The following is a 72,089-nucleotide window of genomic DNA, read 5'->3' as shown; positions in this document are numbered from 1 at the left end:
GTGTGTGTATATATATATGATTGGAAACAATCCATTTGTTTCAAGATCACTATTACTGAATTAAGGGAGATGTACATTTGTTTTGGTTAGAATTAGTCTATACATACTTATATATGAGTTTTTGGGACACGTGAATAATTGGATACATGAATGTACACGAATCCATACATGAGTAACACTAAAAATGTCTCATCTCTAGCTCCTACTTAACACTACAAACATCAAATTTTGAGATATTTATAAAATATTTAAGGACAAGGGGAGAAAATTGTAGAAGTGGTAAAAAGAGAATCAAATTAAAACTAGACTCTAGACTTTAGGCTCGAAATCCGAACAAATCATCCGAACCGAAGGTATATAACTGAAGCTTGGCAAACTTGGGAGTTTAACCTGCATGTAAACAACCCATGCAAACACAACCTAGTTTAGCTTCACGTCTCAGCCCAATCCAGCTCTTAGCCAACCCAGCATCCTCACAACTCACAATCAGCAACCTATTTGGTCCTGTTGAAGGATCACTTGTAGATACATGTATGAATAGATATATGTTGAAGGGTCACTTGTACATATATAGATACATGTATAAGTACATGTATGAATAGATACATGCAGGTCCATTAGTTCATAATTAATCAAGTACATTACTTTTGGATAATGAATGATATTGGGCAATGTCCCAAATTACTTATATATATGTATTGGATAATGAATGATATTGGGGAATGTCCCAAATTATATATATATATGTTGGCATGGGTGGAATAGGTAGAAAATCAATTAATCATTCCTTCTTAGTTATACAAAGTTCTCTCTCCCAAAGAATTCTACCAAATTTCTCTATTGTCATCAACAACTGGTATCAGAGCGATCTTGCAGCAGTAAGAATAGCAACAGAAAGACAAGTTGATAACATCATTCAACCCGCTATCTCGAGATTCGATGGTCACTATGATCATTGGACAATGTTGATGGAAAATTTCCTCAGATCAAAGGAGTTCTTTGATATGGTGGAGATGGGTTATGTAGAGCCAAATGAAGGCGAGGAACTCTCAGTTGTGTTCAACAGCAACAGTTGACAGCATCGAAGTTGAAGGATCTGAAGGTTAAGAACTACTTATTCCAGTCCATTGATCGGACTATCTTGGAAACGATGCTTCAGAAGAAGACATCTAAGGAAATTTGGGATTCAATGAGGAGGAAGTATCAAGGCTCAACGAGAGTAAAGCGTGCTCAACTTCAAGCAGTTAGAAGAGACTTTGAAATTCTCCAAATGCAAAAGGGAGAAATGGTGAATGATTATACTGACAAAGGTTATGAGTCTTGCAAGTAAAATGAGGATGCATGGTGATTCAATCACGGATGTTACGGTTGTAGAAAAGATTTTGCGATCTCTAACTCCAAAGTTCGATTACATTGTATGTTTTATTGCAGAAGCAAACAATGTCGAAGAGATGCAAATAGATGAACTTCAAAGCTCCTTGCTAGTGCATGACTAGAAGCTTAATCGCACGAGTGCAATGGAGGAGATGACAGCCTTAAAGATATCCACACCAAGTGAAACTTCAAGCTCCAGAGGTAGAGGGCAAAGAAGAGGCAGAGATCGTGGAAGAGGCGGTCAAGAAAGAAGTGGAGATGTTGGCAGGTTAGCAGATCTAGTCAGAGACAATTATGACAACAAAGGCAAGAGACATTTTGATAAGTCTAAGGTAGAATGCTACAGATGTGGACGCCTTGGACATTACAGGAATGAATGTTATACTAGGCTCCAAAAGGAGAAAAGAGATGAATCCAACTTTGTCCAGAAAAGAGAAGAAGAAACATTGTTAATGTCATTCCATGCTATGAAGGTTGCAGATCAAGGTGTGTAGACTCTGGATGCAGCATCCATATGACAGGTTGTAAGGAATTCTTCTCAACTTTGGATGAAAATTTTTGTACTACTGTTTGTCTTGACAACAATGCAACAGTATAAGTGATGGGGAAAGGAACAGTAGATATCAAGACTAGAAATGGTTTTGTAGAGTCAATTTCTAATGTGTTTTACATTCCTAATCTGAAGGTCAACTTGCTTAGTATCGATCAAGTGCAAGAAAAAGGGTGTATGATCACATTTCAAAATAATGAATGTGAGATTTATGACTCCAAAAAGAGGATCAATTGCTAAGATGCAGAACCACCAACCGCGTATATTCATTGACGTTAAATGTCGTTGCAAGAAGTTTGATGGTGAAGAAAGAATATACCAATTGGCTTTGGCATTTTAGGTATGGTTATCTACACTTTGGGTTAAAGACGTTGTCTTCAAAGAAGATAGTGACTGGGTTGCCAGACATCACTCCTCCAATAGAAATTTGTGAGAGCGGTGTGGTAGCAGAGCATGAAATGAAAGAAATTCTTTTCCATCTAGAAAATCGAGAAGAGATCAAGCAATTTTGGAGTTGGTGCATTCTAACATATGTGGTCCGATCTCTCCAACATCAAATGGTAACAAGAAATATTTCATGACCCTTACGATGATTTTAGTACAAAAACATGGACTTATTTCTTGCACGCCAAATCAGAAGCCTTTGATTGCTTCAAGAAATTTTGTGCTACTATGAAGACGGAAACCGGAAGAAGAGTCAAGGCTTTTAGAACTGACAGAGGTGGAGAGTTCTGCTCGAACAAGTTTATTAAGTTTTGTGAAGAGAAAGGCATAAGGAGGCAGTTGACAGCAGCATACACACACAACAAAATGGTGTTGCCGAAAGAAAGAACAAGATCATTCTCAACATGGTTCGAAGTTTGCTAAATAAAGGAGAAGTTTCGAAGGAATTATGGCCAGAAGCTGTTGTGTGGTTCGTTTACATTCTCAACCGGAACTGTAAGGATTCAGATTTTTTATTTTTTTTATCTATGGTAGATTTTATTTTTGCTGCCAAAATGAAAAGATATTATGCTGCATTTATTGTCGCTGGAAAATGTGCGATTTCTAACAAGGAAGTTACTACCTTAATGAAAAAGTCGTAAAGATCTTTTATATTCCCATATTCAACTCTCCTCCTTCCTTGGAAACGACTTTGACTCTCCAAACTTTTTGGGTTTGCGAGGGTGTCTGAGAGTACAGGAAAATCCAGAGGGTTAGCCAGGAAAAACGTGTGGGGTAGTTCGTAGTTCGCTAGGTTTTCTTCAGTGAGTGGCCGGAGGGAGAATCGACTGAAGCTATCGGTGTTGAATACCATTGCATGTCTGTCGGAATAGGCGAGGGGTGTCGTCGCATCGTCGGAATCGGGGTTGTGACGTCGTCGTTGGCGGCGCAGTGACGATTAGGGTTTTCGTGAGATTTCGAGTAAGGAAGACGAAGGAAAACGGGTCGGGTTCACGTTCGGCCTCTGGACCAGCCCACGGAACGGACGCGGGCCCTGTGCGTTTCGGCCCAACACGGACGCGCGCTGCAGCCTTGGTCTCAGCTCCGCACGCGTGCTCTCGGCTCGGCTTGACGTGTACGGCAGCTCGGCTCCGTCAAAACCCGCGGCTCGGCTGGGCAGCTTAGTTGGTCGGCTCGGTAGCTCGTCTTGGTGACTCGGTATCACTATAATATATCGATTCCAAGGTTTTTGACCCTTCTGAAGCCGTTTCTGCCCTTAGTTTTACCATCCGAGGTCAGTATGGTTCCTAAACGTTAAAGACAAATTAGGTCAGCGGTTTATTTTGATAAATAGCATGAGGTTTAGCTAGGGTATGTGATAAGATAAGGAATCAACTACAAGGGGAATAAGATTCGGATTACCTTGTTGATCGAATATCTCAAGACAAGAACATTGTTTGAGATTCGAATCACTCTACAAGCAAGATCGATCATGTCTAGCTTGAATAATTCTTGTTGATCAAATATCTCAAGACAAGAACACTTGATTGAGATTCGAATCACTCCACAAGCAAGATTGATCATGTCGAGCTTGAATGATTCTACATGCAATCTAAACTACATAGAATTGCAAAGAAACTTAGCCATTGGCTAAAGAAAAGCACAAATGCTTCTTTTACTATATTTTTCAAGTCTACTTACAAATACAATATACATGGTTTTATATAGCCTCAAAAATGAAACTATTAAAGGCATTCCAAGAGTTGTAATATTCATACTTTATGGCCATAATTAGCCATTATGTAAATATAACTTAAAGTAAATAAAAAGTCTTAAAATACAATAACTCTAAATTACTCTAAATTGTAACCCACCCAAAATTCATAACAATCAAATTTCATTCTTCCTCAATGTGGCATGATTTGAAACATCTTTTGATAATTTTGACAACCTTTTTTTCACATCTTCATTGAAGTATATTGTATGATTGATGTCTCTTGGTTCATATCAGTATGTTATGAAAGGTTCCTAAGTTTTTATGTGGTTATCATAGGATGTATTTAACCGCCGGGATTAGCTCGTTGTGAGTGACTTCAACCAAGACCATCGAGCTAAGTGATCTTAATGTTGGAGTTAGCTTACTACGTGTTGTATGATGGCGCGTGCCTTGTGGCCCCTGCATGCACCATATTTATGTGATATGATTATGTGATGTATAGATTGTGTTGACCGTAGATTGTGTATGTTATGTGATGTATGAATTATGTTGACTGTTGACTGTTGACTGTTTATGTTATGTGAAGTTATGAATGAGATGTTAGTATTATATGCAATGAATATGTTGATCGATGTCATAGATACACGTAGAATTATTGAGTCATGTCATGAGATGTTTATGCAACTGGAATGTACTTTCATGTTATGTAGTATGCCATGTAATGTAGGTCATGTGAGATGCCATGTAATGTATGAAACGTATATGCGATGTTAGTACTGCTTATGTAATGCCATGTTAGATATGTTAAGGGACCTCATGCATATATGTATGTCACGTGCATCGAGATTCTTCCCCTTTATGATACAAAAGAATGAAATACGATATTTATGTTCGCCATGATATCATGCGGGCCCTTTTCTGTTCTATGGTGTCCGGCTACGTGTAACACGTTGTGCCCAACCAAGTCAGGCCCAGGGGGTATGCTTACGAGCCCGCCTGGTGGGTCCATGTACACGTACATGGGCCATGTGTGAAGGAGTACCACACACCCAACCCTACCCAGAATAGGAAAGCGCCCAAGGCTATGAAAAGTTTATGAAAAGTTAGGTCCCGCTCATATGTTGCATGTGTTTGCATTTCTAACCCCAACAGTGGGGTGACTTACTGAGTATTTCATAAAATACTCAAGCCACGTGCTACCTACATTTTTCAAGTAAAGGCAAGGCGCCAATGTACGGTTGACGGCGGAGCTGAGGACACCATGGAAGTTGGAGATGGGATATTTTTAGAAGTTTACTTTTATTAGACTGTTTTAAGTTACAACATAGCATTGAGTATCATTTTATTTGGATTTATTTTGAATTCAGTTATTGAAGGTTTATTTTCGGAGTTTAGGTTTTGTTTTGGATTTATGAATCTTTATGAAAGTCTCTCCCAAAGTTATTTATGATGAGCCTTAGCTTAATGAGTTATGTATGCATGGGTGACGTCACTAATTAGGTTAAAGAAAATTAGGGGCGTTACAGTTGGTATCAGAGCTCTAGGTTATAGACCTTGTAAACTAGCTTACAATGTAGGCCTAACGTACTTCCATGGTCCTCCAGCAAATGCGCCATCACCGTCAGGTACGCCTTTTTTTTTTTTTTTTTTTTTTGGAAGTAAAGCTTCTTCGTTATGTGAGAGGAACTTTTGATCTGGGGGTATTCTACAAGAAAGGAGATGATTCGAAGATGGTTGGCTATACAGATAACGACTATGCAGGTGATATAGATGATCGTTAAAGTATTTCAGGAATTATTTTCATGATGAGTTCAGGAGCTATTTGTGTTAAAATAAAACTCACTAGTCTGTGAAGTAAATCTCACACGCACTAACGATAAAACGCTCCGACACCGCTTTGTGAAAGTACTACTCGCGTACTTCTGAAGGAGATGTCGAGAGAGGAGAGACGAGGAGACAAAGCACACTGATTTTATCAAAAAGTCTTTTCTATTACTCTGTATTTCTTTGCTTCCTGTTCTTTTTGCTCTCTTTTTGTAACACCCGCTCATCGACAATACGATTAACAGGAGTTACCATCGACACTGATAACAAACTCTGACAACCAATCATAAATTTCCAAACATTCCAATAAAAACATTTCAATAACATTAAGTAAAATACTAAAAAAAATTCTGTTTAAAACGTTATCAACCAACAAAAATCTTAACAACGGAAACATATTTACATAAATAGACCCAGATATGGATTCCCAGTAGTCTCTACCCCGCTGGTCTCGTCCTCGGTTGGCCTGCATCATCTAAATCTGGAAAGAAAAGTTATAATAATTTTGATGAGTAATTAGATTACCCCGTAAGTAGCTAACTTATCTTTCATGAGTTAACTCATAACTAATCTTTTCAGGTGTTTTAAGTTTTATTCGTCATTGACTCCTAGTCTTTCTTACTAGGGTCATCTGTTCATTAATGAGGTATTTCAGCTACCTACAGCTTAGGTTACTAACTCTCTTTTGATATGCTTATTTAGAATTTTCGGACTCGTATGTAAGACTCGCTCTCGATCAAATACGGCCCGTCTACTAATTTCTTTGGCGGCCTGTTTATCTCATATACCAACAGTCAGGAGTACTCATGCTCCCTGACTTAGCACACAGTGCGTTGGTCAGGAACTCCGCGGGAATTAGTAGACTATCATAATCATATAAATAAGCCATGGCTCAACAACCAATAAGCATATCCTAGAGTCATAACCTTTCCATTAACATGCATAACATACTCACATTTACTGCATGATTTCATACATTTATCATGTTCAACACATAGAACATTCTGTCAATCGTTTATATCATGCTTACATCAAAGGCAAGCAGTCACAATATACAATAAACATTCAATATCATCAAAGCTCATCTTAACATACTAGGCTCTTAATCAGGTAAACAACATACTCACATGTTGTAAAGCAAGTTAAGAACTAGTTCAAAGATCGATATGCTACTTACTTGGTTTCGAACTCCTCTTTCCTTGGTTGTACGTTTAACAAGGTATTCCAACACAATTTCTTCCTATTAGACCTATATTTCACCAATTTCAAGATAAGTATAGGCCAATTTTAATTGGACAGGTCGAAAGGAGTCGAACGAGACAAACCGGGAGCCAAAACGACGACGCACGCGCCCTCACGCGCATGCACACGCTCGGCGTGTTTTTCTCACGCGACTGATCTGCGCACAATCGCGCTCCCACTCTCGGACTCCCACGCGCCCCGCATGTCCCTCACGCGCTCGTCTTCAACCTCTGTTTCCTGCAAAAAAAAATTCAAACTTTTCCTTTAATACCTGTTGTATCCCGAAGCCATATTCCATCTCTACAGCTCGGATTTCGTTCTGACTTCTTCTACAACTTTATAGATCTCCTAATTACGGTTCTAACAAGCCCTATTTCATAATTTATTATGCAATATGAACCAAGATATCGAGATTTAAAGGTTCGGTGATATGTGTTTTTCGTTACCTTCGAATAACCGTCCGATTCAACTCGTGGTCGTATCCCCTTCCTCAAAGGATTCCTCAGTAACAACCTCTCTTCCCTTACCCTCGATTGACAACCAAACTTAAGCAACCCAAACTCGAAGTCTCAGAATTTTTCTCCTCCTCTGTTTTCTGAGTTTTCCTCTGTCCGCTGCTCTTCGTTTTTTTCTTTTTAAAGCCTAATCAACTCCCTAATTCGCTTCCACACCATCTAGCAAACCCTTCATCATTCCCACACCTCCAGCCTACGCGTCCATTCCCCCTTATCTTCCTTTACAGTAGCTACTTGACGCAGCTGCTGTGTTTTTCGTTTTTTTATTATTATTATTATTAACAAACACAACGACCAATAAATAAAAAATACATATTATCATTACTATTTTAGGTTATTACACTTTTGCTCTTACCTTACCGGAAAAGGATTAGGTATTTATACCTTTTCTAACACTAATAATATGGTGAGAGAAACGCTCATAAACCCCTACCATCATTCCCTAAAAAAACTATGGGTTTTTTCTTTCACCTGACTTTTTCAAATTAACTTTCCTAACATAACAAATTAACTGTATTTGGCATTTTAAGTTTATTTCAACAAAACTCCCCCATAAACTTAAATACTATATTCAACGATTCCACCTGCGCTGTTTTCGTTTTCTGGAGCTCAATCGTGGTTTCCAATTTTCTCTCCTTGTCCTCGAGCAGCAAACTAAGCTTGTTCTTTTCTAACGAGACTTCATTTGGAGCTTCTCAAGTACAGCCCATTTGAGACACCAACTTCTCATTTCTCCCGTTTTCAGCCACGCTCGACTCAGACGTCATAGCTTCTTTCAGTTTACTCAATTCCCTTCGCAAGTCCACAACGACATTTTCCACTTTCATTTTTGTCTCCTCCATTTCGGCTTTATCACGAGTGATTATCTCAATCGTGTGTCATAAATTCACTACCTCCTGTTGGACCTGATTTAGGTTCACGTCAAGTGAGTCTCTCTGTTGAGTTAGTATCTCTATATCTTTCTCCTTCCTCACTAGCTCTTCCACTAAACCATCAATCTCCATTAACAAGTCATTCTCTTTCTCCACACCTTTTTCAATTTTCTTCACAAGCTCAGAGATTACCTTCTCATTCTCTTCATTCTCTTGTTTGAGATAGAAAGAACTCTCACTCAGCTCAATCACTTTCTTCTCTAACCTTTTAATCTTCATTTTTAAATCTTTCTTTTCTTCTTCCATTTTCTCTTCCATTCTCATCCTCTTCCTTTTTCTTCCTCAAATTTTTTTTCCCACCATTGGAGCTCTCTCTCTTTGAGCTCAAGCTCTTTGTTATCCAGTTGTTCATCCTTCTTTGATTTTCTCGTCTTCGATATCGTGATTTCGCCAAATCTGCTGCGTATCACCTCATTTCCAACAGTTTCCACTGCCTCACGACTACCGCCATCATCTTTCGAGCCGCTGAGTTCTTTTGTTTTCAGCTCTTCATTTTGGGCCATTAAGAGAATGCCTTCGTTTGTTGCGTCATCCAAAGCTAGGTTGATCGTTTCTTCCATCTTTTCCTCGGCTCGACAATCTCTTGCAAAATGTCCCATTCTACCACAATTGTAACATTTGTCACAGAGTTACAATCATTCGCATAGTGACCATATTTTTGACATTTATAGCACTGAATGTTGGAATAGGTTGTTCGGTCGCCTCTTCCTCGACTGCGTCCTCTTCCACGCCAATTTTCTTGGCTTGACTGTCTCTTCTTCTTATAATGTTCTTCATTACTGCTGCTTGACCACCTTGACCATTTCTGCGCCTTCCACGACCACAACCTCTACTTTGAACATTTTGAGAGTAGAGTACCTTTTCATCTTTGATAGATGTCTTGGTTTGAAGTGCTTGGTCGAGTGTTTCCTACTTCTTTTTCTTACGTTGCTCGTGTGCCTCGAGAGAACTGGCGAGCTCATCAATCGTGAACGTCGCTAGTTCCTTTGACTCTTCTATCGCACATACAACATTCTCGAAGTTGTGGGTTAATGACCTCAAGATCTTCTCCACAACCCGCGTCTCGAGTAACATTTCTTTGTTTCGATTTAGTTGGTTTACTACAGTCTGTATGTACGTAATGTAGTCAGATACATTTTCTGACTCCTTCATCTTCATGCTCTCCAACTTGCCACGAAGAGTTTGGAGACGCACTTGCTTGACTCGGTCGGTTCATTTGAACACCTTTTCTAAAGTGTCCCACGCTTCTTTTGAAGTAATTGCCCTGGCAATCTTCTCAAAGCCCGACTCGTCAACGGCCCGGAACAGCATGTATAATGCCGCCTTATCCTTTCATCGCAATTCTTTTAACATCTTGTTTTGTGCCGCCGTATAACCCGTGGTATCTATTGGTTCTTCGAAACCTTCTTCGGCCACCTCCCATGCATCTTGAGAACCGAGAAGAGCTTTAATTTGGATGCTCCAATTCTCGTAGTTTGTCTTCGTTAGTCGCGGCAGTAGCATTTGACCCATCACATTCTCCATCGGCTCTGATACCATGTTAAAATAAAACACACTAATCTGTGAAGTGAATCTCACACGCACTAACGATAGAACGCTCCGATACCGCTTTGTGAAAGTACTACTCGCGTACTTATGAAGGAGATGTCGATAAAGGAGAGACAAGGAGACAAAGAACATTAATTTTATCAAAAAGCCTTTTCTATTGCTCTGTATTTCTTTGCTCTCTGTTCTTTTTGCTCTCTTTTTCTCTGGCTTTACAGGAAAAGGATTAGATATTTATATATTTTCGAACACTAATGATAGGGTGAGAGAAACGCTCATAAACCCCTACCATCACTTCCCTAAAAAATCTCTAGGTTTTTTCTTTCACCCGACTTTTTCAAATTAACTTTTCTAACATAACAAATTAACTGCATTTGCCATTTTAAGTTTATTTCAACAATTTGCTGGTCTTCAAAGAAGGAACCTATTGTAATACTCTCAACTACAGTTGTGGCAGCAGCAGCATGCTCGTGCCAAGAAATTTGGTTAAGAAAGATGCTTGAAATTCTTAATCAAAAGCAACCAAGTACGACGATTATATATTGTGATAATATGTCAACTATTAAGTTGTCTAAAAATTCTATGTTGTATGGAAGGAGTAAGCACATTGATGTTCGATTTCATTTCCTGCGTGATTTGTGTAAAAAAGGCACTATTGAACTCAGTTTTTGCCAAAATGATGAACAAATCACAGACCTATTCACAAAGCCCTTAAAACAACCATTGTTCAAGAAACTTAGAAGAAAGATGGAGATGTGCATAATCCAAGAAGCTCAAGAAGATGAAGTGAAGTCCTAAACTGATTTTTGCATAATTCAGTTTAAGGGAGGGTGTTGAAGGGTCACTTGTAGATACATGTATGAATAGATACATGTGTTGAAGGGTCACTTGTACATGTATAGATACATGTATGAATAGATACATGTAGGTTCATTAGTTCATAATTAATTAGGTACATGACTTTTGGATAAATGAATGGTATTGGGAATGTCCCAAATTACCTATATATATGCATGTTGGCATTGGTGGAAGAGGTAGAAAATCAATACCATTCCTTCTTAGTTATACAATGTTCTATTCTCCCAAAGAAATCTACCAAATTTCTCTATTGTCACCAACAGGTCCAGTAGCCTATTTTAGCCCACAGACACCTCTAGTCGGAGACGGCTCCCTCCAGCCTCTTCCTCGACTGCGTCCTCTTCCACGCCAATTTTCTTGGCTTGACTGTCTCTTCTTCTTATAATGTTCTTCATTACTGCTGCTTGACCACCTTGACCATTTCTGCGCCTTCCACGACCACAACCTCTACTTTGAACATTTTGAGAGTAGAGTACCTTTTCATCTTTGATAGATGTCTTGGTTTGAAGTGCTTGGTCGAGTGTTTCCTACTTCTTTTTCTTATGTTGCTCGTGTGCCTCGAGAGAACTGGCGAGCTCATCAATCGTGAACGTCGCTAGTTCCTTTGACTCTTCTATTGCACATACAACATTCTCGAAGTTGTGGGTTAATGACCTCAAGATCTTCTCCACAACCCGCGTCTCGAGTAACATTTCTTTGTTTCGATTTAGTTGGTTTACTACAGTCTGTATGCACGTAATGTAGTCAGATACATTTTCTTGACTCCTTCATCTTCATGCTCTCCAACTTGCCACGAAGAGTTTGGAGACGCACTTGCTTGACTCGGTCGGTTCATTTGAACACCTTTTCTAAAGTGTCCCACGCTTCTTTTGAAGTAATTGCCCTGGCAATCTTCTCAAAGCCCGACTCGTCAACGGCCTGGAACAGCATGTATAATGCCGCCTTATCCTTTGATCGCAATTCTTTTAACGTCTTGTTTTGTGCCGCCGTATAACCCGTGGTATCTATTGGTTCTTCGAAATCTTCTTCGGCCACCTCCCATGCATCTTGAGAACCGAGAAGAGCTTTAATTTGGATGCTCCAATTCTCGTAGTTTGTCTTCGTTAGTCGCGGCAGTAGCATTTGACCCATCACATTCTCCATCGGCTCTGATACCATGTTAAAATAAAACACACTAATCTGTGAAGTAAATCTCACACGCACTAACGATAGAACGCTCCGATACCGCTTTGTGAAAGTACTACTCGCGTACTTATGAAGGAGATGTCGATAAAGGAGAGACAAGGAGACAAAGAACATTAATTTTATCAAAAAGCCTTTTCTATTGCTCTGTATTTCTTTGCTCTCTGTTCTTTTTGCTCTCTTTTTCTCTGGCTTTACAGGAAAAGGATTAGATATTTATATATTTTCGAACACTAATGATAGGGTGAGAGAAACGCTCATAAACCCCTACCATCACTTCCCTAAAAAATCTCTAGGTTTTTTCTTTCACCCGACTTTTTCAAATTAACTTTTCTAACATAACAAATTAACTGCATTTGGCATTTTAAGTTTATTTCAACAATTTGCTGGTCTTCAAAGAAGGAACCTATTGTAATACTCTCAACTACAGTTGTGGCAGCAGCAGCATGCTCGTGCCAAGAAATTTGGTTAAGAAAGATGCTTGAAATTCTTAATCAAAAGCAACCAAGTACGACGATTATATATTGTGATAATATGTCAACTATTAAGTTGTCTAAAAATTCTATGTTGCATGGAAGGAGTAAGCACATTGATGTTCGATTTCATTTCCTGCGTGATTTGTGTAAAAAAGGCATTATTGAACTCAGTTTTTGCCAAAGTGATGAACAAATCACAGACCTATTCACAAAGCCCTTAAAACAACCATTGTTCAAGAAACTTAGAAGAAAGATGGAGATGTGCAGAATCCAAGAAGCTCAAGAAGATGAAGTGAAGTCCTAAACTGATTTTTGCATAATTCAGTTTAAGGGAGGGTGTTGAAGGGTCACTTGTAGATACATGTATGAATAGATACATGTGTTGAAGGGTCACTTGTACATGTATAGATACATGTATGAATAGATACATGTAGGTTCATTAGTTCATAATTAATTAGGTACATGACTTTTGGATAAATGAATGGTATTGGGAATGTCCCAAATTACCTATATATATGCATGTTGGCATTGGTGGAAGAGGTAGAAAATCAATAGCATTCCTTCTTAGTTATACAATGTTCTATTCTCCCAAAGAAATCTACCAAATTTCTCTATTGTCACCAACAGGTCCAGCAGCCTATTTTAGCCCACAGACACCTCTAGTCGGAGACGGCTCCCTCCAGCAACTCGAACCACTACCCACATGCGCCCCCTGAACCGTGACCCATGACCAACCCATTCATCTGACTTCATCCAAAAACGTCATCTGCATGCCCCTTCTTTACTTTCAGCTCGGCTGGGTGCAATCGATAACTTTCCCTCGGCTTATTTAGCTCAAGTTGACTATTTTGTTTGGCCAATTTAAAGTTACTATTATATTTGTATGGCCAATTATTATTGGAGTCAAAGTTTGGATTAGTTAATGCTATTACATTTGTTTGGCCCATTTGGTGTAGTTTGGATTAGTTAATGCAATTAAGTGAATCAATTTTCACGATAATATTCTAAACATGATGGTATGAAACTCCATAGGTGGGGTTAAATTTGGAGCAGGATCAAGTTAGCACCAGCGATATTTAGTGATTCTAACCTAAGTCAACTAGATAATTGGATTTAGTATTAGAAATGTCTTTAGACTTTGTTAGATAACTTGAGTGATGTATTCATGACATGTACTCTGTAGCTTCTTTACATGACCTTTCCTAGTGTTATGATATGTTACGATATGTTACGCTATGATTTTGTGATGTTTACCATGTGATATGAACCAAGACATCTCAATCATTCAATATAAACTTTAAGGACGATGTCCTTCATTAATTTTTTGATGGCTACAAATTTTAGGTGAATGATAATCTATAGTAATGGTGTTTAATTAATGTATTTTAACACTTTTTATTTATTTTAAGGTAATTATGATCATAAAGTATGAAAGTTATAACTATTACCTTGCTCAGGAAAGTTACAACTCTTACCTTGCCACCTGCAACTGCTAACCAAACTCAACCCACGTAGACAGAAGCTTAGCCCACAGAAACGAATGCACTCGCGACCCAACAACCAACCTACAACCCACGACCAAATGCAACCCGCAAGCATGACCCATGCACTCGAGAACGTAACCTGACCCGACTCGTTGAACTATGCGATCCAGATTTTTGCATGTGCTTGATGCTTGTTACTCGACTCGGCTCATCTCGACTTGACAACTCCATTGGCTAGAAAACAACTTATACAGGTCGGATCTTAGATTTTTGCACCAATTCCTACATTTTTTATCCTTCCGAAGATGAATTTGACCTTATTAAAAGAGGTTAAGGTCAGTATAAGCCCTGTTTTCTCAGTTTAATGAAATTAAGTTAGGAATTCGATTTTTACTGAGGCAATTAAGTGAATATTCAAAATAGGTGAAGCCTCAGCATAAGTGAGAACTAATTTGAGGAATGAAAGCAAGCTCATTGGGAGTTAGATAGAATTTCGGCTAAGGCCATCCAAGTAAGTGACTCTACTATTAGCACGGTCGAAAGAATTTTCTTATGCATCACGTGTCTAGTGGCCCCTGTACATATCCTGTGTTTGATATGATGTGTTATGATGATATATTATGCTATGATGATATGTATTGCTATGATGATATGATAAGTTATGATGCTATAATATGTTATGATGATGTAATATATTATGATCACATGAGATGTATGATGTGTTATGATGATATGTCATGTTACGATGATATGTATGTGTGAGATGCCATGTTGCATTATGACATAAATATGTTTGGGAATGAAATATATGACAGGTTACAGCATGTATTGCAATGAGGAGTTTTCTGATGCACAACCCCTACATAATGTTATGAATTATGTAATGTATAAAAGGTTATGCATGTATGTTACCTAGGGTAATATATAAGGAATGTATGGGGTTGTGTCACATGAATGATTTAAGATGAAAAGTATAAGGACCTCATGCATACTATATGTCCACATGCATCAGGATACTTCTCTTTTTATGATGAGTACGGACGTGTACACTATGATGATGAGGTTACCATCATGCTAGGCATGATGCACGACGATCACTATACCTCTGGGCCTACAGCCAACTAGCTTGATGAGCAGGCGTAGGGAGTGTGCGAGCCCGCCTGGTGGGCCCTTGCTAGCACGTGTGGGTCATGTGTAAGGAAGTACTTCACATCCATTTTGTCCGGACTGGAGGCCACCTAAGAAACTATGATTTTAAATGATAGGTCCCGATCCATGATGCATGCATTTCATGATCCCAACAGCAGGGAAATACTAAAGCCACATGCTACTTTTCTATTTCAAGTAAAGGCAAGACAACCTTGTACGGTTGATGATGACATCGCATCGAAAACCATGGAGCCTGCATAGGATAGTTGCGTTTATTTAGTAGATTTTAGGTTAATATCAAGCATTACTCTTTTAATATTTTCCTTGGTTTATTTTAATTTACTTTGAATATTTTCCTTGTGCTGTTTTAAGACTCTATCGTAAACTTATAATTTCATGACATCGTTTTATGAAGTTGTGTCATACGTATGATAGCGACTCTAGGTCAGTAAAAAAACTAGAGTCATTACACAACCCATTGTAGCTCGTTTTATCATCGAAACAAAATATATCTTGTTACTTGGAATTGGATGTCAAGGTTTATGGTGTGAGTGAATGTTTAAAGAATTAGAGTGTATGTTTTATTTTGTGATAATGATTCAACGCATCATCAAACAAACCAATTTTTTATGGAAGAAGCAAACATATTGCAATCAAGTATTATTTTACCAAATACTTATTTAGGATGAAGAAATGATAGTAAAATACTGCAAGACTCAAAATCAAGTGACGAATATATTTACCAAAACGTTAAAGTTTGACTTATTTATTAATTCAAGAAAAAAAAAAAAAAAAAAAAAAAAAAAAAAAAAAAAAAAAAAAAAGCTTGGAATTGGTAAAGTATAGAGTACAGAAAGCAAGGTGAGAAGAGAGCATTTAAGCAGTTCCTCAACATGGGTTATTTTAAAGTACTTTTTCCCTTCCTTTTCCTACCGCTTTGTCCTAATTCCTCTCAAGATCTTATCACCTATTTGTGAAGTTAATATGTATTTATATTAGTGGGGACTTCATGGGGTTGCAACTCCTCCAATAGCTAAACAACAATCTTATGCCTCCAAAAAAAAGTTATTACCCAAAGTGGGTTAGTCTAAGTTACCAAAATTCCATTGAGCATCTAATCTTTCAATTATTGTTGCATTTTGTAACCTAATTTTGTGTTATGGCACATCAATATCAGTCAAACGTTCAAATGATCCTTCTGTTCCATGTTGGATGTTGCCAAAAGTGGCCGTACATTTATGGCCTCTAGAATATGCCCTGCCTTCTGTTTTATTGATTTGATGGAAAAGTTATGGAAATGGCCAAATTTATGACATTGGACAGGATAAGAATTGAATGGGCAGGGAGCTGAGGGTGTCTTTTTGTAGCCATTCTTCTGCAGATGCCTTACATGCACTCTAAACCTAATATGTGACGTCATTTTATCTCTCTCCTACCGATACTACTAATTGCTCAGTAGAGATTCAAACTTCTAATCTTGTTCGTAGGTAGATATCTCCAAATCAAGTAAGTTATATTTAGATGGATGGTAATATTCTTTGTCATTATACTTTTTATTTTAAAAAATAATGATGACGACAATAATAATAATAATAATAATGAACTAGTTAAAGATATAGATTAAAAATTAGACACATTTAATAATTCGTGTATTTTATAAAAGTTGTAACGTGATTTTATCTTTTTTGATATGGGATTCTGAACATGTTTCATTGATATGGGATTCTCAACATGTTTCATCAAATATAGTGTCTCTTTAAATTCACCATTTGTAAGTAGGATCCCTGAAGAGACAATTGCAATCATAAAATGTGTTTATCAATGTGAAGGTGTGCCCTATAAATGCAGGGTGTCTTTGAGTGACCTAAACCATCCCAAATATGGTCAAGCTCTCTCTCTCTCTCTCTCTCTCTCCTCTTATTTCCAAATGGAGGGTGTCAAATGTGTTAATATTAAGAAGGTTTTAGAGAGGGTTTAATGGTGTGATGTTTTTTGGTGACAGAAGATAGAGAGCACAGATGGGGGTATGCAAATTCAACCCAACAACAACGCATCTCTTTCCTTTGTGCTCTCTGTTCTTCTGTCATCACCTTTCATTCACCCCTCCAATTATCATCTTCCTTATTCTCTCTTCTTCTTGGGTTCAATTTTCATTTTAATATCCCCTGAGGTCTTGTGTTTGGTTTATCAATTTTTTATCCTTACATCTCTTAAAACTCTTGATATTGCTATGAAATGGTTGTAATTTAGAGATCAGCTTCAAATTCTTTCTCTCAATTCATATCTCATCAATATCAACCATTATTCTTCTCTCAAATTATGTATCTTCATGTTTCTTTTCACCATACGGAATAAATGTTTTGTATTTTCAGGTCGCATGATTCTCGTTTTGTAACAAATATATTAATGCTAAACGTTTATCCATATGTATATTAAATGATAGATGCTTGGTACAACCTCTCATTCAAATGACTAAACAAACTGAAATATACAACCGACCGACAATATTTGCTTGCTATGGGTTTATGTGGTTACAAATGGTATCAAAGTTTACGTTTTAAAACTGTAAGGGTGACGTAACGGACTAAAGCGGATAGTATTTGTTAAAAGTGAGCTTAAATTATTATAAATGGTATCATGAGAACTACATGCGATGAAGTTGATGCATCTGTAGAGGACATAGACATAGACATGCTGGTTGCAACGAAGTAACCACTAGATTTGGTACATGAGCCTTGAATCTGAGCAAAAATCAGTCTTGAATCTGAGCCTTAGGTTTGGAAATCGAAGCTGATTTTCGAACCTCAGATTCGGGAGGCATCAGACCCGAACCACAAACTTATGACCAAACCTATAACCAAACCTAGCCAGGTCTGAAAGCCCAACTTCCACAGATGTCCAGCCCTTCAACACATCCCAACCCATGCTCCTACAGCCCGGCCAATCACATGACCCAAATCCAATCACGTGCGGCCCAGCTCACTTTCAACGCCTGCCATCCAGCCACCTCACAGCTTTAGCCCATTCCGACACGCTCAGCCCAACTCCCGAATCCATTCTGACCCGCTCGGCCCAACCCATTTCAATTAACTCTGAATCCACCCGCGCCAACCCGTTTTCTAACTCACCCCAACTCGACTTAGCCGCCCCGTAGCCACAGCTCATCCTCGGCTCACCCTTCAGCGCACGGTTCCCACTTCAGCTCCACGTCTCCAACAACTCTAACTCAACTTATTTAGTTTGGATTGCCTAGTTTAAGCCCCATTCGACATTTTTAGACATTTTTAGACATTTTTCTACCATTTTTACCCTCACGGAGTCAATTTTAAGTTTTAACGTTTTTAGAGGTGTTTGAGGTCAGTATGATGACTTTTTTATCAATTTAAATTATTTTTTTGAGCCTATTGATGAACTAAATCGCTTATTATGTCTTGATGTCGTAAGTCTAAATAGGTTGAATTAGATTTTGATTACATTCAGTTTGGTTCAAGGAATAATTAGTAAATCTGGCTAAGGTCAACCAAGTAAATGGCTTTAAGTTTGGTCCTATTTGATGATTTGTTTGCCATATGAATGATGTGTGTGCCCTATGACATATGCATGTCTTATTTTATGATTGTTTGACGTGTGTTATACCATGTTTATGTTATGTTATATGTTATGTTGTGATACAAGTTATGCTACGTTATAATTTATACTATTATATGTTATGGAATTATGTTATATTATCGATGTTGTATGATATATAAACTTCCATATGTCACACCATGTAAACCATGTTAGTATGTTCATTTTATGTTAATGAGACATTGATAAGCCATATATTTTATTCATGAAAGTTATCAAGTAATATGTTATGTCATGATACAAGTTATGCTATGTTATAATTTATACTATGATATGGTTATGATATGTTATAGAACTATGTTACATTATCAATGTTGTATGATATATGAACCTTCATATATGTCACACCGTGTAAACCATGAACCTTCATATGTCTCTATTATCTACTACCCCAATGACAATGTGCCACATGTCGTGTGTGCAACGCGAGTCTCCTAGTACTCATGCATGATGGTTGCGCGTGGTGAACCTATACTCGCATGTGACGGCGCATGCATGGTATTTTTTATCTCATTTAACCTCTGTGAGTAGTTAATTAAAGTGATACCCTTGTGTACAAGAAACTCATCTTGAAAGTGGACAAGAGACTACATAAGTGGGAGACATAAAAGGACTGCTATTGTGTGTAGGATATACATAAGTGGAAGACATAAAGGACTGCTATTGTGTGTAGAATATAACCCGCCTTGAGAGAGGACGAGGGACTACATAAGTAGATAACATGAGAAACCACTATTGTGTGTAGAACAAACGTCCCACCTTAAAAGGGGTTGAGGGACTATATAAGTAGTTTATAGAGGAGCTACTATTGTGTGTGGAATAAATAACCTTGAGAGGGGATGAGAAACTACATAAATAGATTAGCTCATGACCGACGGCGCTATAAAGTGTGGTAAAAGTTAGTGGATTCCTAAATTACGTCCAAACTTTTAAGAGCCTAAAGAAAAGTTCGTGATAACTTACTAGGTTTAAAATGTAATGAGAGCTTACAAGTGACTACTTATTGAGTATTTTTATACTCACCTCTTTCCGCCTTTTTTATTTTCTAAGCGTTCACTAGATGTCGGTCGTGGTAGAAGAGCATTCGAAAGCTACGTGATCACAAAAAAGATAGTTCCGGAGCATCGGTCCATCTCATATATCTACAAGTGTTCAAACGGGCCGTTATTCCTGAATTGGCAGCAAGATATGTAACTATAGTGTCTCAAAGACTGGGTCAAGTTCAACTTGCGCCTGCATCCGCTTGACTTTGCAACCCCATATCTGCTTTCAACTACTTTCTGCACAAATGGCATAATTACTCATAATTCTCCCAATATTCAACTATTAGAATAAAAGAATTTCCCAACCATCTCTAAAAAAATAAGTTTATTTGAGCTAAATAACCCTCTTATAAGAGCTATGACGGTTGGATGAAAGTCTCACGTCGGTGATCATGAGTTTATAATCAAGAAATACTATCTTTCCATTGTCATGAGGTTTTTTTTTTTTATGAAACTCAAAGCAAAGCTATGAACGCTTGTGCTCAAAGTGGACAATATCATGTGAGTGTGGAGATCCATGATTCCTAACAATCACCCCTTCATGATCCATGAACGAGATTCAATATTAAGAATTCATACCTTCGTAGAAATGTGGTATAAACGTTCATTTAACACACATTTTAATAAATCAAAGATATGATTTAAAATAATTTGCTATATTTAAAAATATGCTATCATAAACAAAAAGCCAAAAAAATTAACTGTTATATGAAATGGTTGACAATCTTAGATGCTAACCACAAAAAAAAAAAAAACATATACAAATTTTGATTTTATAAAATATCATAAGAATGCTGATTGATACGCAAATATAAACAAATGCTATGTAAAACATCATGTGATAATATATATATTTTTTTAATATAACATTAAATTTTAAACAAATTGGTCGTGGAACACCATATGGCAATTTTATTTAGTAAAAAAGAATATAAATATATGATTTTAACGCATTTATAAAACGCTGTCCCCACCAAGGGATGCCAGATAGAACCAAAGAGGCAAACTAATGAAAACAAAAGTTGACCAATTAAATTATGATCCATTATTTGATTGTTAAAATAGTATGATTACTTCCATTTTAATAAATTAATTTCAATTTATTTTTATAGTTGACTTCCTTAATTTGGATTTGGTTGGATATAATAAAAATTTCAAACATTTTGCCCCTAAACTTTAGTTTGTAATAATTTAGTGCAAGTAACACGGTGATTAATTGTACATGATTCATATGTAACAAATGAGTCTCCAGCCAAGAACATACAACATAGGTGTTCAAGGATTTATGTTCAATTCTTGTGTTGCAGCCTCCCACTTTCTGCACCGGCATAGGGATCGATCGTGACGTTTATGACTGCAGGTTTTCGAGCCGAGAACGACTCGGCTAGTGCAGATTTTAGTTCCTCCGGCGTTTCAACATGGTATCCTTTACCTCCAAAAGCCTCCATCATTTTGTGGTAACTTGCTGATGGGACAAATGAGGTTGGCGCAGGATCATGCTTGTAGGGTCCGGTTATTTCTTGTGGTGTTCTCCGGTCGCCACCATATACACCACCGTTGTTGAAAACTATCACAACCACTGCCAACTGGTACCGCACCAGCGTCTGTTCAAAACCAGACAAATGTGGACCAGATGAGAATGTATCTCCCACAAAATAGGAAAAGCATCTACACTTTAAGTACAAAAGCTAAATACTTGTCTGAACATGAAGTTGGATTGGGAGGACGGGCACATAGACATTTATGTTAAGATCGTATAACGACGCACAAACACAATAAAGAATATTGGCTAGCTAAAGATTTTGTATTCATGACTTCGAAGACACTCTTGAATGAACTAAGAATCAGATACCAAGGATACAACATTCTAATCAATAGCAAGAAAACAACATGATGAAAATAAAGTGCAGGGGAGAGTGAGTACCTCAACTTCCATGGCACTGAACCCAAATCCAGAATCGCCTTCGACGGCGACTACCAACCGATCAGGCGAAGCAACAGCAGCTGCAATGCAATAGCCCAAGCCAACCCCCATTGTGCCCCATGTTCCTGCATCCAACCTGGTCCTTGGCTCAGTCTGAATCAAGACTGAGCGACCAACATCCATTGTATTAGCCCCTTCAGAAACCAATATGGGCGCAGGGCTACCGAGAGCCGAAATAGCATCTCGAATGATTCTCATTGGTGTCAAGAAATTGAACGGCACAACATCCCTCGCCAGCTGAACTTCCATTTTCGCCACATTGTCCTTTGATTTCTGCGAAATGGCTTCAACCCATGGATGAGACTTCCCAAGACAAAATGGGTCATCCTTAATCTCCTTGTTTATTGATTCCAATACCTCTTTTGCATCACCAATCAAACCCAAATGAGGCTTTCTTAATTCAATTTCTTCCTTGCAAATATCAACCAAAATGAACTTCACGTCCTTGGACCATTTAGGTGGCTCACCAAAGTGCAACAACCAATTAAGCCTCGCCCCAACCACAAGCGCAACATCGCACTTACCAATCGCCAACGACCTAGCGGCGGTAGCCGCAAGCTCGTGTGAATCAGGCAGTAATCCTTTACCCATTGGAGTAGGAAGAAATGGAATTCCAGTGCTCTCCACAAGCTTCTTCAATGGCCCTTCAGCACGAGCAATCGCCGCCCCTTTACCAAACACAATCAATGGCCGTTCCGCACGTTTCAACAACGAAATCGCTGTCTCAATCTGCGAATTCGGAACTCTATGAATCACCTCGCGGTGTGTAAATTCCTCCGCTGCGGCCAATAATCTCTCCGCCTCAGACTCGGAAATAGTCTGGTGCAAAATATCGGACGGGAGATCAATATAGCACCCACCAGGCCGACCAGAAACGGCAATATTAAGAACTCGAGCAACGCAATTGGGAATCTCGGAAATATCCGTGGCCTTCACGGAAAATTTGGAAAAGGGCTTCACAGCCTCAACCTGATCAAGTTCCTGAAAATCACCACGGCCGAAATATGTACTATGACAAGAACCAGAGATCATGACAAAAGGCCAAGCATTAACCATGGCGTTAGAAATCCCTGCAAGGCCATGAACACAACCAGGGCCAGAAACAGTAAGAAGCACACCAGGGCGGCCCGTTAGATAGCCATAAGCAGAAGCGGCATAGCCAGCCGATTGTTCATTGTGAAAGGCGATGAATCGGATGCCGAGAGAAACGGAGCGAATGGCCAGAGAGGTAACAGGGATTCCAACGACGCCGAACATTCGGTCGACGCCGCAGCGGGCCAGCGCCATGGCGGCAAGGATGTTTCCGTTAATCGGACCGTGAAATTTGAGGTCATTGGGAAGATCTCCGGCGGAATCCCCCATTGGAGCTTGAGATTTCGGGGGTGGGGGAGAACGAGAAACGAAGTGTGAAAAAGGAGTGAAATGACATGAAAGCTTAATTGGGGAGTGGATTAATAAACCGCCAGTACGGATATTTCACTGTTTGATGTAGACGAAAATACCCTTGGAAGTTTGGCTGATTGTATGGGTAATATGGGAAATATGAAAAGTTGCAAATTTGCATTTTGGTTTATTTGTTGACATGTATTTCTCTTGGTTGGGTCCAACTAACATCCAAAAGTTAAAATATTAATTTTAATGTGGTTCAAATTAAAATATGTACAACATGATGTATTATTTGCAACATTTGGATAAAAAAAAAAAAAAAAAAAAAAAAAAAAAAAAAAAAACCTAGAATTGTTGTCTAAAAATATCTTAAATCAAATTTCATAATATTTCGACTATATCTCAATCACATCCAACTTGTCTTTCATAAAATCATATTGTTGTCTTCGCAAAGCAAAACATGTGTCAATTGCATTTTAGTTGAAATATAACATGGTTTGATGGTTCGAGCTTGTAATTTTTTCTCAAATTATATGACAATCTATTTTAATGTGTTTTTGTACTTTTATGAAAAACTGTATTGGTTGTTATATGCAATGCTGCTTGATTATCACAATATAATAATGCTGGTTCGAACAATGGAACTTTCCAGTCTTGAAGAATGTATATGAGCAAAGTTAACTGTAAACAAGTATTTGTCATAGCTCGATACTCGACTTCTGCTGATGATCTGGACACATTAGTTTTCTTTTTAAACTTCCAAGAAATAACTAAATTTCATCCCAAATGCAGAACCCAAAAATAGACCGTTTGGTAGTTGGACACAACTACCCCAATAAAAAAAAATAGACAACCACCCCAGTCAAAATCGCAATATGCTTGTAATCTCAAGTTGTTTTCAGGTGGTAGTAGAAGTCATTGACCAAGAGTACGTTTGATGTATCTCAAAACTTGAAAAGTTGCCTCTCAATGTGGTTTTCTTAGTTCATGCATAACTTGACTACGCATAGAAATTGAATACATTATGTCAGCCCGGGTAACAATTAAATATATTAATTTGTCAATCAACTGTTGCTTGGATCATTCAACTTCTCCCCTTCTATTAAAGAAAGCTTCAAACTTTGCTCCATAGTAAAAAATTTTGGACATGCTCTTGTAAGACTTGTGTCTTGAAGAATGTCTAAAGCCTACTTCCTTTGAGACATAAAATTTCCTTTGAGACATAAAATTTCCTTTTCTCGATCGAGAAAATTCAATGCCCATAAAATATTTCAAATTCCCTAAATCTTTGATACTTCCTTTGAGACATAAAATAAGATCTATGTCTTGAAGAATGTCTAAAGCCTACTTCCTTTGAGACATAAAATTTCCTTTTCTCGATCGAGAAAATTCAATGCCCATAAAATATTTCAAATTCCCTAAATCTTTGATAAGGAACTTCTCGAGTAAACAAGTCTTGAGATGTTGAATTTCTTTCAAGTCATTATTTGTTAATAGAATATCATCAACATAGATAAGAACTGCAGTGAAAGAATTATCTCTACTCTTCGTGAATAACGAGTAATCGATTTTTGACTAAGTATACCCTGCATTTTGTATAGTGGTAAAGAATGTGGAGAACCAATTGTAAGAAGCCTGTTTTAACCCGTAAATAGACTTATGTAGCCGACATATTGTATTATCCCCCTATCAGCAAAGACCCGGTGGTAACGACATGTAGACTTCCTCGTATAACTAACCATGAAGAAAGGCATTTTAAACATTCAAGTGATGAGTGAACCATTTTCAAGCAACATCACTACAAACTCGTAATAATCGTACCTTATTCTGAATGCTGTCTTTGGCACATCCCCTTCCTTGATCTTAATTTTGTGGTACCCTAACCAAAGGTCGATCTTGGAAAATATTGTCGCTTCCCTGAGTTGGTTAAACAAGTCTTCTATACAAGGGAGTGGATACATATTCTTTACTGTTCTCTTATTCAATTCTCCGTACTCGATGCACAGACGCGTCAAGACATTTTTCTTCTTGACAAATAACATTGGCGCACCCCAAGAGGATATGCTATAGGGAATGTGTTAAGGATATTTAGTAATAAATTATAGTTTACCATATATATTATATTTGCCTTATTAACATAGGTATCTTTCCATGGATGGTTATTTCCATTTATTACTATTTCCATATCTTGTAATTTATTTGATTATAAATAAGATAATTTTCACACTATTTAGGTGTGGTGGATTAATCAAACATTCACAGAATGAAACTTTTATCTTGTAAGTCTTGTAATTGCGCCTTGAGTTCCTTTAGCTCTGTTGTCGCCATACGGTAGGGGGTTTTAGAGATAGGTTCAGTTCCTGGCTGGAGTTCTTTTCTATAGCAAAATCTATCACTCGGGAACGGGGTATTCCGGTAGGTCTTCCGAAAAGACATCCAAAAATTCATTTACTATGGGTACCGTGTTTAAGGTCTTTTCTTTTCCTCTTACATCCACGAAACTTGCTAATATGGCTCAACCCTCTTGTTAGACCAGCCTCTTGGCTTTCATCATTGAGAATACTTTCGAGGTAACTCCAGCACATGTACCTTTGAACTTAAAACTGGATTCGGACAACAGTGAGAATATTACTTGCTTCTTGTGACAGTCTATACTAGCATGGTTTTCAGCTAACCAATCCATCTCTAGTATTACATCGAAGTCTGTCATGCTAACAACTATCAGGCCTATGCTTAAGGTTTGTCTTATTATTATTATTTGTCCATCTCTTACTCTATCCTTAGCAACTAGGTCTATCCCCGCTGGGTACTAATAGATAATACATGCAATAAGGGTTTTAGTTCTGCTTGTCTAATAAATGGGACAAATATAAATGAACGTGTAGAGCTTGAATCAAATATAGTGAAAGCATAATGTCCCAAGGCTAATAGTGTACCTGTCACCATTGTTTTGGACCTCCCAGGATCCCTACTGGTGGACGCATATGTCCTTGCTTCCGAACGAGTCTACACAGGTCTGCCAATTCCACCTGGTGCCTTTGATAGATTAACTGGGTTCCCAGTCTTCTTAGTTGTGCAGTTCATAGTAATTTGGCCCTCCTTGCCACATCAAAAGCAAGCTCTAGTCCCGACCATACATCTGCCCCCATGTGACTTTCCACATATATTGCACCTAGATCTTCCTCTTCCTCTAGCCTTATCTTGATTTCTAGATGTCTGTCAATATGTCAAGGAGGGTGTTTGTCAGCATGTGGAGGGGGATGTCTATCAGTATATCGAGGTCTACACGCTGGTGGTTGGTGATATGAGTCCCTCGGTTCATACGGTCGCTTTTACCCGATAGTAACTATTGACTCTTGGTGCACTTCATCTCCGGGCTTCTCCAGAGTCCTAGCTATCCTTAGTGCGGTCTCGTAAGTGGTAGGATCGATGTCTTCTACTATGCGACGAACCTTTGGGTCCAAGTCCATCATAAAATTCTCAACCATTTTTAACTCTGTGTCCACTAGTGAGGGCACCAATCTTTTCAGTCTCATGAATTCTCGGGCGTAGTCATCTACAGGACGTCCACCTTGTGTTAAGTGGGTGAACTCTTATTGTTTCTTGAGCCAGGCTACTTTCAGATAGTATTGCTTCAAGAATACCTCCTTAAATCATGACCAGGCTATAGTACTTCTGTAAAGACTAAGAATTTCTCTGTTATCCTGCCATCATAATTTTGCGTCCTTCTTCAACATGAATGACGTACATGACACCTTCTAATCGTTCCGCTAGTCCATTAACAAAAATATTGTCTCCATTGACAAAATTCACAGTTGAGCTTCTGTTGGGTCCTCCGCGGTTCCATTGAAGGTGCGCCGGTCATACTGCTTGAAATTCAGTAAATATCTCACTCCTTTGGTAGATTGAGAGTTGTTGGCCTACTGGGTGGCTACCATTGTATGCATCATCGCCTGAAACAATTCCCACATTAGGTTCATAGTCGGTTCTATTCCAGCCGCTAGTGCTGCTGGAGGTGGCACAGTTGCGTCTATACGAGTTACTGAGCCCTCACGAGGTGGGCTCTCTTCAACTCTACCCCTTCCTCTAACACGGGGTCGTTCTATTCCTCGACGTCCTCTTCTACGTTCTCTAGGTGGCATGTTTCTAAAACCAACATATAGTTTCCTTAAGTCTACTATTCGCTATTGCAACACACATCATATTACATATCATCATAAGCAAACAATTTGGCAAGCATATCATATTCATAAGCATAAAACTAAGTCAACCATCATGCTACAATCAATAATATAATCGGGCTATCAAATTCCATGCTAAGTTACATTTAATAATAGTAAGCAATCATAACATATGCAATCAATAACATTTTTTTTCAATCTTATGCAAGACATACCTAACGGTGATGAGACATCAATGGTGGACCATGAAACATGTCAAGCCTACCTCGTAAGCTAGTTTATAGAATCTATAACCTAGAGCTCTGATACAAACTGTAATGACCTTAAATTTTTGCTAACCTAAAGTCGCTACTAAGAATATTTGCTGAAACTACCACACCTAAATGATGTATGAAAGTTCTCTATTTATAATCAAATAAATTACAAGGATATGGAAGTAGTAATAAATGGAAAGAACAATATATGGAAAGATACCTAGCAAGAAGGCAGATATTTGCCGATAATAAAATATCAAATATGATATATATGGTAAACTATAATTTAGTATTAAATATCCTTAACATCCCTCGCAAGCTAAGCGTCGGATTTGAACGAACGTGAAGCTTGGATCTGAAAAATTCAAAGAGAGGTCGAGAAACACTTTTTGTGAAGATGTCAACAACCTAGTTCGGAGGAGGCGTAGAGAAACACTTTCTTGGTTATCGAAAACTGCAGAGGGATCATCACTCAGCGGCGATGCTACCTTGGGCTTCAGCGAGAATATGTCTAACCCCATGGTAGGGTAAATATTAAAATTGAAAAACGCCCTATACTAACCTATGGTCTAAGAATACAAATATAATTATCCTATGCATGTGTTATGGTCTTTACTTGCGATGTCATCGTCAACCGAACAGAGGTGTCTTGCCATTACCTGAAAAATCGAAATAGCACATGGCTTTGAGTATTTTATGAAATACTCAGTAATTGGCCATACTATTGGGGTAAGAAATGCAAACATATGCAACACATGATTAGGGACCTATCGTTAAAACAATCATAGAGGTGACCTCTAGTCTAGATAAAGTGAGATGTTTAGCACTTCTCTACACATGACCCACACGTGCGAGCGTGAGTCCTTCAAAACTTCGCGCCCACTGGGTCCATCATAGTCGGGCTAGTTGTCCGTAGCCGGACGTCTGGAGGTCAGCAAATTCTTGAATATCATGCAAAGCATGATCATTATCATCATCATCACCACAGTGTACGCATCCATACTCATCATCATAATTGGAGAAATAACCTAATATATATGAACACACAATATGCATAAGGTCCCTAATAGAAGGCAAGTCTTCCGATCGAGCCGATAATGAGGTCACTCATTTGGTTGGCCTTAACCGACGTTCTCCCTAAACTTAAATGCTTGAGTTCGTCCTTCGAGGTTGTTCCATGTATCGTCACCCCTATTAGAAATTCACCTAGTTTCCTTAGAAAATATAATTTACTAATTTAATTAAACTTAAATTGAGAAATCAAACATTATAATGATTTTCTCCTACCACATGCTTCATTTTCGATTAGATGCATGGGGAGCAGTTTAAGAGGAAAGAGCGCATGGACTATGTCATGGCTGCAGTTTTGAGATTGAACAAATTATATCCAAATCGTCATTCGACCCATTACTTAAACTCACGACTTGACTCTGTCTTTACTAGATTGGTTATGACCTTCTTTTGATAGGTATGAACACTTCATTCGCAGAGCGGAAGCGTTTATATCGTATCAATTTTGAATTTAATTAGATTTAAACAAAACAAAAGGGTTATACAAATTTACTTGGAACAAATATGAAAAATGTTCTTAAAGGTTATAGCTAGGTTAAAAATTCATTTTACCCCATAATTGCATTTTTCACCTTAAGTACCACTAACTCTGTAACCAACAATTTGTTTATAGTCCAATTATAAACCAAGTTCCTCTTGGATTAGTGAGAGGGTGAGTCTCATTGTACAAGTCTCGAAATCAACACCTAAAGGAACTACTTATCTATTTATCCTATATAGGAAGAAATGAATTCTATCTCGTGAAATTATGCTCCCAACTTCATATTTGTTCAATCCTTAAAATGGTAGGCATATTGAATGGGCTACAAAAATCATTCTCACCCATGCAAATGAAAGGACAAACCCTCCTAAGTAGGAATTTATAATTCGTTCAAGATTAAGATCAAGTTAATCCAAATATTAATCTTCTCAATTAACAAATTTATAAAAAGAGATTAAATATTTCATGGTTGAGTTTTATACAAACTCATTATATAGAATACCTCCACTCACATGTATCTATATGAACGATTTGAATCAAATCATGTGTAAAATTACAAAGTGAGGCGCATTCATAGTGTTATCAGGATAAAATACCCAACCTTATTTATATACCATAAAGTGTTTATCTTATACTTGAGCATGATCTTCTTATATATCCATCACATATGGTTGAAGACCACTTTGATTTTTCATACCATGGTCAATCATGTTTTTGTTAGGTTGAAATTAAATTAAATAGATTTAGAATAACTAAAATAAATATTTTGAAAGTAAGAGAAACATTGGAAAGAAAAATCGTGAAGTTTTCCTTTATTTATTTGAGGTTTCTTTTAAATAAAAAAAAAAAAAAAAAAGAAAGAAAATCGGAAAAAGAAAGGGAAATAAGAAAACCCAAAACCCTAACCCAAAATTACGCAGGATTGAGATTAGTTGAACACTACAGCTTCTTGGCCACGTTCTCAAGGTAAAACCCCGCTTTGAAACCCTTTCGAATTCCTTTTAAGGTGTTTTAGATCAGTCCCCAACACTTGCATGCTCTGTTTCTGGATTTAGACTAGTTTCAGACTTCTTCGACCACTAGAAACCAAGGTTTTTGGGCTGTTTGGTGGAGTTCAATTGGTAACGGTAAGCTTTCAGCCATTTTCAAACTCCTTCTAAGTGCTGTAAATTGGTTTAGAACTCTTGGAAACTCTCTGTTTGTAGTTCGGGATTGATTCGGAGTGTTCGAATTAAGGTTTAGGGATTTTTTTTTTTTTTTTTTTTTTTTTTGGGAAAGAATATTCATTCAGAACACTCATGGGACTGAATAAGTTTTCCGGCTGAGTTTTGACCTTAGGACCTTTTTTTTTCCAGCCTTTTAGAATAATTTAGTTGCTATTTCAGTAGAACCTGTTGCCCTTGTTTGCTCTGTGCTAGCATGCTGTATGTTTTATTTGCATAATATTTATGATTTAAATCTTTGATGTTCTTTAATACATGATCTAGATGTTTGAGCATGCTGAAATGTTGAGATAATATTGTATAGATTAGCATGCTGAAGTGTTGCTATGCGACTCTTTGATTTTGAGCATGTATATTTGTTGGGAATGTTGTATAACATAGGATGAGAGCAGATTTAGAAGTTTGTTGTAGGACCCCTGCATTCTGGTGAGATTGTATGAGAAAGAAAGAGGTTAGAGAACCTGTACATTTATAAAGGAAAGCTGGGTGAATATCAGTTTGCCTCAAATAAAAATAATCGAGAGGTGATATCTCACTGTTGGATTTGGAGGAGCATTGATGCCTTTGATAAAGATGGCTAAGGGTCAGTATCATGAGTCTAGAAGGGAAAATATTTGGGTTTACAAGGAAGAGGGACAATACGGTGTCAAGTCATCAAATGCCTTGACTAAAAATGGTCAAGGAGTTGCACAACTCTGGTAGGTGTCAAGTCATCAAATTCCTTGAATAAAAATGGTCAAGGGGTTGCACAACTCTGGCTAGGTCAAGCAAGCGCCATGTTGTGTGCTAACCCACCAATAGATTTTGTTGGTGATGAAGTGTAACCTTGGTGATGCTGAAGAGGAGACATGAAAAAGATTAGCCATTAGGCGTGTCTTTTAGTTTCTGCATTTCTGGAGAACTTCCTTTGTAGCTGAAGTCTTGTTTTAGATTGAAGTATTAGTTGTTGTTCCACCTTTGATTGGGTGGTGGTTGTAGGCTTTGAGTTGCTTTATTAGTTGAGTTTTTACTTTAAACTTGTTTTTGAGTTTAGGACTCATTTGATTATTTATAGGTTTAGGTTGCTAGTATGTGGATGAATGAGTTTGTTATAGTCGAAACTTAAGAATTTTGGATATTTGGATTTTTAGGATTTAGTTGGTTTTTGTTGCATAAACCCTTGTTTTAGGCTGAATTTTGGGGGCATTACAGCTATGCTGATTTTTCTTTACACCTGACTACTCTTAGTTGGGTTCTCATTAGTTGTCTTTCCTTCACTTTGCTCTTTTACTCTTTTTTACAGGTTACTGCCTCTTGGTCTAATTGACAATGCTAACTTGAATTTGTAAATTAATGCATTTCTCTAAGAATGTTGGCTTTCTTTACAAAATAGATTGAGTTATGGTTGACCTTATGATTGGATATCAAATAACATTCCATTTAAATTTTTGAGTTAAATGGAATATAGATCAATGTTCCATTTGAAATTTGTGTTGGAAATATATATATATATATATATATATATATATATATTTTTGTAATTATTTGCTTATTTTATCTTGCTTGATTGGAGATTTTTCTTTTAGGTTGCCTCTGTTTTTGTGGGCTCTCTTTTTTATATGCTATTGTATTCTTTCATTTTTTTCTTAATGAAAGCTTGGTAATTCATTAAAAAAATTGGAAGGTAAAAGTCTATTATTGTTGAGTAAGTGTTAACCATTCCACAAGAATGCTCCTGTATTTAAACAAGAGATATGTGGTATATGTGATGATTAATTCTTGTTTCTGTCTCAGTTTCACTAAAGGATTAAAAATGATAAAGAGGAGATTCTACAGGCATGAACATGGTGATAATGACAATGCCTCAGATTCATCTGTATCATCATCTGATTCTGAACCAGAAGTAGACGGTGCAGAAGAATCACAGGATGACGTAGAAGTTCAAGAAGATGATGAATCCTGCTCTACCTCATCTGGTTTGTTTATCTTTATACCATTATTTCTCCTAGAGTGCTGATAAGCTCAATTTCATTTATCAATATGGATGCACGTCTCTATATTTTCTTACTCGTACTTCTTGGAAGTTTTGGTTTTTGCACATATCATATGAATCTATTTGGAATGTTCTAGTTAAAAACCTACTGTTCCTGCATTGCTGTCTGTTTAGCTTTGCTCTCCCCACCTCCACTGATGAAAAGAAATGCACAGAATTTCTAATATAGCTAATTACGTTAGAGATAATAGCATGAGAATTTTTAGTACAGCTAAATACATTGGGGACAATAACATTTTAGCTCATACTTGCTGATTCTTTAATTGGAGAAAAAATATCCTAATACTATGCAGACAAATTTAATGCACAGCATGCATAGATGCACCACTACTTCATTGTAGCGATTCTCACACCTGCATTGATTAATATTGACTATTTTTTTAACATTTTCTCATTTCAGGGTATGAAAGCGAGGATAGCTCTGTTAATGAAGTTGATATTGACTCGTCAGGTTTTCCTTTTCTTGTTGTTAAACCAATATTTCATTGTATAAAGGGCTGCTTCTTCCTGGTCAATAATTGACATTTCAACACTTTTACCGAGTTGAACCTATAAATGGCTTCTAAAATTCTTTTGTACTTGCAATTGGCTACCTATCTCTCTCTCCATATATGTATTATACAGATCTTAAGATGTTACTTGGAATAAAAACAATGACAGCTTTGGTTGCGTAGTTAATCTAACTGAAGTGTATATCTTTAGCATTATGATATTATCTTTTGAATTGAAGGTTTATTTTGGTTTCATAGAATGCATTTGTTTGAGATGTTTGACATCCGTTTCTTTTTGTATCTCAGGTCTTCCAAGTATTGAAGAGGATCCTGAACTTGGAAAAGAAAGTCTAATTCTTACTGGAAGTCCGGTACCTGATGAAACCCCTTTGGGTACACCATTACCTGATGAAAGCTCTTTGGGAACACTGGATCCTCAGTCAGACATCTTATCCATGAAGGAATCACTACCAGAAGATATTCCTGCGTGTATTCTGAAATGCAAATCAGTTTTTAAGTGTAGGTTATGCCCTAGAGTTGTCTGTTTGAATGAGGAGACATTAAAGGCTCATCTTAAATCCAAGGTATGCCTCACATTTTTTTTTTCTAGATTGTGGAGTCTACAGCGTGTTCAATATATAGGTTTTGTTGGTAGATATAATGTTTATTCTTCTTTCTTTTGCTTGTTATCAGTTTGTAATTTGTACTTTTAAAAAGTGTTTTTAGAAGGTATACTTTTATTCTAAAATGGGGGCTGTAACGCCACCTCTGGAAAAGGGAACAAGCAATGCCAAATCCTTCAAGTCAAGGAATTTACAGAAGGATTCTTGAATGGATAAATATAAAAAAGAAGAGAGAAAAAATATCGTTCATTATAAAAAGCTTACTGCATGTAGTAGATCTCTTTGAACTCCTTTCTATACTCAACATTCTTCTAGTTTCTTTTTACATATTTCCCATAAAGTAGCATGGAAATCGACCACCACATACTAGGATTAAGAAGCAAATCTGGAGATCCAAACAGTCTGTAACAATGAAGCATCCGCCATTTCTGACATGAAATTAAGGGATGGAAAACCTCACTCAAGTCCAAATCTGCCCAACGTAGGTGGTGTAGAATATCTTTTGGGGTTAAGGTGTAGAGGCTTGTATTAGTTTTTGTATTCTGTGCCTTCTTTTTCCTTCATCTATTCTTCAAGCTTCGCATATTTCACTAAGCATTTTCAAGTTCTACAAAGGACTCTAGCCTGTATCACCCTAATCAAAGTTATTTCATATTTTTCATCATGTTTGGATCACTGTTCTATACTTATCTCAAGCCTTCAGTTATGTTCTCTTGTAAGTTTGTTTTTGCTCCATTGGTGTCCCAACCCAACCCTTCCGTCTTGCATCCTTTTATTCTCCTTGATCTGGAAGGCCATCATTTTGAAGAAGATAAAGTTTTTTGCTTGGTTAGAGTCAGTTTAGTTTGGTTCCTTACCAAGGTTGTAGGGATATGATGCAGGGAAGTTCATCCCCCCAGTAATAATAAGGGTTGGGTTTTTTGAATTTGGCATGCAGAATTCCTTGCTATTTCGTTGAGTTTATGGCTGGGGAGAATTAGGAGCATTTTTAGGGGTTGAAAGAAATCTTGGGGGGAGGTTTAAGTTGTGCATTCAATGCCTCTTATTTGGGGGCGTTCATATTTTGGTGGTTTTGTAATTGCCCTTTTCTTTAATAAATTTTTGTTCTTTACTATTTGAACATTCTTTTGAAATTTTGTTTTCTAGGTTTGTTATTTTCCGTTTTGATTTGTTCCTTTGTTAGTGGCCTTCTTTATAGGCCGTCCTTTTCTTTCATTTACATTAATAAAAGCCTTTTTTTTTTATCAGTCATCACAAAAATGAATAAAAACCTAAATCATAGTTTTTTGCTGACTGTGAAAATCACTTTGTCCATATTTGATTGGGCTATATCAAATAAATGCTGTCTAGTAGCTAATGAAGATGTAATGTATGTGAAGCTCTAGCAACCAATCGCCAAAGTTATGTTCGCATTTTCTGATTGCATGTAATTAAACCTGCACACTGATGTTAGATATGACATAGAAAAGAGGGTAGGCTAATCTCCATCTACCTCCCTTTTATCTTTTTCCAATCTTATAGTGATTACATATCGTATTGGATACCTATCTTATTGAATATTATTAGTGAGTTGAGCTAAAAGTTTTGCAATCATTCTCTTATCTGAAATATCATGAACTTGGGGCAACTTTTTAACATGAGTTTTAATAATGTATATGTTAATAATATCGGTCTGCCTTGTCTTTTGTCCATACCATAAATTTTAGATAATGTGTCACTGTATATGTATAGTCTTGTATGTGTCTGTGGCTTCTTTCTGAGTATTTCTATTAGTTGAAATTTGGTCGATTATTGAAGTTGTACAGCTATGCTAAAATCCATGTTCATAGCTTTGCTACAATAGTTTAGCATATGACACTCACTAATCATTTGTCATCCACCCAACTGTTCATTTGAATGGCTGCCAAACCAAATTGTTCTATCTATAAATTTTCCTATGTCCAATCTGGCTTGTACAGTTAGGAGAGATGAAAAACGGGATGGTAAGGAGACACACCCATGCCGTTTCATTTGTAGTGCTTCTATTTATTTAGTTATCGCAAGGCAAGATAATTTTCTATGTGGCAGTGCGTATATGCTGCAAATGACCCATTTTTCATCTGATATATGTCTTTCTAAAATGATGCAGAGACACGCTCGTTCTGAGAAATTACTAAATGAAGGCAGGCTGAAAATTATGCTCAACAACAATGGAGAGATTGAAAATCCTGAAAATTCTACCGAGTCACCTCCTCGACTGCCTGCTTTTCCACCGGTTAACACTTACTAATTTTCTGATAGACTGATATTTAAGCCTGTATGATTTCCTTTATTGATAGTGGATATTATACTCATGAATCTTTTAAATCAATGCAGGAACATCGTAGAAAGAAAAAAAAGTCGAAACAAAGTTATGGATCACAGGCAAAGAGTTCAAACAAGGTAATAACCTCTGAATGACCCTTAAAAAGAGAATGCTCAACACTTGTCTGCAATTAGTGTGCTTAGAAGTGTTCAATTTTTTGGGGAAAGAATCCATTTAATAATTATATCAAAGTTCAATCATAAACTTCTGTAAGTGAAAATGTAGACCATAAGTTGATGATCTATACATATTTTCACTAGATTTCCTCTAAAATCACTCCAAAGTCATTTAAGATGGAAATCACTATTAACTAAACTTGGAAACCATTTTTGAATTAACTAAAACTATGCCAAACTTGTATGGAGTCCAGATTCACAGATACCCATATGAGTCTCAATTTTGTTGATTGTACAAATTGCAGAAAGAAAAGAAGCGTTTGAATGGTGGTCAAATGAGGGGATCAACAAAGAACCTAGTGAAGAAAAGACGCAAAATTGAGTAAGTGAGCATCCATCGCTTCCTGCGTCTGTTGTAGCTGAATCATATAGCTTTCTGAAACAAAAATCGGTTTTGGAACCCAACTACAGTGATATGCTTCTGTTTCCATTTATCTCTTGTTGTGGTAGTGAAAGGGTATTACACTTCCCTTTTTAATCTTCTGTTGTAACTTCTTGTTTAGTTCATTTTTCTTTTCTTTTAACTTATGACAAAATGAAATCTGCAAGGCCACTTTTGTAAGGGTATTTGCTCACGAATTCTGGTAAGATGAAATTTTTGTTATGATAGAGATTGAGACACCATCGTTGGCTTATTCGCACTTCAATTACTCTCGTATCAAATACAAAACAAATAAATAAGTAAAAATATAAAGACAAAATTAACAACAGACAAGCAGTGACTAACAAAATTTGGAAGCATGTTGTATGCATCTTCTGGTACAAAAGCTGAAAAGCTACAAAATCAGAAGTCAGGACATCATCCTGCCAACTTCAAACGAATTCAATCTTGTTTATAAGAAGATCCAAATTACTCTCATTTATGTTTTTTTTTTTTTTTTTTTTTTTTGTAATCTTGGCCTATTTTGTTGAGAGCCACATGCCACCACCACATACTATGTAGCAATCTTAGGCTATTTGTTGCATGTTGTTATTCAGTGATTTACCCTTTGCCATGGTTGTAATAATTGTCACTATGAATCTTCGTTGTAACCTTTTGCCGTTGTTGTATTTGCCACCGTCACTCGCACATGGTTCAAGGTCTAGTTGGGCTTGTGTCATTGTTGTACTTGCCACCGTCAGTTGCACATGGTTCAAGGTCTAATTGGGCTTGGTTCATGAATCTAATGTAGCTCAAAATCTAGTTTGATTCGATTGAATGCACCATTTGGTATGGATCAAATTCATCCACTCTCAAAGTTGCAATTGACCATTTTAGATATTGATACTAGTACAAATAAGTACTTATGCTAAAACTTTCTCTTGTAATAATTTGTTCGTGGAGCGTAGAACCTAGATCTTCTTATCAATTCCATATCACATGTCAAGTTCGTTCTCATTTATTTGACCCATACTCTTCTTTTCATATTGCAAATTGATAGTTTCTTCTATTTTTGGTCAATTAAATTGGATGGGAATATCTCCCTATTGTCTATCTTTTTCATGTCCTCAAATTAGCCAATACTCTCTTTCATTGGGCAACAAATTTTTAAGAGATTCTAACTATTGTGATTTCTCTCTCCATATACTTTTTTTTAAGTTTCATAACTTAGAAAAAAGATGATTGATAATATTCGGGTACTTTGATGGTGTCTTTAATGGACGTTCTTTTAGTAATAAAATAACTTAAGATTTTAGTAGTTGAGTATTAAAAATACTCATCGGCCGGATACATGTCCATCGATTTGAAGTGGGTGTTTAAGTTGAAGAAGAATAACGAAGGAAATGTCATCAAGCATAAAACATGACTTGTGGCGAAAGGATACGTGCAATGGTAAGGAGTTGATTTTGAGGAAATTTTCGTGCCTTTGGCTGGACTCGACACGGTAAGGTTGATCCTTGCCCTCTTACCTCAGCACGGGTGGGAGGTCCATCACTTGGATGTCAAATCGAAATTCCTAAATGATGACCTTCAAGAAGAAGCATACATTGCCCAACCTGAAGGCTTCATCATCAAAACCAAAGAGCACAAAGTGTACAAGTTGTCAAAAGCCCTCTACGATTGACAGCAAGCCCTCTACGATTGCCCAACCTCAGTATTGAAGTGGACCAAGAGAAAGATTATATCATGCTAAAACAATCTACTTATGCTAAGAAGATATTAGAGCAATTTAAGATGGCAGAGTGCAACCCGACCAAATATCCTATCACAAGTTGGAAAATATGTTAGAAGGAAGTTTGGTGAATTCCATAATTTTGGTAAGAAATTATATGAAAATATATTAAGATATGGGTCCAACCTTGTGCCGGTTGTCCTTTTTGTTTACCCTCTGTCGCTATCAAATTCAACCTATACTCCTCCTATTCCACAATCATTACAAAACATTTTAATATATCTATAATTTTACCTACAAAATAAATGTATCATTTTTTATTTTTTATTTTTTATTTTATTTTAAACGTATAACTAATTTAAACCTTAAAAATTAAATTGATTTCAAATGATAAAATACTTGTTTCTAAATTTCAAACTTTCTAATGATTTTTTTGGTATTAAATTACACCAAACATTCATAAACTTTCAAATTTTGTTAAATAAGATAGAAATTAACACAATGGGTAAAAAATGGAAGTTATAACTAATATAATTCCTAACGCAATTCAAAGTATAAATATTAAGTATGTAACTAATTTTAACTGGAGATGTCCGAGATTTGCAATTCGAGGTAGATAGGTTCATACTCATAGGGGATCCTTTTCTATCAGATAGGAGACCGTTGTTGCACAAAATATACTTGAAAGTAATTGTTCCGTAGATCCTATATCTATCTATATGAACAAGAAATCATGTAAGGAAGACTTGAAACGAACATGAAGAAATTAACGATACTTCTTCATCTTTTGAGTTGTTCTGTCGAATCGGTCGTTCAAGACTTTCAACCTCTATCCGGACCGGATGAATTAAAATGATGTGGTTGGATGTTGTGCTTTCCAGTAACTTCCAAACACCGATGAGTCTTCTTCAATCTGAACCTCCTCCCAAACTTTTTCCAATCACTTATTACTCACTCACTTCTACCTTTTTCTTATGTTCTTCAAACTTATATTTCATAAATTTACCAAACTCTAAAATATTAACCTAATTCTATGCAATCCTCTTTATGAATTCAACTAAATTGAAAATCAATATCTTACAACCCAGATTTAACTCGAACAATTGGATTAGGTTATATATTTCTCACTAACAGATGAAGTACTCAAATCCTTGATTCGTAATTGTAATACTGTATTATCCAAAAGAAAAAGAGGGTTAAATTCTTTTATTAATCCGACTCAATTCGTTCAGAGTACGAGAATGTAAGTATTAATAAACGATAACCAAACAAAAACAAAAACGAAAACGAAAAACAATAGCAGTTCAAGTCTTGAAATATATATGATAATTGTTGTAATGCAATTGGAGATGATTTAATTTCTAAGAATCACAGCAAATGTAGAATACCTTTTCGGAAGAGAGGCCGTATGTTCGTTCATCGAAATCATTCATCAGAACCGAAGCGGTCCTCTTTATTTGCAGGATCTCCATTGTTATTCTTATGTTGAGCAACAAATTTGGTAGCCATGCTGAAATGAAAAGGCCTAACAGCGGGGTGGGTTATTGAGTGCATAGGAGGAGGTGTATTCAAAGAGTTGTTAATGAAGAAATTTTGGTGCAAGTGATTATTGAACTCCAAGAACTGAGAGCCAGTTGAGAGTGACAAAGGGGTGACATGATTGAAGTTATGAAGATCCTCAGCTTGAGATGTAAAGAACGGAAGATTTGTTGTTGACGACGACGATGACGACGACGAGGGATCCCAATGGAACCCAAATGGAGGGGCAGACACATTGTTCAAAAGGGCTGAGAAGGAAGAAGGATTAGAATTGGATTTGTGTTGCTTTTGTTCGTCATCGTCGTCGATTTCGACCTTGTCGATGCCGGAGTTGATTTTGAACTCCGATCTATGTGCTATATGAGGTGGTAGCATAGATTGGTAGTGAAGGCCGAGGCTTGCAGATGGTATTGGCAATGGAGGGAGTTCGTCGATTTCATCCTTGGCGACGTTGAGCAGCCAGTCGACGACCTTGCTTGGCTGATTAAGGCCGAGGCGGTCCTGAAGATCATAGAGCTGAATTGCAGTCGAAACCGAAAGCCTTACACGCCTGTCGCGCAGCCCTCTTATGGTACAAACTTTGCTATGTCGATCCTTGCCTCCGAAAGCTCGCGACACACGCACGATCCTCGGATCCTTCAACCTAAGCCATGGCGTTGCCACGGCCGCCGATGAGCTTGATGAAGCTACTAGTTTTGGAGGGGAATTCTCTTCTTTAGAATTTGTAACCATAGTATGTCTCTCATCATGTTTGCCTGCAGCTAAAATAATTTGTACATTTTTTTTAGCATTAGCTTATCAAACAAAACCCTCAAATTTTGTGTCAAATTTTTTTGAGTTGAAGAAATTGGACAAACCCACAAACCCACAAACCCTAACAAAAATTCCATTTCTTGAAAATGTTCAAAAGATGCAAGATTGTGCAAGTTTACTTCAAACCCCAAAAGGGATTTGTTTGTTCAATTAAATTTTAGAAAAAAAGACCAAAAATTGTGCAAGTTTTTTCTGAAAGTTCTCATCTTTATGTACTGATTCAACGAATTATGTGTTGAAACAAGATCTGTGAGTGATTTTTGAAGCTCAATTTAGATAAAGCAGAAGAAAACATGAAATTGAAGATAGAAAAAAGTGGATTAAAACTTACGCATAAGAACTGATACCCCTTTGATGTGGTTGAGCTTGTAGCAGCTTGGAGATGCAATTGAAGTGCTCAAATTGATGAGGGGAAGAGCTTCAATCCTGTTAGCTGCAGCATATTGGTTTTGTTTTTCAATCAAGTATCCAACTTGATATGTAGCTCAAACCCGGTTCAGAAAAAAGGAAAAAAAGAAGACAAAAGGAAGATGCTGGAATTCAGCCGACCATCCTCCATTGGAAAGCTAAAGCAATGGATCATATGCAGCCACGTGGCTTCGATCGTCATCGACACCGATAATTGTACTACTCTTGACTCCATAATTAATCAAACAAAACTCGTCAACCCATCGACTAAAGAAAGCTACTCTTAATCCTCTCTTATTCCCGAGCTTGAGCATATAATCTCATCTTTGACTATGATAATTTATCGCATACATCAATTTGAGCATAACTTTGCTGAATATAACAATTATTTCTTTTTCTAAAAAATGAAATTTTGAATTTTTGGATTGGATTGGATGATTTAATTATAAAAACGAATGAAAAATGGAAGAGAAAAAAAAAAAAAAAAGATGATAAATGAGAAGAACTGGGGGACCATATGGTGGAGCACATTTTTGAAAAGTAGTGAGTAGTGCTTTATCGACAACTACAAAAGGTTGGGGTGAAGTCCTATCCTATCACATGGGGTTTGATGGAATGCACGCCTTGTACGAACATAAATAAGTTGATCAGAATCATGTGATCGATCTTACAAATAATCAAAAAATTATCCTTAAAATCAGAAGATTATTGTTGATGATTCATATCTAACAAGAAGGAGGGCGTAATGATGAGTATTAATACACACAAACAAACAGGTAGAGAGAGATGAGTATTAATATTGATGTTCATGATAGCAATGGGCGAAGGCAAAGGTTGTAGCTGAGGGACCATTCTTGTTTTTGGACCACTCTACTCTCTCTTACCTTTTGGTGCACATAGATATATGCATGGGAACCCAACTTGGAACTGTGGTTTTTAAGGCTCTTAATAACACTCCATATTAGACTTCAAACAAAGTGATAATAACACTCTTCCTTCTTCAATTTTTGATGGCTAAACAGAGGCGTATCCCATTTCCCCTTCTCTTCTTTTTTTTTTTTTTTTTTTTGTTTGGGATTCTCATATGGGTTTTAGGAGGAGGAAGAAGAAGATGAATTAGATCCATATTTGAATTTGACTACAACCCCACGCCCTAAATCTTAGTCTTATCTCTTCTTTTGCGTGCGCATGGAAGCCAAAAAGTGAGTTCAGATAGCAACTTCGTGTGGAAAAAAACAAAACTCAACATGATGAACATTGTTATTCAAGTTTGATTGCTAACAACCAATTGTATGTAATCTTCAATCTAACAAGAAAACAAAAGATGGGTTTGATTGAAATCATTGAAATTACCCATAAGAAATCCCCTTCATATCTTCACTTGTTCAAACCCGAACACTAGACATTGCTCATGCATTGAGAAGGTAGAAAATTGAAAAACATTGTGATTAAAAGTATTTCAGCACAAAGTGTATTTTGTGAGTGTTTCGGTTATTAGTTTCGGTGTGCTTTGATCGAGAGTCAAAACCAACATAGAATTAGAACACGAATAGATGAAGATGAATATGAAAGAAAATTGGGAAGCTTTTGTGCAAGTTTATCAATGGTCAATTGCTAAGGGTTTTAGGGTTTCAATTAGGGCATCTGAACAAGCAATGGAGAGGCAGCGTGTTAATTAATTATTTGTGAGATCTCCTCGAAGCATTCTGTATAAGAGTGTGGAAACCTCTTCCGACCCGTTTTAAAAATTTTGAGGGAAAACCCAAAAAGAAAACTCAAAAGAAGACAATGTCGGCTAGCGGTGGACTTAGACAATCACATTACTGTGATAAAAAAAACAAGAAAAAGGAGAAAGAGGAAGGATTTTAGGGTTTTGGATATGTGAATTATTGGTTTTTGTTGATGAACACAGTCCATGTTCTTGTGTTGTTGACTAACTGATATAGAAGGTAAGAGGATGATGATTTGGAAATAAATGGTCCCTTAGATTCTTTTGGACACACTGATTTAGGCCTCAGTTTTATGACTCATCACATTCACTTTCTGAGAACTACCAGTACCTGTCATATAATATTGTTTTGAATCTCACTACCCTTTTCCTTTTCACGATATCCCACGTTTGTTGTTGAAACCTCTTCCTAACAGACGAGTTTTAAAAATAGAAGTCCAAAAGAAAAAACCCAAAAAGGGCCATATCGGCAAGATTTTCAGATTTTTAGCATATAATAATGTATAATGTTATGTAACAATCAATGCATCACTGCTTAACATTTTTGTTGTTTTATTCCACTGTGTTGCTTGGCCTCGGTGGAACCAAAATTTGGCTACACCTATCACTCTCTACTGCAGCCTTTGTCTTACATCAACCTCTAGGACAACAACAAAGTAACAACACTTTCGAGTTGTTTTGTCAAAAACATGTCAAGTTTAGGTTGAGTTTAGGTCTGGTCGAGATAAAATGAACATAGTCTAACGATGAACATTTTAAAAAGTTTATAAAAATGTAATTGTTGGAGAAATTTGAACGGTAGAGATGAAGGCATGATGGAGATTTATGATGAGTGGTGTAAATGTATAGTTTTAAATGTTTGAAGAAACAGAAGGTGACAGTGGCAGAAGAAACGTATGGCGGCAACAGACAGCCGAAATTATAACGCTCTTTTCTGACTAAATTCAGCTCCACACTACTGTGTGTGTGTGTGTGCATGGGACCATAACTTTGTCATTATCTCACCCTCAATATATACTACTCATAATAATGCTAATGACAACGATAGTTGCTTCTTACAATTCGGTACCTCCCATCTTTTAATTCCTATAATTATCCCTTTAAACTTATGAAATTGTTATGCTCCTATGCGTCCTCCATATTAAATGTGCCAACATAATTCCCTAAGTTTCCGGGTTTAATTGGAACTAACAAAAACCTTTTTATTCTCCCAAAATATTGAGTAAGTACACATTAAATGACTTAATTCACATCATAGTCACATTTATAATAAAATGTTTTAAAAAAAAAGTCTCATATCAAATGTCATACATGTAGTGACAACTTTATTTTAATAAAAAAAAATAGATTCGTTACAAAAACTTTCTACAACCAAAGTTGATGTTTTTAAGGTATGATATATTAGTTTGTCCTAATGTAAGTTTCTCTAAAATACTTAAAAAATGTCGGTGGGATGGTTTTTTTTTTAAAAAAAGAAGAGAAATTTAAAAGAAGAGATTAAATGCCACACCATACATACCTTACAATTGAGCGTAATCTAATCCATATTTAGGGTGTATGTATGTCTTGACGTAAATAGAGAGTGAATTTGTTTCGTTGAATCTTTTTCATAGCTCGATAGATAATTTGATAAGTCAATGATTTTTTTCCGTGTTTCAGAATATGGTTAACCAACATGTTAACTAATCGATTACGATAAATTGGATCGAGTTTTGCAATTTTTTCTTCTACAGTACCTTGACGTGACATGGCGTGAAAGAGGTTTAAGAATAAGTTTTCTTTTATAAGGGCTAAAATAATTTATTTTAGCTTTTTGACCTTGTAGAGTGGGCACAATATTTTGGCTCAATTCTTGGTTAGATTTATGAATGGAGAACCAAAATAGAGTTTACAATTGAGTTAGGTTGGGGAGTGGAGTTGTTTTTTTTTTTTTTTTTTTTTTTTTTTTTTTTTTTTTAATTATTAAAAAAATCATACTTAGATATATATAACATTAATAACTAAAATTTAATTAATATTTACCTGTCACAATCCATCATTAACATTTGACAAATATTCTTAATCTTCATGATAATCTTAAAAGTATGGTAGGGTTGAGTTGAATCGTAACTCTATTTTTGAATGTGTCAGGTTACATAGTTTGTGTTGGATAATGAAAGTCTCACATTAACTAATTTAGGGAATAATTTAGAGAATCATCATGCGTTTATAATAAAAAAAAAATACTCTCTCCATTTGCTTTTTTAGGAAGCTCAAAGCAAAACCATAAGAGCTTAGGCTCAAAATGGACAATATCATATCACTATGGTGAGTCGTGTTCATCTAACCATTTGAACTGATCGGACTCGGAATCATACAGAGCCATGGAAGAGGGAAGAGGGAAAGAAAAAGGGAGACAAAGAGGGTGTAGAGACAATGAGGAGAAGGAGACAGGGTTTGTGTATTTTGGATGGAAGTGTGTGTGTGTGTGTGTGTGGGTAGTTTGGAACATCTTAAAGAGCAGACAAATGCAAAAGCTCATCTTCACGCTTCCACTGTTTCTCAACGCTTCTCTCACCTGACATCCTGCCCTGCCTCCTTCTTCTTGGATATTTCCATGCATTTTCAACTCCTTTTTTTTTGTGTGTATCATTTGGGTACTCCACACTTTCCTTTGTAATATCAATTCAAACCACATGCTATCTGGACCCAGTCTCAAGTAAGCCTAAAGGGCTTATTAAACCATAGCTTGGCCCAAAAGCTTCTAGGATTAGGCCCAAATCAACCACTACCAATTGGAAATTTTATATATAGGGTTATTGCCATGGTTGGTGGGTTCCTTCTAATATTAAAACAAAATAAACAATCTCCACGCTTGTACTCATCAATAAAAATAATCATCAATAAGTGAACATAGGTTCATTTTAATATTTAGCTTATTGTTATTCCCAAATATATATATATATATATATATATATACACACATAGTTAGTATGTATATATCTTATTGTTGCCCCCAATTTTGACCCACTTAATATTCAATTTCAAGGGATAAATATATGTATTGTTCATTGACCAAACTTTATAATAAAATGCCAAATATTGAAAAGGAAAGGTCACCTTTTTTTTTTTTTTTTTTTTTTTTTAATTAATGGCTAAATAAGTATGCTTCTGATATTAAAAGGGTATCTAATGAAATTCGTTACCATAGTAACAAACATTAATAATCCTCATCAAAGAAGATAAAATTAGTAGTTATGGACAAAGATATTTACTAGTTCTAGAGACGACTTTAAATGCATCCATAGATGTATACTGATGGGTAAAGTTTTAAATATAAATAGTTGTTTAATTGAGGTAAGTATATGAATGGTTAGGTTTAAAAACCCATTTTTAAAAAATAGCCAAAAGACTTTTTATTAGATGAGCGGCCAAAAATCAAATGACGGATTCAAAATCCAAAAATCAAACACTAAAAGTTAAAGAGTTTTTGGATTTGTCTTAAAAACTCTCCAATGCTTTGTTTTATTTCAAATGACGTAGAAGATAAGGAAGCATTTGATAGTTATTTTAGGTTTGTTTTATTAGAAAAATGCGTGGTAAAAAATTTAAACAAATTAATGTTATAAGCTAAAAACGAATTCACAGTTTTGATAGCATATAACCCGAGTAGGAAAAATTGAAAACTAATCACATCATTTGTGGTACATTTGGGGACATTTTAGCTCTGAGAAGTGTAGACATGATTTTGGTGACCAGTCGTACACCTCCGTATTGACACAACAAGAATAGTAAAGTTTTGTCTTGAAAGTATGTAAAAGGAGTTTGGAACGGACATATGGCCATGGAAAACATATCATGGACAAACATGACTAGGACATCCATCACATGGCCCCACGCAACACACCTTGGATAAGCATGACTATGACATCCTCCCTCACTAAATTGGTTGACATCCCTATCAACCGACTCTTCACAAACTCAGAGATGTAGGATTAAGTTGCTTGAGGTATCTCAATGCGCTTCCAATTGATCTTTACCTTGAGTAGTCTCTTCCAATCTGTCAGACATTGTTGAAAACCATTTTTTTTTGTTTATTGAGTATTCATGTCTTCTTTATCAAAACCTCTCATACTTTCTTTGCAATGATACTCTTCTTTGTAGCATGAGGATGTACAACCTCCCTGTGCCTTGTGTCTTCCTGGTCTGTATAGTAACGCTTTAAGTTTGACGTGGACAACAAGACTAGTCCACATTTATGGGAGCAATAGGATCCTATATGATGCCTTTCTGACTTCCTAAATGACTTTGAATAGTCCATAGTTTTTTTGTTCCAGTCGTTGGTTCTTGTTGTCTTGAAACTAGAGTTGATCTGACCTCTACTTGATCATAACTCTTCTCTATTTTAGAATTGGTGTGGTCGACGCTTTTGATCGATCTTTCTTTTCATATGCTTCGATGACCTTTTCGAGTAAACATGAGTTGCTTCGAAGGTTTTTCTTTGTCTGCCCCTTCAGTAGAGGTGTTGGCTTGATGTCTCCCTCACCAAAGGATGTTTAAGCGTTTTGCTTCGGTCTCCGTTGTGAAGTTGTGGGTGGCTCAGAGTTGACAGTGGTGTTCTTGAACGCTCTTTAATTAACCCAAGTCTCGACACATAAGATCGCGTTCCATTGACTATTCCATTTCTTTCACTCTCTTCTAGAGAACAGAAAAATACTTTAATATCCCCATGGGGTATATAATGTTCTCAACTAATGGTGTTTCAGTTTTTGCGATCTCATACTCCTTCTGAATTCACTCAAAATTTTTCTTTGAAGGCATATTATACCGCCTTAATTGGGCATTCAAATTCTTGATGACCCCCTTGCATATGAAGCAAGACAATGAGCCTTGATTGGGACTATTTTGCGTGTGAGGTCTATGTTTAATAAGTTCTACTTCTTTGTTGAGAGGACTTACATTCCCCTCCTTTGCTTTCAAGTCTATCATCTCCCCCGTCTTTGGGGGAGTTGGGTCGATAATTTCTATTACCCCACTTAAGAAATCTTGGTTCTATCTTTCGTCTTTGGATGGATCATTGTTAAGGTTAAATAGTCGTTTGACTATAGCATAGGCCGTGGAACGTTTTGGATCCTTTGTTTGTAAAGTTTGGCCTTCACCCAGGGTTTCAACTCCTCAACAAAACTGAAAACCTTGTATCAAACAAGAGAGTTAGATGATTTAAATTTCTCAAATATATTCTATCTAAGATGTCGGAACACCATATGTATACTCAGATCTAGACAAGTGGGATCAAATGAACGTCAACTAAAAATTTAGTGACTTAGGCCTACAAAAAAGTGCTTACCATTGGAATGCATTTGGGCTAGGTTAGACAAATTATATGACGTATAACTAACATATACTTTACATGTTATTTCTTGTATTAGGATATGCTTATGAACTTTCCATAATGCATGTACTTCCACAATATTAATCTATATATGTTATGATACTATGTTCATGTTATGCCATATGAGACACTTAATAAACAATGTACGTACAAGTATATAGTCTTTTAGAAAGATTATGTATGTATCATAACTGTTAAAAATCACATATTTGTTTAGATTGCTGTCAGTTAGTATCGAATTAAATCTCCGTTAGGAGTTAGATTTACTTTTGATTTGATTTGATTAGATTTGTTTACTGGTTGTTACCAGATTTTCTGCAGATTTTTAGGTAGATTTTCTAGATATCTCTTTGTATTCTTTGTATATATATATATAACATTCTTGCTCTTCATAATTCAATCTTCTCATCAATCATTCAATCAATCCCTATTTGACTAACAATTGGTATTAGAGCTATCTTCTAAGGGGATCTGTGAGATCAAAATGGGAGGAGAATCCAGTTTTTCCGCTGTTGCACCACCAGTTTTCAATGGAGACAATTATCAAATGTGGGCAGTTCGTACGGAGACTTATTTGGAGACCTTGGATCTTTGGGAAGCAATAGAAGAGGATTACGAGGTCCCTCCGCTTCCAACAAATTCTACTGTATCACAAATCAAATTACAGAAGGAAAAGAAGACAAGGAAATCAAGAATATGTTGGATATTCTTGCTGAAGCAAAAGTCAGAAGTTGCGAGTGTATTTTGGAAATTCAAAGCCAGAGTTGAGAATGAAGGTGCATGTTTGATTCAGACTGTAAGATCAGATAATGGCAATGAGTACACTTCAGAAACTTTTAACAGGTTTTGTGAAGAGGCTGGAATTGAACATCAATTGACAACACCATACACTCTTCAACAAAATGGTGTCAGTGAAAGGAGGAATAGATTCATAATGGAGATGACGAGATGCATGCTTCATGAGAAGGATCTTCCAAAACGTTTTTGGGGAAAAGCAGCAAACACTGTTGTGTGCTTGCAAAATCGAATTTCAACAAAAGTTGTGAAGGACCTGACATCATTTGAAGTTTGGTATGGTTACAAACATTCTTTAAAGTTCCTTAGAGTATTGGGGTGTCTTTGCTTCATTTACATTCCACAGCTCAAGTGTGATAAGCTTCACAAAATGGCAGAAGCTGTCATTTTTGTTGGGTATAACATTATATCAAAAGCTTAGAGAGTTTTTCAACCACACATTAGTTGTGTTATTGTGAGCCGAGATGTTCATTTTGCTGGAAATGAGCAATGGAATTGGGAAGAACTGACGAAGGTGAATCAGATTTCTAATGCACCAAACAATTTAATCTTTGGTAGCATGTTAGAAGAGTCTGAATATGAACGACAAGATGCTTTGGTTGATGATGCACCTGTCCGAGGAGGAGCTTTCAGTGATCGAGAAAAACAAAATCTGGGAGTTGGTTGATCGACCTCTAAACAGAAAGATAATTAGAGCAAGATGGGTGTTCAGAAAAAAGCTTGGAGTTCACAGCATCTAAACAAGGAAGAGGGTTAAAGATCATGTACTTGTTTAGATGGATGTCAGTTAGTATCTAATTAAATCTCAGTTAGATTTAATCTTGATTTGATTAGATTTGTTTACTGGTTTGTTACCAGATTTTATGCAGGTTGATTTTCTAGATATCTGTTTGTATTCTCTGTATATATATATAGCATTCTTGCTCTTCATAATTCAATCTTCTCATCAATCATTCAATCATTCAATCAATCCTTAATGAACTCTTCATAATTCAATCTTCTCATCAATCATTCAATCATTCAATCAATCCTTAATGAACTCTTCATAATTCAATCTTCTCATCAATCATTCAATCAATCTTTATTTCACTAACGAAGACAATGTATCCTGATTTAAAATGTGGGACATTAAGTTATATGTATAACTATTATAGATTCCATCAAATCAATTGCAACATGAACAATTATTTATAATAATAACCCTGCCCCCGTAATATTGTTCTCCTGTAATTATTACTACAAATCCAAAAAACACAAAATAAAAATAAAAATATTTGCTGTTCTTCTTCTTCATCATCTTCCGGCGGGATCCTTAATCTCAGAAAAAACAGTACCAGACATCCCTTTATTATATGTAAAAATGGAGGCATCACTATTGCTTGTCGTCACATAATTGCTCATTCCCGACTCCGATTCCATTCTCCGATCACCAGTGCTACTAAACAATGTCTCATCCACCAACCACTGTTCTTCCCCGACATCCCTCTCGCCGCCGCCCACATCATCTTCCTCTCCCTTCTTTTTCGACGCCTCCTGTAATTGCAACGCAAACTCCAATCCCCACACCACATCCTTCATCGACGGCCTCTTCATTCCCTCGTCTTCAATGCAACTCACTGCCATCTCAACAAACTTCCTCAAGCATTCCGGCGTAATCTCATTCCTGAGATTCGGGTCAATAATTTGCGCCACTGTGTTATCACGGCAGCACCGCCGAACCCACTCTGCTAGGTACACTTGCTTCTTGTCTGCAGAGCGTATTAACGGCGGACGAGAACAGAGCACTTCACAGAGAACAACCCCAAATGAATACACATCAGATTTTTCAGTTAGCTGCTGCCGTCTGTAGTACTCTGGGTCTAGATAACCGAAGCTCCCTTTAACCACCGTGCTAATGTGTGCGTTCGACATGTTCGCCGGCCCCACTTTTGACAACCCGAAATCAGAAACCTTCGCGACCCATTTCTCATCGAGTAAGATATTAGTGGTTTTCACATCCCGGTGGATGATTGTCTGATTGGCTCCTGTGTGAAGGTAGTGTAGCCCCTTTGCAGCACCAATGCAAATTTGGAGGCGTTGATTCCATGTGAGAGGCTGTTCGTTGTCTCCGTATAAGTGGCTGCGGAGTGTTCCATGAGACATATAATCATAGACAAGAATCATTTCCTTACCATCGTTGCAGTACCCGATGAGGGAGACGAGATGGAGATGGCGAAGCTGCGAGAGCATCTCAATCTCTGTTTTGAATTCGTGGGCGCCCTGTTTTGAACCTGGTTTCAATCGTTTAATTGCCACTTGGGTGGCATCGTTGTCGATGTAGCCTTTGTATACGTTACCAAATCCGCCAACGCCAATGATGAAATTGTCGTCAAAATTCTTGGTGGCCGCTTGAATCTCCGGCAATGAAAAGTAACGGCATAGATTAGAGGGGAGATTGGAGTTGCGGGTCTTGCTTGATTTGTTTGATTTGTTCGTTGATGTGGAGTACAGAGCCAACCACGAAGCTCCATCGCTTGAGTTTTGGTCTGTAAATGTTCTTCTTCGCCGGAAGAAAAACAAACCCAGAGCTAATATGGCGACAACACCCACAATCACCACCGGTATTACAACTGCCACCGTTTTACCAGAATTCTTCTTTGGTGGGATCGACGGAGGTGGAGATTGGATCACCGTCGTGATAGGTGGGTCTGGGTTTTGACCACCGAGATTACCATTTGAATCGTTTAATTTGAAGATTTCTATACCATTCAAGATCACATTGGCGTATCTCGTCTTGAAATCCTCTGGGTTTGGTTGGAGCGTAACAGAGAGATTCACTTTCTTTTGATCACCACCGGGCACAAGCACAGCATAGTCTCTGTAAATTGGGCTAAATTTCCCGCCGGCTCGTGGAAACACATCGAATTGTGGCTCAGCCGTGTAGTCTCTAATGTAAATCAAGAACACTCTGTCACCGGCAGCAGTGATATTAGACTCAAACTCGCAGAAATGAAGACGAAGCATGTAAGTGAACCCAGGATCTACAGGGTACTCCCATGTGAGATTATGGCCCTTGTTAAAAGTCCTATTCGGACCCATGGTTCGGGCAGTTTGATACACATTTTCTGGTGCAGTGTATGTGGGTATTTTAGTGTAATTGAGATTTGCAGAGAGATCAGTAGGTTGAGGAAATAAGTTAATATCCAACAAATTACTTTCCTGTAACCAGGTTCGAAGCATTCCAGTGTCTTGGGAGGGGGAGATGAGGTTTCCACCCATATTCATTCTATATACCAATTCAAGAGCCGTGTTGTTTTCAACTGGGATGAACTGATTATCTATGTTGACAAGCTTCAACCCTCTACCGCCTTGGTCATTGGGGTTGGGTGGGGTGTAATAAAGATCATCCGGCATGGATACAATCTCAATCCCATTGATAAACGCGTAGGAGTCTTGATTTGTGGGTGTAAATGTAAGGTTAAGCTTCACACCATTTCCCTCCGCGTACACGCAGAACTCACGAACAATCGCGCCGGAAGGAGGATCGGAAGTGTCCGCGTTTACAGAGGCATTGAAATCACGGAGGAGAGTACGGAGGCCAGTTTTGAGGGAGAATACGGCTTTGGAGCGGTGGAAGTTTTTGTAAGGAGCGGAGTAGAAGTAGAGGCGTATGAATTTCTGGCCAGGACTCAGCGGGAAAGAGTAGGTGAATTCAGAGTGGGACAGGCGTGCTGTTGTGTAAGGGACGCCGTTGATAGAAGAGAATTGCGTTTCCGCTTGGGAAGTGAGCGATGCGTTGTTGTGATGGAGATCTGAAGGGAAGAATTTGGAGCGTTCGTCCCCGACCCAGAGGCGGTTGTCCAGGGAGTCGGAAGAGTTGCCAGGGGAGCCGCAATCGAGAAAGATTTTGTCGGTGGGGTTGAAGGGCGGTGGCGCGTCACCAAGGACGTGGAGGAAGAAAGAAAAAGCGAAGAATAGAAGGGTTGGTGCAGTGGCAGAAGCAGGTTTGGATGTGCAGTCCGCCATTAGATAGAAGAGAGTGGAGCAAAGAGGAAGAGAAGGTGTAGAAGAAAAGAGAGAGGGAGGGTTGAGGAAGTCCAAGGTTGAAAAGTCTTGGTTTGTTTTGTCCCCAATGAACAATTCCTCAAACTTGACCAGAAATGTGTCACTATCTCTTAGTCATTGTTTACAATTCGCATCCGTGAATGGTCCAACATGAAAAACAAATATGTCATTGAGACAACCAATTGATCTTATTGGATGTTTAAATTTAAAGAGGTAGGTAATTCAGTGGTGGTAATTCATTGTTTACAATTAGAATCCAAAATTTAAGACGCTTGACAAGGAGAAAAGTCATGCACGAGAGGCAAGTATCTCTATGAGCACCTCAAGAGTTAGAAATAAGTTGGTTGTCTAGAAACTTGAGAGCAATTCTCCACCATTTTCTTTCAAACTTGTTCGTACAATTTCTAAACAAGATTACCCACAAGTTGGATGAAGAAATCGAGTGCTGAAAGTGCCTAGAAATCATTCCCCTGAACCAATCGGCCATTGAAGAGCTTCAAGGAAAACTCAAAACAACAGTCCGAGCCTACAAAAAAATTCGTCGAGCAAGGACAATTCCAATAAGTTTTTGCACCTCCAAGGAGTATTTCCATAAAAGACCACGAATAGAAATAGTCTTGAGAACATGCCCAATTGATGGAAATCCGTTTCGAGCTCAAATTGGGGGTAAGTATCGAATTCCTATCAACGGTCCATTTTCCTTTCAATTGAGAATTTCTTCAATTTCAGAGGATCAAGTTGAGTAACTTTGATGAAGCAATCAATAGCTGAAATATCGTAGAATGAGCTACCCAAGAGAACAAAAATCTGGTGTTTCGAGTAACTTGTAGAACGAGAAAATTTCTGGAAATTAAGGTCCCACACTCAAGTTGTTCCAAACTAATTCCTTTATGTTGAGGGAAGAATAATGAAGAGGTTCCATGAAAAAATTGAGCCTTGAAAACCCCTAAAATTGGCTACCCAATAAGAAATCCCTTGTTTTAGTTTCAGCTAAAAACTGATTTTGGACGAACTTAGGCAAATATCGTACCCTACCATCCACAAGAATGTGTTAAATCAAACCCTAACTCTTCCTTGTAACACCATATTTAAGTTTCATGAATAAATCGAGGGAAGAAACGCTGTAAATGAAATTGTAGAGGGCGATTCTTACACAACGGTGCAAAGGACCCGCGCATCTTCTTCTTGTCAAGAGGAAGAAGACGATGACGTGGCCGGTTCAACTGAACAGGCCATGTCAACCTAAAATCCGACATTTTCTTGTTCTTTTTTTAAATCTTAACCCCTTTCATAAAAATTCACATGAAAAATATTTATGGTTCCAAAAACTAGACACAATAGGGAGTCTTTGGAAGAAAATTTGAGGTAATTCGAATAGTGGAAGCTTGAGAACGAAGGTCACAAATGTCGATGACGAGGTAAGTAACCACTTTGGACTTTTTTTAAGAAATACTTTATGAATTGCATGGATTTCTATATGAACCTTAAACCAAGTATGAATTAAATATATATGAAAGAAAAACACAAACAACAGCGAGTTAAGATCCTGAACTCTTCTGTCTATGAAATAATTTGCTCAACACTAAAATTTCATAAAGTAAGTAAACAAAGAAACAGTGTAAAATGACCATAATGCCCCTAAGTTCATTTACCTTTGAATGTATGAAGGCTTGGACATAGGTATTCAAGTTGTATCATAAGGCAAATCCTGGGTGTTGGATAAGAAGTCTTGGATGTAGGTTTCCAGACTATGCCGCTTAGAATGCATGAAGCCTTGAGCACAGGTTCTCAAATCGTATTAAATGGCAAGCCCTAAGATGCGGGTTCAGACTACGTCGCTGAAATGCATAAAGCTTTGGACGTAGGTTAAAACTGTGTCACTTGGAACGCATGAAGTCTTGGACGTAGGTTGTCAGGTTCATGACTAGTACCGTAAATCATAGGGGAAGTGTCTTCTTGGAGAACGCACCAAGAATAGAACAAGAACCTAGAACATGGATCAAGGACTAGAACATGGACTAGAAAATACCGAGAACAAAATAAAATCAAGGACTAGAACATAGATCAAGATCCAAGTTCTAAGGACAAGAACCAAGAACCAAGAATCATAGTACTAAGACTCTTAGAAGATAACCAAGATTTCAGAATCAAAGGCACAAAATCCTCATGAAAGATCATGATAAGAATCCCAAGCAAAAGGTCCTCATGAAAGATACATATCAAGGACACCATTAAGAGCCTTCAAGTAGTCTACTTACTAAGTCTTGTAATCATTTCTTATTCTCCATTTTTTTTTTTTCAGGTAATAAGGAGTTGGTCGAGGTCGGGAGCGAACTCTAGAAGATTGTTTTAGCCTTCTAGTCCTTCATCAAACTTGTCCATTTCTTCGTCATGAAGTTATAAATGTCAAAATTCTCGCGTTTTCAAACCACTCACGAAAACACGCTCCCCTCCCTCTCTACACTGACCATCCACATCTGCTCTACCCATCAAACACAACCAGACTATCTAAGAGCGTGAGAGACGAAGAGAGAACGGAAGATGAATGGTTGTTTGGTGTTTTTCGATGAACGCAAACTAGCGAAATCTGCCATATCTACATAGTTAGAAGATCGAGATACCAAGAAAGAATACAATAAGGACTCAGAACATACACGGTAAGTCTAATGACGCCTTTCTATGTCGTGGTGTTCAAGTAGTCTCGTCTCGCGGGCAAAGGGGAAGTCAATTTTCAAATAAACATAACGTCATGTTCCCTATTTTAGGCAACAAGTACACAACCATCCCTCGTGTGTGATGGAGAAGTGAAAGGAGACTCACATTAGTCGAGAGCTGAAAGGATACTCACCTGCAACCAATATTCAACCAAGTAGCCATTCGGCCCAATCATAAATCATGGCCCACTTGACGCACGCCAGAAACATGACCCAGCTTCCAAAAGCCCAATCGAACCAGCAGCCCAAACCGCCTCGGCCCAGCTCCATAACCCGGGACCCGCACACCTGTACATCTGACCCGATAACTCGCACCTCGAGCCGTAGCATTACCCGCAACACGGAAACTCCTTCCCGTGCCATGTGTCGTGCCTGCATTAAATGGTTTCCATCGGCTCAGCTTGGTTCAGCTTCGCTCGGCTTGGCTCAGGGCGGCTCCTCGACTCAAAAACTGGTTATTCAACTTGGGTTGCACAATTTCACATCGATTCCTACCGTTTTGACCTTTTCGAAGCTGATTTTGACCCTAAACCCTTAATTAAGGTAAACGTTCTATTTCCCAAGTTCAAGTTGAATTAAGTTAAAAATGTGAATTATTAACGAAATGAGATAAACGTTCTAATAGAAAACACTTGAAAGATACTTGGAACAACCTCAAGGGACGCAATCAAGCATTCGAATTTAGGGGTAACGTCGTCTAAGGCAAACCAAGTAAGTGGCTTTATTATTGGCTCAATTTGGAAGATTTTTCTTAAGTATGACAACATATGCCCCGTGACCATTGCACATGTCATATGATGTGACTATGTTATATGATCATGATATATGATGTTATATGACATTGTACGATGGTGCTGTATGATGATGTTATTTGATGATGACATGATGATGATGATGCATGATAATGTAACGATGTGAGATGCATGGTGATGAGATGACTTAATTCAAGATGTTAAGGAAGCAATATGGATGTTAGGTGCTCTAAGTATGTCAATTATGTTTTTAATTCCTTTCTTTTTTTAATTCTGTTTTTCTCACGAACCGATTTCAAACCACCACTAGTGTCTTTTCTACTATTCTCCGGCCTTCGAACGGGATTATGGAATCGGGTGAGTGACTAAATTTGGAAGGAATTTAGTAGATGTGAAGACATATTGAGATATAATATCTAGAGTATATTATTTATAGAATAAATCTCAGATATTTATCATAATATTCTTTATTTATGATTTTATTTATAGTATATTTTATTTTATTCTGGTATTTAATTATTTTATATTTTCTTCATTTGTACTAGTTTATATTCTATTTAGAGGATATCAATATCAATCATAATATACACCTTCCCAATTATATTTTCTATCTCATTCTTAACATGGTATCAGAGCACCGATCTTGGTATTCTTAAATATCAAAATTTTCTCTATGGCGGAATCAGCCAAATACAGCTTCAAAAATTCGGATGTTGATTCAACACATCCTTATTATATTCACCATTCTGATCAGCCAGGATATTCACTCGTTCCAATCAAATTAAATGGAACAAATTATCAATCCTGGAGTAAATCAGTTATGCATGCTCTCATTGCCAAAAAGAAAATTGGCTTCATTGATGGCACAATTGAAGAACCGTCTCAAGATGCAAATTCAATCGAATTTGAACTATGGAATCAGTGCGACAGTATGATAATATCTAGGTTAACTCATTCAGTTGAAGCAGATATCGCTGAGGGTATTATTTACGCCAAGACAGCTCGTCAAGTGTGGGTTGATCTTCACGATCAATTCTCACAAAAGAATGGTCCAGCAATTTTTCAGATACAAAGGTCTATAGGAATGATGTCGCAGGGAACCATGGCACTGTCAGTATATTTCACCAAGCTCAAAGCACTCTGGGATGAATTGGAAGCAGACCGCACACCATTTACCTGTAATCAACGTCAAATACATATTGATCAACGCGAAGTAAGACAAGTTGATGCAACTACTCATGGGACTCAATGAATCTTATAAAACGGTGAGATCCAACATATTGATGATGACTCCATTACCTAATGTGAGGCAAGCCTATTCATTACTTGTACAAGAAGAGATGCAGCGTCAGGTGACTTCTGAACCTATTGAGAATTTCTCGATTGCATCAGCAGTGCAGAAGAAAACAACATATTCAAAACTCGCGAAGGATAAATCATGTGAACACTGCAATAAAAGTGGTCATACAATTGATGGGTGTCGATTCCTTAAGTTTTACTGTAAATTTTGTGATAGAAGGGGACATACGGAATATCAATGTCAACAGAAAAATAATTCTAGAAGGGCAGTACAATTCAATCAACGCAACAATCGAGGATATCGATCATCTGCAAATATGGCCGATGTTTCTCAGTTGAATACAGAAGAACAGTCACCTAATTCCATCCCAAATTTTTCTTCTGGGCAATTACACCAGATTGTACAAGCTTTATCTGCACTCAATCATCGTTCTTTTGGTAATTCTGATAATAACATCAATGTTGCAGGTTTGTTTCCAGTATCTGCATTATCTATTAACTCTACGAGTTCTAATCCATGGATTCTCGATAGTGGAGCTACAGATCATATAGTATCCAAAGCTTCTGTTATGACTGAACCAAAGTGATATGAACTGAGAGACATCAATCATACAATATACTTCAATGAAGATGTGAAGAAAAGGTTGTCAAAATTATCAAAATATGTTTCAATTCATGCTACATTGAAGAAGAATAAAGTGTTGATAAGATCCAGATCTAACACTTTAACGAACAGAAAAAAAAAATGTATTTTTTTTTTTATATATTTTTGTGATAGAATATGAACATTCTACACAAACTGAGAAAAAAAAATAATAAGAGAATTAAAAGAGATAAGCGCAATGAAACATATATCCGATCTTGAGCCTAAAGCTCTGTTACCAAATGATAAGATAAGGAATCAACTACAAGGGGAATAAGATTCGGATTACCTTGTTGATCGAATATCTCAAGACAAGAACATTGTTTGAGATTCGAATCACTCCACAAGCAAGATCGATCATGTCTAGCTTGAATGACTCTTGTTGATCAAATATCTCAAACACTTGTTTGAGATTCGAATCACTCCATAAGCAAGATTGATCATGTCGAGCTTGAATGATTCTACATGCAATCTAAACTACATATAATTGCAAAGAAACTTAGCCATTGGCTAAAGAAAACACAAATGCTTCTTTTACTCTATTTTCCAAGTCTGCTTACAAATACAACATACAAGGCTTTATATAGCCTACAAAATGAAACTATTAAAAGCATTCCAAGAGTTGTAACATTCATACTTAATGGCCATAATTAGCCATTATGTAATTGTAACCTAAAGTAAATAAAAACTCTTAAACTACATTAATGAAATACAATAACTCTAAATTGTAATCCACCCAAAATTTATCACATGAAACTTCATTCTTCTTCAATGTGGCATGAATTGAAATATCTTTTGATGATTTCAACAATATTTTCTACACATCTTCTACACATCTTCATTGAAGCATATTGTATGATTGATGTCTCTTGGTTCATATCATTCAATTGTAATCCACCCAAAATTTATCACGTGAAACTTCATTCTTCTTCAATGTGGCATGAATTGAAATATCTTTTGATGATTTCAACAATATTTTCTACACATCTTCTACACATCTTCATTGAAGCATATTGTATGATTGATGTCTCTTGGTTCATATCATTCAATTGTAATCCACCCAAAATTTATCACATGAAACTTCATTCTTCTTCAATGTGGCATGAATGGAAATATCTTTTGATGATTTCAACAATATTTTCTACACATCTTCTACACATCTTCATTGAAGCATATTGTATGATTGATGTCTCTTGGTTCATATCACAAAGGCTACCACCATATCTACAATAAATTTGCCTAATGGAGGGACAACACATGTGTCACATACCGGCAATGTTTCTTTTAATCCTGACCTTAAATTAAACAATATTTTATGTGTGCCTTCATTCAACTTAAACCTAATGTCCGTCAGCAAACTTACCAATGACTTGAAATGTTATGTGACCTTTTATCCTGATTCTTGTGTTATGCAGGACTTGGCTACGGGGAAGATGATTGGCTCAGGTAAACAATCCGGAGGTCTCTATCATATTTCTTCATCTCCAATTAAGTCTTCAGCAAATCAAGTATCTCAGTCATCTGATTTGTGGCATTTACGCCTAGGTCATCCTTCTCCTTCTCGTTTTAAATTTCTAGCTGATCAATTGCATCTTAATAATGCTACTCTTTCTCATAATTGTAGTATTTGCCCATTAGCAAAACAAATTAGGTTGTCTTTCCCAAAAAGTTCAATAACAACCCATTCTGCCTTTGATATGTTACATTGTGATGTTTGGGGACCACATAAAATTCCAACCCATTCTGGTTTGCGTTTTTTTCTCACTGTTGTTGATGATTTTACCCGATGTACTTGGGTCTTTCTTATGCAACACAAATCAGAAGTACACCATTTGTTAGTAAACTTTGTTAAATTCGTTCAAACTCAATTTCATACTACTATCAAGATAGTTAGATCAGACAATGGGACTGAGTTCCTATCTTTGCAACCATTTTCTACTTCTTGTGGTATTGAATTTCAGCGCACCTGTGTCTATACTCCACAACAAAATGGAGTCGTAGAACGTAAGCATCGTCATATCCTAAATGTAGCTAGGTCTCTTCTTTTTCAGTCACAGGTTCCACTTAATTTTTGGGGAGAATGCATTTTAACGGCTGTTTATCTTATAAATAGAACACCATCACCATTGTTATCTAACAAGACACCCTTTGAAGCACTCTACAAACGACCACCTACATTTCACCATCTTAAAGTTTTTGGTTGTAAGTGTTATGCAACTGTAGTACATCCTAAGCAAAAATTTGAACCTCGGGCAATTCCTTGTGTTTTCATAGGATATCCTTGTGGTTACAAAGGATACAAGTTGTATGACATGCAATCTAAAAAATTCTTTATTAGTCGTGATGTTAAATTTTGTGAAGATGATTTTCCTTTTTCATCAGCTTCACAGACTTTAACAGTAGCTCCTTCAACTCCCATTTTACCATTTCATGATCCACCCTACTCAAACATCCATTCTGATCCTTCGCCGTCTCCTCCGCCTCCTATTCCTTCTCCAAATTCATCAGTTTCAGATTCACCAGATTCACCCACTAAATCTGATCTTATCCCACCTGATACATCAGTTCCACTCCGACGTTCTACTCGTACCAAACAACCTCCAGCTTATTATAATGATTACGAGATGTCTTCGAGAGCCAATCATTTAACCTCTAGCTCAAGTCCCAACACTGGCACCAGGTATCCCCTTCATCATTACCTTTCACTCTCTCGTTTTTCTCCTACTCAACGTGCTTTTCTAGCTTTTATTACAGCCCAGACAGAACCTAAAACCTATGATGAGGCAGTTGGCAATCCACTATGGCAGTAGGCTATGAATGATGAAATTGCAGCTTTGGAACGTAATCATACTTGGTCTCTCGTTCCTCTACCACCTGGCCATAAACCTATTGGTTGTCGTTGGGTGTACAAGATTAAATACAATTCTGATGGTTCTGTTGAACGTTATAAAGCTCGACTGGTAGCAAAGGGATACACTCAGGTTGAAGGTGTTGATTACAAAGAGACATTTTCTCCTACAGCGAAACTTACTACACTTCGTTGCTTACTTACTATTGCCGCTGCTCGAAACTGGTTCACTCATCAGTTAGATGTTCAAAATGCCTTTCTCCATGGTAATCTAGACGAGGAAGTCTATATGTCTTTACCACCAGGTATTCGCCGACAGGGGGAGAATACAATATGTTGGCTCCATAAATCTCTTTATGGTTTAAAACAGGCTTCTCGCAATTGGTTCTCCATATTCTCTACCACTATACAAAATGCAGGCTACACTTAGTCCAAAGCAGATTACTCTTTATTTACTAAGAGTAAAGGTACTTCTTTCACTGCAGCTCTTATCTATGTTGATGATATTCTGTTGACAGGCAATGATCTCAAAGAAATTCAACATCTCAAGACCAGTTTACTCGAGAAATTTCTTATCAAAGATTTAGGGAATTTGAAATATTTTCTAGGTATTGAATTTTCTAGGTCTAGAAAAGGAATCTTTATGTCTCAAAGGAAGTATGCTCTAGACATTCTTCAAGACACAGGTCTTACGGGAGCACGTCCAGAAAAATTTCCTATGGAACAAAATCTGAAACTTTCTTCAACAGAAGGAGAAAAGTTGAATGATCCAAGTAAATACAGACGGTTGGTTGGCAGATTAATATATTTAACTGTTACTAGGCCTGACATAGTGTATTCAGTTTGTATGCTTAGTCAATTTATGCATGAACCAAGAAAACCACATTGCGAGGCAGCTCTTCGAGTTCTGAGATACATCAAAGTTACTCCTGGTCAAGGACTTCTACTACCATCTGAAAATAACTTGAGATTACAAGCATATTGCGATTCAGACTGGGGTGGTTGTCGAACTTCCAGACGGTCTATTTCTGGGTTCTGCATTTTCCTTGGAAACTCAATTATTTCTTGGAAATCAAAAAAACAAACCAATGTGTCCAAATCATCAGTAGAAGCCGAGTATCGAGCTATGGCAAATACTTGTTTAGAGTTAACTTGGTTAAGATACATTCTCCAAGACTTGAAAGTTTCACTGTCCGAACCAGCATTATTGTACTGTGATAATCAAGCAACATTACACATAGCAGCCAATCCAGTTTTTCACGAACGTACGAAACACATTGAAATAGATTGTCATATAGTTCGAGAAAAATTATAAGCTGGAATCATCAAACCGTGTTATGTTTCGACTAAAATGCAATTGGCAGATATTTTCACTAAAGCTTTGGGAAGACATCAATTTTATTTTTTGAAAGACAAGTTGGGTGTGATTGACATACACTCTCCAACTTGAGGGGGAGTATTGAGATATAATATCTAGAGTATATATTATTTATAGAATATATCTCAGATATTATATCATAATATTCTTTATTTATGATTTGATTTATAGTATATTTTATTTTATTCTGGTATTTAATTATTTTATATTTTCTTCATTTGTACTAGTTTGTATTCTATTTAAAGGATATCAATATCAATGATAATATACACCTTCCCAATTATATTTTCTAATTTTCTATCTCATTCTTAACAAGACAGTTTTCACTAATTTTCTCAAAGTCTCTTTTTTTCATGTACCTTGATTACTCTATTTATAGAGTTATATTTGCATGTTCATATGCAAATTTGAGATTATCAAATTTTGACATTGCGCTTATATTTATCACCGTAGGAATTGGGTTCACAAAATTATGTGGTAAACATGCAACTTTGAGTTAACTAAATGTTGACACACAAAAAATCCGCTAACTAAAATTTTGATTTTTCTATTAAGAGAAGTTAACATTTCAACCATTAATTTAAATAATTAATTTTAAATTAAAATAATATTAAATACTTAATTATAAAATTTAATTAATATTAACGTTAAATCAAACCTCAATCTCAATCAATTTATCTGATTATGAATCCCTTCTTCCTAATTACAATACTTAAATCTTATTTAAGTATCTTCAATTCTCTCTCCTTACTTTAATGGGCAATTAAAACAAAATGCAGTTTAAATATATTGTATATATTTAGCACACATCCCTTAATTCGAATTCCAACACTTAAAACTTTTTCATGCACTATTCTAATGTTTAGTCCGATATGAGTTAGCAGAGGACCTAATGCACCTACAGATCATGGGCTCCAACGATTCAAGATTAACCGAGTAAATTCATAAACCTAGTTAATCAACATGCGTTAACTACTAGGACACTCCAGTATAGTCGAGTAGTTGCACTCCCTTCATTATAGATATATTTTTTTCCATTTGATATAACTATAATTAGTAAGTCGATCATTCACACGTTGTTCGTAGCTAAAGCTGGGTTAATTTACTATTTTACCCCTAAAGTTACTTATTGTTTCTTAAGTCCCACTGATTCTTTAATGAACAATTGGTTTGTGGTCCAACCGCTAAAATGAATCCCTCTCGAGCCAATGAGAGGGTGGGGCCCCTTGTTCGGGGCCTGGAGTCAGTACTTAAGGGAACAACCTGTCTACTATCTCTAAAAGCGGGTAGGAGTGGATTTCATCTTGCATCCCATGTCCCCAATTATTCACCAAGTCTTACCCTTGGAATGGGAGGCTTATTGAGTCGGCGAACTCGTGCCATTCTCACCCATGAAAATTTAAAAATAATTCTGAATAAATAGAAGTTCATAGTTAGCTCAGGATTAAGATCGAGTTACCTAGGTCATCGATTGAATAAATCAGTCTCAATAGTAAACGACTAGTGAGAGTGGCTTTCTTCATGGTCCGATCTTATGCAATACTCATTGCATAGGACGCCCCCCACTCACATGTCTCCACATGTATGATTTAGTGATCACATTGTTTATATCATATACAAAAGTGGGCCGCATCCATAGTGTCCCCAGGTAAGACATTCAACCTTATCCCTATACTATAGATCATTTTGACTATATACTTGAACTTGATCCACTCTTATGTATCCACGTATAGTTCAAGTAATCATATTACAATCAAAGTGTTCTTGGTTTATTGGATTTAGATTAATGATCGTAAAATTCATTTTATTCAATAATAATCTTTACTAAATAAACATCAATAATAACTTTATTAGAAATAGAATATGTTTTTGTTTACAAACTATAAGTTTTAGGACATAATACTCAACATTAATATGATGTTATTCCATGTTAAGATGATGTGCATGTATTAAGTATCACGATTCATTATGATGACGAGTTTTCTAAAGCACAACCCTAATTGATGTTAATGACGAAGAATGTATGACAGCCAACGCATGCACGTAACTTAGTGTGATGTATGAATAATGAATAATGTTGTGTCATAAAGATGATTTAAAGATGAAAACTATAGTGATCTCATGCATTTTGTGAGTTCATATATATATATCGTGTTACTTCCTCATTTATGATGATGAACATGGATGTGTAAACTATGATGATGATCATCATCATCATGCCTTACATGACACCTAGGAGTTTGCTAACCTTAGAACATCCGACTACGGCAGCTAACTCGACTATGATGGGTCTAGGGGAGTGCGAACTGCTTGAAAATTCACGCTCACACGTGTGAGTCGTGTGCAAGGAAGTAGTACACATTTAATCTTATTTGGATGGGAGGTCATCCCTATACGATGGTTTTAATGATAGGTCCCTAATCATGGGTTGCATGTGTTTGCATTCCCAAGCTCCAATAGTCGGGTCACTTATTGAGTATTTTTAAAAATATTCAAGTCGAGTATTACTTCTATTCTAGGTAAAATCAAGACATCCTTGTACAGATGATGACATTGCAAGTAAAGGCCATGACACGTGCATAAAATAGCGATATTTCATTTTCTTAGACTTAAGTAAGTATAAGGTGTTTTTACTTTTAATGTTTATTTGTTTTATTTAGTAATTTTGTTATGTTATTTTAAAGATGTTTTCGAACATGTGAGTTCATAACATTGTTTTATGATAAAGTTTTAAATATTTATTTTCACATAAGAGGGTATATACTATGATGACGACATCAACTTTAAATTAGTAGAAATCTAAAGTCGTTGCAGACTCTCTTATCTTGAACAAGGAATAGTGGTTGTCATGCAATGCTTATATGAATGGTTAGATAAATTTGGATATTTGGTTTTAAAATTTCTAATTCGAAACTTTTTGTAAACTAAAATAAAAATTTAGGCACTCGTCTTTTTAGATCGCCTACGATTGAGAGCGGCTAGATTTTAAGATAATAAAATCGACCTTAGATTCAATCCGAGCCTTGAATCGAGATTAATACAATAAATTGTTTAGAGGGTGTAAAACTAGTTTAAAGACTAAATGGAAAGATTTAATTTGGTCAGAATACTTTTATAACAAACCATGTGTTGGCATGTTGAAAAGCAGTCCAAACCCAGGTTCTTCTAGAAAGGTCCCAAGAAGGAGCAAAGCCAGCTGTGTTATCTCAATTTCCATCTGTATTATCTAAAATAAATACGATATTTATTTATTTATTTATTTATTTATTTATTTATTTTACTTCACTACATATTTAATTTATTATTAATAATAGATCAATTTCGGAACTTATTATTTGGGTATATAATTTATTATTAATTTATGTTTAGAGCTGAAATTGGACATTTTGTTACAACATTTAATAAACTTATCTTCACCCATTAAAAAATTATTTTTATTTTTATTTTGTCAAAATGTAAATATTCCTTGAAAGTTCATACAGGAACCCATTTTAATAAACAAAACATGTGCTAAGGGTAAATAAATACCTTCTAATTTAATATTTTAAAAAATAAAATAAAATAAGTTTCTATATTTTTCATTTAAAAGAATAATTATAGTTTTTTCTTATATATATTTTTTTATTAATCACCAAAAAGTCTTTTTTTTATTATTATTTTATAAATCCACATTTTTCACTGATTTTGTAATATTTATAAAATTTACATCACACCGTTACGCGTGTTTCAAGCTGTGCGTTTACTTTACAGTACCACATGTCACGCCCAACTTTTATTTATTTATTTATTTATTTTTTCCATTAAAATATTGCATTAAATAAATGCGACTTAAATAAAAAAATTAAAAAAATGTGTGACGAGGAGAATTGAAACTTTCAACTTCCATAAATCTATCCATTCATATTATTCCTTATAATTTTATTTTTAAATTGTTCATCAATAATTTATTACACCTCAATAGTATTATTTTTAATTCATGAATTTATATAATATTATGGAAAATGTTTCTATACGACTCTCCATAATGGTATGATATTGTTCACTTTGAGCATAATCTCTCATAGCTTTGCTTTGGGCATCTCCAAAAGATTTCAAGCCAATGGACAGAATATTCTTTATTTATAAACCCATGATCATTCCCTAAATTAGTAGATGTGAGATTTTAACCATCCAACGTTTCGATCAAAAACAATAATAACCATTCTAAAAAAAAAGGAGAAGTAAGTCTATGTCTTGTTTTTATATACTGACTTAACACTATATCCTCTCGATCACTCAACATTGAGGTCAAAGCCCATCAACCCCATGTTCGATGCAATGCAGTATGATCGTGCTCGATTGTTGGATCACCAAACCAACCTTGAGTTTAATGCAATGTGATTATACTGGTTGGATTGTAATCAGGCTTCCAGCGCTATAAGTTTCAAATGAAACATGGGTTAAACTCAAATTAATATGAACTTAAAACTCCAAAATGTTCCATTAGAGTTGAGGAATATAATGATATAAAGTTGAAAATGTGGAACATATTCTTATAATTAAAAAAAAAAAAAAAAAAAAAAAAAAAAAAAAAAAAAAAAAAAGGAATTGAGTTAAGGAAAAACTTGGTAAACAAGTATTTGTTGGTAAATGGATACAAAAGTGGACCAAAATTTGGGGCAAAAGAAAATCTTTTTGTGTGATCGGGGGATGAGAGAGGCATGAAACTGACAGTTTGGTATATTTGTCAAATTGGATACCCAAATTCTCAGTGGGCTCTCACAAAGCTTTCATCTCCACTTCTCAAACGACTTGCCAAGTGAGCAAACGGCCCTCGGCTTTCTTCTTCTCCGCGTTTTCCTTTTTTTTTTTTTTTTTTTTTTCCTCTGATTCTTGGAGTCCGAAAAAGCTTAAAACCCACGAACCCAGAACCAGAGTTTTGTACCGTAGCGACGATTATGGCTGTACCCACTTACAGATTACCCTCTCTCTTTGCCCTTCTCGCCATATTTGTTGCCTTCTCCACCTTTCTTGCTTCCACAGGTTCGTTTCTTCTTCTTATTTTTCTGGGGTTTTTTCCCCCTTTGTTCTAACCCTCTTTTTGTCTCAATGGGTATCAGTTTGTTTATAAGAATCTGTCTCCCTTTTGCTTGTGATTTTGACTGATCGGTTTTAGAATCTGCTCCTCCTTCGTTGAATTTGATGAATGATGAAATGGTAGCTTTGATCTTCGATTACTTTGTGTTTCATTTCTCTCATTTTCTTTGAATTTTATTTTATTCTTGGATCTTGGTCACACGGGTGGACTTGGACTTCAGTTTTTGGGTTTCGTTCTTGAACATTCAAATGAGTTATTAACAGTTTTTGGGTTTAATGCATTATACTCTCTGCATGCACCGGAATCTCAACAAATAATTCCGTTTGTTAGGAATTTTCATCTGTTATGTTGGTTTAATTTCCTAGGCTATTTTCTTGAGGCTACTAATTCTGTTCATGGACCATATGTTGTTTTTTTCTTGGTGGCTTCTTCGTTTTAATCATTATTATTTGAGTAATAACTTTACTGATTTGTGCTTTTGGTTTTTTCCCTTTCTTATTTGATTTTCAGAAGCATATGACCCACTTGATCCAAATGGAAACGTTACTGTCAAATGGGATGTTATAAACTGGACTCCTGATGGCTATGTTGTAAGTATCATGGCATCCAAGCGCCCATATTTTGAAATATAAGTGTGAGGAACTAATGGGGGGATGATAATAATAGGAAATTTAGTGTCCTTTTTCGTTTTTGTGCTTGTTTTTACATATTAAACTATAGTTATACATGTATAGGCTGTGGTTACTCTGTACAATTTCCAACAATATCGTCATATTCAAGCACCGGGATGGTCTCTGCAATGGAAATGGGCAAAGAAAGAGGTCATATGGAGCATGTTGGGAGGCCAAACAACAGAGCAAGGTGATTGTTCTAGATATAAAGGCAACATCCCTCATTGCTGCAAGAGGGATCCGACCGTTGTCGATTTACTGCCCGGAACTCCTTATAACCAGCAGATTGCTAATTGCTGCAAAGGTGGAGTTCTCAACTCCTGGGTGCAAGATCCTGTTACTGCAGTGAGCTCATTTCAGCTCAGTGTTGGTGCTGCTGGAACCTCGAATAAAACTGTTCGTCTGCCGAAGAACTTCACCCTAAAAGCACCCGGGCCTGGTTATACTTGTGGACCGGCAAAAATCGTTAAACCGAGTAAATTCATTTCAGCTGACAAACGGAGAGTTACACAGGCCTTGAGTAAGTAATGCTTAGAGAGTTACTTACCTGTACTCTTGTCCTGTTACTATGTTTTTGTGTAGCTTCAAGTTGCTTTCATATTCAATACCTTTTGTTTCAAGAAATCCTTCTTATTTGCAGTGACATGGAATGTTACGTGCACATATTCACAATTTCTGGCTCAAAAAACTCCGACTTGCTGTGTTTCACTGTCGTCGTTTTACAACGATACAATTGTTTCTTGCCCAAAATGCTCCTGTGGCTGCCAAAGCAACTTGAATGATCCCCAAAGTTGTGTGGAGTAAGTTCACTGCCTCATGTAAAGCTATAAATTAACGTGACCCGGACTAATGCTAACATGCTTGTTTGCAGGCCAAATTCTCCTCACTTGGCCTCCATTGTTACGGGTGCTAGTTCTCGTTCTAGCAAGAACAATGTGGCACCTTTGGTTCAGTGTACCAGCCACATGTGCCCTATCCGAGTTCACTGGCATGTGAAGATCAACTATAAGGAGTACTGGCGTGTGAAGATCACGATTACAAATTTCAATTACGCGATGAACTATACAAATTGGAACTTAGTTGTCCAACATCCTAACTTCGACAATCTTACTCAGATTTTCAGCTTCAACTACAAGTCGATCAATCCATACGGAACAATAAGTAGGATCAGAAACATCTCGCTCCGATTGTTGTTCTATTCGTGTAAATTGAAATTGATGTAGTGATCTAATAAAATGTGTGTTTTTAACAGATGATACTGCAATCCTGTGGGGAGTCAAGTTCTACAATGATTTACTCATGCAAGCAGGCCCGCTTGGCAACGTGCAGACGGAGTTACTTTTCCAGAAGGATCAATCGACTTTCACATTCGATAAGGGCTGGGCTTTCCCTCGAAGGATCTATTTCAATGGTGACAATTGTGTTATGCCTCCTCCAGAGGCCTATCCCTACTTACCGAACACAGGTTCTAAGCACGGTGTCTCGATGTTTACTATGTTGTTGCTGATTTCCTTGACTCTATTGTCCTTCCACCATTTGTTTACATAATATTCTTGGTCGTATACTCGAGTCATTCTGAAGTTTTGAAGCGGATCAGTCTGGCGGATACAATAATTGAAAGAGCTGATGAATCTGATGGATGTGGATGATGACTTTTAACTACAATTAATTATTGTTTCCGGTGATTTTTCTGATTTACTTTGTAAATGTTGTACCATATTATACACTTTCTAATATTTCCATGTCTGCGTTCAGATACTGTTTAACTTTGGGATCTTCAAACAGTTTTACAAAGCAATTGTATTTCATTCCAAATCTCTTTGTCTTCTTTCATGGATGATCTTGTGATTGGAAAAGTAAATTACAGAAGAATAGCAGATTTTGAAGTTCATTACATACTTGGATTCTCCATTTTGGAACTTTCTCAAAGAAGGTTCGAGTTCTTGTATACTTTGGCAGGAATGGGTATGTGTTACATGCACCCTGTGTATGTAGAACTTCATACTGTGAAACATTCCTGTGTCGTTTGTGTTCATCGCAGGCAAAAACTGTGTTTTCGTGCTTCTCTTTCACATAACATGTCAAGGAAAGAGATGCTTTTACTTATTGATTCATAGGGAACAAGAGGTTTGTAGTCAATGCTGAAAACTTGGAGTACATTGTTTAGATTCAGGTGCTGGACAACCATAGACCAAAGGGAATTGTTCATCTCATAGTTGAAGTTCTTGATGGCGATATTCATCCGCCAAGAAATTCCATGAAATTTTGCTTTACATGGCAGTGAACTCAAATGGGGTACAAGCATATATGATGCATGCACTGTATCATAACCTATTAACTATAGTAGCACATAGAGATCAGGTTCCATTACAATCTGGGAGTATACAGATCGTGGGCTTATATTCGTGAGTGTACAGATCGGGGGCTTATCAAGATTGATCAGGTTCCATTACATCCGGGAGTATACAGATCGGGGGCTTATATTCGTGAGTGTACAGATCGGGGACTTATCAAGATTGATTTCATCCGTTGTTTGGGCTCTAAGAAGAAAGAGAAGGAAAGGGGTGAAAAAAAAAAAGAGGGGTCTAGTTGTTTGGGCTCCAAGAAGAAAGAGAAGGAAATGAAAAAAAAAAAAAAAAAAGAGAGAGGAGAAAGGAGAAGAGAGAGAGAGAGAGAGGAGAAAGGAGAAAGGAGAAAGGAGAAAGGAGAAAGGAGGAGAAAGGAGAAGAGAGAGAGAGGAGAAAGGAGAAAGGAGAAAGGAGAAGAAGTTAGGGTTTGGGAGAGAGGAAGAGCAGGGAAGACAAACCGCCGTTGGAGATCGAATCCAAGGCAAGAAAATTCGAAGCAATACTTCTCTCGGTGCTGGAAAAGGAGTTCGGGTGGTGGATTCACTCATTCCAGCAAGAAAATCCGAGAACAAACAAAGTAAGTTCCGAACTTCTTGTTTCGATTTTATCTAGATCTGAGGAGTTTCTTGAGCGTTAGATCTGGAGTTTTTGAGGTATGTAAGTAAAATAAGATTCACACAGGTCTCTTTATGGATTTCTCTTAGTCCAATCGAAAGTTCCTGGATGAAAATCGAACAAAAACTAGAGTTAGTTGGAGCTCGAGTAAACCGATCGAAAACAGAAAAGTGAGTTTTTCTGTATCTTTGGACGACCTTAACTCATCTTATGCTCAAAGAAAAAATAAAGAAAAAATATATGGTAGAAGTAGAATATGAGATCTACAAGGTTCGTGAAGAAAATTTGTTGAATTGGATTACGGATTAGAGGTTAAAAAAATTGGAAGAAAATAGATTGAAAACGCGAAAGAGGCTAACATCTAGAAAAGAGGGAAGAGACGCCGCCACGCGTCGGCCAACGTACGGAGGAGCACGTCGAAATCGGTGATCGACACATGGCAGTCACCAACTGGTGAGGCGCGTCCTCACCCGATAACAGACATGCATCAGGCACGCGAATCCCGGCTGACCCGACTCGACCCGACCTGGGACCGGCGAACCGCTCTGTCTGTGAACCACTCCGACCAGGTGCCTCTGACCCGCGACTGTTCGAGAAACTGCGCGTGGATACCCGCGCGTAGGAGTTGCACGTAGAAACCCTCCAGAGCACGTGTGACGCGCGTGTAGGCGCGTGAGTCACCATTTTTCCCTCTATTCGACCTCCATTTGCTTGTTTTTCATCCCGATTTCAACTCTGATCCTATTTTCATATGAACCTTTCCGA

At 36.9% G+C, this 72,089-nt stretch overlaps 6 protein-coding genes, 1 long non-coding RNA gene and 1 pseudogene across 13 annotated transcripts in view; 5 read left to right on the top strand and 3 right to left on the bottom strand.

Annotated features, from left to right (window-relative positions):
• LOC111790366 (putative lipid phosphate phosphatase 3, chloroplastic) overlaps positions 1-214 on the top strand; it is a 3,023-nt gene extending 2,809 nt beyond the window's left edge. The window contains exon 8 of one of the 3 annotated variants that reach the window (XM_087122606.1): positions 1-214. This exon is cut by the window's left edge and continues 65 nt beyond it. The gene's annotated coding sequence lies outside the window, so the exon portion shown is untranslated. The other 2 variants (XM_087122605.1, XM_087122604.1) reach the window with 2 other exon arrangements.
• A 20,892-nt stretch (positions 215-21,106) lies between these two features.
• Positions 21,107-23,358, bottom strand: LOC111790346 (2-hydroxyacyl-CoA lyase). The gene is made up of 2 exons (XM_023671222.2): positions 21,866-23,358; positions 21,107-21,545 (listed from the first exon to the last, which is right to left on the bottom strand). Exons 1-2 carry the CDS (start codon positions 23,285-23,287, stop codon positions 21,231-21,233), a joined length of 1,737 nt encoding a protein of 578 aa, XP_023526990.2. The 5' UTR covers positions 23,288-23,358; the 3' UTR covers positions 21,107-21,230.
• Positions 23,359-30,145: 6,787 nt separating this feature from the next.
• LOC111790372 (stress response protein) lies at positions 30,146-36,822 on the top strand. Of its 4 annotated transcripts, none has more exons than XM_087122504.1 (8): positions 30,196-30,264; positions 30,354-30,425; positions 32,295-32,476; positions 32,954-33,004; positions 33,351-33,628; positions 35,796-35,921; positions 36,023-36,088; positions 36,433-36,822. In XM_087122504.1, exons 3-8 carry the CDS (start codon positions 32,314-32,316, stop codon positions 36,511-36,513), a joined length of 765 nt encoding a protein of 254 aa, XP_086978630.1. In that variant the 5' UTR covers positions 30,196-30,264; positions 30,354-30,425; positions 32,295-32,313; the 3' UTR covers positions 36,514-36,822. The 4 variants fall into 4 exon arrangements, with proteins under 4 accessions (XP_023527024.1, XP_086978630.1, XP_086978628.1 ...); XM_087122502.1 differs by having other exon boundaries at positions 30,198-30,264; positions 30,359-30,425; XM_023671256.2 differs by lacking the exon at positions 30,354-30,425 and having other exon boundaries at positions 30,146-30,264.
• A 2,692-nt stretch (positions 36,823-39,514) lies between these two features.
• Positions 39,515-41,337, bottom strand: LOC111790367 (uncharacterized). 2 transcript variants are annotated; one of them, XM_023671248.2, is made up of 2 exons: positions 40,964-41,337; positions 39,515-40,574 (listed from the first exon to the last, which is right to left on the bottom strand). In XM_023671248.2, the coding sequence occupies exons 1-2, from the start codon at positions 40,965-40,967 to the stop codon at positions 39,706-39,708; spliced, it is 873 nt and encodes a 290-aa protein (XP_023527016.2). In that variant the 5' UTR covers positions 40,968-41,337; the 3' UTR covers positions 39,515-39,705. The 2 variants fall into 2 exon arrangements, with proteins under 2 accessions (XP_023527016.2, XP_023527017.2); XM_023671249.2 differs by having other exon boundaries at positions 39,515-40,580; positions 40,964-41,332.
• Positions 41,338-50,100: 8,763 nt separating this feature from the next.
• Positions 50,101-53,117, bottom strand: LOC111790341 (receptor-like protein kinase FERONIA pseudogene; annotated as a pseudogene).
• A 3,969-nt stretch (positions 53,118-57,086) lies between these two features.
• LOC147793269 (uncharacterized) lies at positions 57,087-58,331 on the top strand. The gene is made up of 2 exons (XM_087122190.1): positions 57,087-57,632; positions 57,664-58,331. Exons 1-2 carry the CDS (start codon positions 57,119-57,121, stop codon positions 58,329-58,331), a joined length of 1,182 nt encoding a protein of 393 aa, XP_086978316.1. The 5' UTR covers positions 57,087-57,118.
• An 8,918-nt stretch (positions 58,332-67,249) lies between these two features.
• On the top strand, positions 67,250-70,176 carry LOC111790349 (protein COBRA). Its single transcript, XM_023671225.2, is given in 7 exon segments — positions 67,250-67,635; positions 68,201-68,280; positions 68,425-68,881; positions 69,002-69,161; positions 69,233-69,522; positions 69,614-69,723; positions 69,725-70,176. Coding segments are annotated over 7 exon segments (1,326 nt in total). The 5' UTR covers positions 67,250-67,550; the 3' UTR covers positions 69,869-70,176.
• Positions 70,177-71,426: 1,250 nt separating this feature from the next.
• Positions 71,427-72,089, top strand: part of LOC147793268 (uncharacterized) — a 2,031-nt gene continuing 1,368 nt past the window's right edge. The window contains exon 1 of the long non-coding RNA XR_015420414.1: positions 71,427-72,089. This exon is cut by the window's right edge and continues 39 nt beyond it. This is a non-coding gene — a long non-coding RNA (uncharacterized LOC147793268).

The sequence above is a fragment of the Cucurbita pepo genome, chromosome 3 (genome assembly GCF_057944985.1).
Source record: "Cucurbita pepo subsp. pepo isolate OVF chromosome 3, ASM5794498v1, whole genome shotgun sequence".
Classification (NCBI taxonomy): domain Eukaryota; kingdom Viridiplantae; phylum Streptophyta; class Magnoliopsida; order Cucurbitales; family Cucurbitaceae; genus Cucurbita; species Cucurbita pepo.
The sequence above is the reverse complement of the archived record's forward strand: the minus strand, read 5'-3'. Positions and strand labels throughout refer to the sequence as shown.

Excerpts from the sequence above, each read along its gene's own strand:
- LOC111790346 (XM_023671222.2), bottom strand. The coding sequence starts at position 23,287 with ATGGGGGATTCCGCCGGAGATCTTCCCAATGACCTCAAATTTCACGGT. Across the intron at positions 21,546-21,865 it reads TCAGTGCCATGGAAGTTGAG|ACGCTGGTGCGGTACCAGTT; the intron begins GTACTCACTCTC and ends GGTTTTGAACAG.
- LOC111790372 (XM_023671256.2), top strand. The coding sequence starts at position 32,314 with ATGATAAAGAGGAGATTCTACAGGCATGAACATGGTGATAATGACAAT. Across the intron at positions 35,922-36,022 it reads GACTGCCTGCTTTTCCACCG|GAACATCGTAGAAAGAAAAA; the intron begins GTTAACACTTAC and ends AAATCAATGCAG. Across the intron at positions 36,089-36,432 it reads AGGCAAAGAGTTCAAACAAG|AAAGAAAAGAAGCGTTTGAA; the intron begins GTAATAACCTCT and ends TACAAATTGCAG.
- LOC147793269 (XM_087122190.1), top strand. The coding sequence starts at position 57,119 with ATGGCGGAATCAGCCAAATACAGCTTCAAAAATTCGGATGTTGATTCA. Across the intron at positions 57,633-57,663 it reads ACCATTTACCTGTAATCAAC|ACAAGTTGATGCAACTACTC; the intron begins GTCAAATACATA and ends ACGCGAAGTAAG.